The sequence below is a fragment of the Nicotiana attenuata genome, chromosome 8 (assembly GCF_001879085.1).
Source record: "Nicotiana attenuata strain UT chromosome 8, NIATTr2, whole genome shotgun sequence".
In the NCBI taxonomy this organism is placed as follows: Eukaryota; Viridiplantae; Streptophyta; class Magnoliopsida; order Solanales; family Solanaceae; genus Nicotiana; species Nicotiana attenuata.
Genome location: NC_031996.1, coordinates 23,701,878 through 23,773,966, shown reverse-complemented (window position 1 = coordinate 23,773,966; position 72,089 = coordinate 23,701,878). Strand labels below are relative to the sequence as shown.

The window sequence follows — 72,089 nt, the reverse complement described above, 5'->3', positions numbered from 1 at the left end:
ATTTGAATCTGGACAATATTTAGTCCATATACAGCATGATCATGGCTATATGGGTCTGATTAGCCAGGATTTCTGGCGAAGCTTCGATTTCTGTCAACTAAGGTTTACTTATTTTTCCCTAATCCTATTTTTATTTGATTCTGCATGTTAATACTTCCTTATTTATGTTTGATTTTACAGTTTTCCTTGTTTACTTGTTCGATTTCTGTCACTATATAAACCCCTCTCCCATTCCCCTTTAGGAGGGACCGGAATCGCTATAATCTCACTAAAATTTGAAGCTTTATTATGTGGTTCCTTCATTATCTTGTTCTGTGCCTTGTTTTGGTCGGTGGAATCCAAGGCCACTAAGAATCTACTATTCGAACTTTTTCTTAGTACGAGCATTGCCGGAGTTCTTCTGAAGCTCTTTGGGAACATTTGACGCATCGAGGTTCTAGGTTCTTGTGGATTTTTGTTCTTTATTATTGTTCGTTTAACTGGTAAGCCACTTGACCATTTGCAGTTTCATCCTTATGTGTCTTTGATTCACATGTGTTCTCGTCTCTAAAGTTCATGGCTTAATGTGTTTCTGGGTTACCTTTATGCCTGACTCTGCCAACTTTACACTTGTTTAAGTCTTTTAGCATTTAACTTTCTCCTAATGATACTAGTCCCGAGATTGTCTAAGTCTAACTTAAATAATCTAACCCTCTTAAGCTCGTTAACTAGTGTATTAATGCCTGAATGCTCACAAATATGCTTACTTGCTTTGCCCTAAATCTCTGTAATGAATACTTCATGTTTGTAATGACCTGTGTTAGAACTTCCTTTGTTAACTATGACATGTTTCCCGGCTACTTTGTCATTTAGCATACCCCATTAGTGATTGACTGAGATCTTAACAGCTACTTCAACCTGTTTTCCTTATCATGTTTGAGCTATTTTGTTTCATGACATAACTTGGACCTTCTTTAGTTAATTACTCTGCTGTGACAATACTAGAACACCTACATGTGCTATTTATCATGAGCTACCTTTCCACTTTGTTCTGAATCTCTATAATGTTGTTTGGAATATATGATGTGATAAGAACCTTTCTATGATCTTGTTTCTCTAGTAATATGTCCCTCAGTATGTCTTTGGCTCACCTAATCCCCTGTTCCTTCAATGACTACTTAATTTGTCATAATGTGTTCTCCCTATCATGTCTCTATGCAGTCTTGCCTCTTGATAAAGGCTAACATGTCTGTCTTGTGACACTAAAATGTATACTTAGCATAATTTGGACCTCTTAGGTTTTTAACTTGTTTGGTATTATGTATTTGAGCATGATAACTTCTGTCAATCTTGTAAACTTGTTTCTCCCTAACTCTTTCAATATGTGATTGTCATGTGTTACTTTACTAAGTGTTGAAATCCTGCTGAACTTGTTCTGAATCTTGCTGAACCTTCTTCTAAGTCTTGTGAATTGTTTGCTTAGTTGCTTTGTGTTCTCAACTTCTGCCCCTTAACCATTGTCCACCCCCTCTCATTTGTTACCTATGCTATTCTGAACCTACCATTCTTGGCCGGCTGAAAGCCAAGGCCACGAAGACTCTTACTACTGACCTCCCTAGTGTGAGCACTGCTCGGGGTCCACTCTGAGACCCTTGTGAACTCTGACACACTAGGGCCTAAGGTTCTTTATATACCTTGTCCTAATTACTTAATTCTGCCTCTCTATGCCTACTTAATAAAGCCAATGGGCTTGTGTAAATGGCTGTTTTCTGAATCTTTGATGGCTACTTGGTTTTGGCTATTTTGTGTTGGATTGATTGTGACTTCTGGGCTGTGGTGAAACATGTATGCAAAGAAAACTGAAGGCCTGTCTAGGCTGGGTATGGACAGGCCCACTATACTTATTTTGTAACTTTGGAGTTTATTTCATTGGGCCTGTAATAATGTTGTAATAACAATTGGGGTGTTATTAAAATTGGAAAAATGCGTCTATTCTAATGTTTGCATGAAACGGGTAGAAATCCTGCCTATAGGTATTTAATTCGTTCAGCATGTTCTGCTCCTATGTGTTTGTTAGATAACTTGCCTATAGGACCTGGGTGTTTAATTCATTCAACATATCCTGCTTCTATATGTTTATTAGATATCATGCCTATAGGAAATAAAATGCCAATGACCATTCTTTAAATAACTGCAGCATATTCATCAGATTCTATGACTATATGATTATGTTCTATCGATCTTCATCTAGAAATCATGCATATAGGTCTTTAATTAATCAACTTGCTGTTGTTATTATAATGCTCACCTAGAAGACATACATATAGGAGTTAAGTATAGGAAAAATCAATTTTAATCGTTGATCATTAGAAATCCTGTCTGTAGGACATTACCGCTCGCTTTAAGGTGTTAATATTGAACTTTCAAACACTGTTTCGTTGCTTAGCTATGCCATCATCAGAAAGCATGCCCATAGGATCAAATTGAGTAATTCTAAGTATTTCCAATAGTTATCACTGCCAGCTACTGTGTAAATCACCCAGAGACTGTGCATATAGGTTTAATCACGTATAATTTGTAATGTCAATAATCAGCATGCAATACCAGATTTCCCTAAACTGTATAGTTGTTTAGAAATCACGTCTATAAGACTGCATCTGCATCTGAATCTGCCTGCACGAGGTCACATAGAAACCATGCCTATGGGGCTTAATGGCTTTAATTTGGATCAATTCTAAAGCTGTCTAACGCTTAATGTGAGAATTTGTTTGCGTGCATTTGTTGTCTAAGTGTGGAGGCTAATTTGAGCCCTTAATTGCCTTAACATGAAGTCCAACTTGTTTTGTATGTCGCCTAGTTTTATCATTTTTGAGCAGTCTAAGTTAAGTGAACTATCCAAAATAGAGGTCCAAACGCCTCCTGGGCCATAGGCATGGGACGGGTAGTGCACGCATAAGAACACGACTTAGAATCAATTAGTGCGCTCTAGGTAACAAACTTAAAGATAGTAATCGGGTAGCAGGAGATGATAGTCTGTGCCTGCTGAATAATACGAGTAACACCCCATCTCGAGGGAGTTACAAAGTATTATTTATATTGCATGGGGTGATCATTTAGGCTAAAAAACTTAGGACCCCCCCCCCCCCATCTTGTTTTTAAATCAACTATTGGTGTTTATTCAAGGGCTTTTTATAATAACTGCCCAAACTTCTTGTTTCTCTCTGTCTTCGTTTATCTGATTAATTCATATAATTCGAGTTCGGCCAGGACCCACAGTTGTGGACCTCGAAGAGTGCCTAACACCTTTTCTTCGAGGTAATTTGAGCCCTTACCCGATCTTTGGTGATGCAAACTGGTTATACCAGAGTTATTTGCAAATAGGTGACCTAATGCACCTCAAACCCGTTAGGTGGAGACACTCTCTTTTAACACCTTCCTTAAAAGAGTTGTCACGTGTTGAAACCCAATTTTGCGAGAAAAAGGGGCACGACACCAACGACTCGATACGGTCCTTCCTAATTCGACCCCAGCTTTCCCTCGTTTGGGTTCCGGGTGTGCAATATTACTTTCCTTAACACTAAGTCCCCGATCTTGAAGTATTAGAGGTTGGCTCTTTGGTTGTAATATCTTTCTATCCGCTATTTCTGGGCAGCTAACCGGACTAGGGCAACCTCACACCTTTCATCCAGTAGTTCCAGGCTCGTGCTCATGGCCTCACCGATCAATTCCTCGGTCACATATCGAAACCTGAGGCTCGGTTCTCTGACTTCAACTGGTATAAATGCTTCGACACCACAGACCATTGAAAACCGGGTGGACCCGGTACTAGACTTCGAAGTTGTACGGTATGCCCACAAGACTTCGGGCAAAATTTCCTTCCATTTCCCTTTGGCGTCGATCAATCTCTTCTTTAGGTTTTGGAGTATGGTCTTATTTGTTGATTCCGCGTGTCTGTTTCCACTAGGGTGATAGGGTGTTGATAAGATATTTTAAATCTTGTGATCTTCGAAAAACTTGTTTACCTTGCTGCCGATGACTTGCTTCCCATTATTATACAATATCTCGGTCGATATCCCGAACTGGCACATTATGTTATCCCAAATGAAGTCAATGGCTTCTTTTTCTTGGACTTTCTCGAACGCTTGAGCTTCAACCCAATTATAAAATATTCGGTCATAAACAGTATGAATTGGGCCTTACTAAGTGCCCATGGTAGGGCACCGACGATGTCCATTCCCCACTTCATGAACGGTCATGGAGACAAGACTGAATGTAGTAGCTCTCCGGGTTTATGGATCATCGGTGCGTGTCTTTGACAGTTGTCGCATCTTCATACGAAGTCCTTCGCATCTTTCTCCATGCCGATCCAGTAATAGTCGGCCCCGATTATCTTCCGAACCAAGGATTCCACTCCCGAATGGTTTCTGCAAGTGCTTTCGTGAACTTCTATCAAGACATATTCGGCATCTCCTGGCCCCAAGCATATGGCGAGCGGGCCGTCGAATGTTCTTCTGAATAGAGTCCCTTCGGACAGGCTAAACCTGGCCGCCTTCGTGCGCCAGCTCTTGATTATTTAGCATCCGAGGGAAATTTCCCAGTCTTCAAATAATCTATGTAAATGTTCCTCTAATCCCAAGTTAAACTTGTTGAGTTTATTTCGGCATAGGCTTCTTCTAGTACCGAATTCATGGGATGTACGACTGTTCCAAAACTGACTTCATCATCATCAACCGATGACCCCAAGTTAGATAGAGCATCGGTCTCGATATTTTGATCTCGGGTCACATGTTGTAGGGTCCATTCCTTAAATTGATGTAGCGTTACCTGCAAATTGTCTAAATACCTTTGCATATGTTCTTCTTTTACTTCGAACGTCCCTTTGACTTGATTTACCACAAGGAGGGAATCACACTTAGCTTCGACCACCTCGGCCCCAAGGCTTTTAGCCAATTCGAGATGGCCTCATAATCGGCCTCATTGTTAGTCAATTTCACAGTTCTAATAGACTGCCTAACTATGTTACCCATAGGTGGCTTCAACACGATGCCTTGCGTTAAAAGCTCCATTCATAAAGAGGGTCTAGATTCCCGAGGTTAACATTAATTCTTTTTCGAATTTAGGTATTAAGGCCAGCGTAAAGTCGGCCACAAAGTCTGCCAAAATTTTTGATTTGATGGCGGTTCGGGATCGATATTTGATATCGTACCCGCTAATTTCTATGGCCTATTTGGCCAATCGGCTCGATAGCTCGGGTTTGTGCATAATGTTTCTTAGTGGATAAGAGGTTACGACACATATGGGGTGGCATTGAAAGTATGGTTTCATCTTTTTGGAGGCTCTTAGCAATGCAAGCCCCAATTTTTCTAGGTGAGAATACCTCATTTCGGCCTCGCCCAGAGTTCTACTAGCATAGTAAAATATTGCTAACCTTCCTCTTCTCGGACTAAGACTCCACTTACCTCCACCTCGGATACCGCCAAGTAAAGGTACAACTGTTGATCTGCCTTCGGAGAATGGAGTCGGGGTGGACTCAAAAGATACCATTTGAGTTCTTCCTAAGCTTGTCCGCATTCTGGAGTCCAAGAAAAGCTATTATTCTTCTTTAATAGCGAGAAAAACCGGTGGCTTTTGTCTGAGGACCTCGATATGAATCGGCCTAGGTCGGCGATGCGCCCGGTTAGTCTCTGAACGACCTTGACACTGTCCACCACGGTAATGTCTTCTATAGCTTTGATTTTATTGGGATTGATCTTGATCCCTCGGTTGGACACCATGAACCCAAGGAATTTTCCAGATCCAACCCCAAATGTGCATTTCTCGGGGTTCAGCATCATATTGTATCTCTTCAATATGTCAAAGGTTTCCTGCAAATGTTTCAAATGGTCCTCTGCTCACGGGGACTTGACTAACATGTCTTCAATGTAAGCTTCCATTGATTTTCCTATCTGTTCTTCGAACATCCGGTTTACTAGGCGTTGATAAGTGGAACCAGCATTCTTTAGTCCGAACGGCATTACATTATAACAATAGGTGCCGAATTTGGTGATAAAGGAAGTTTTTCTTTATCGCTTGGGTCCATCCGGATTTGGTTGTACCCAGAATAGGCATCGAAAAAGATGAGTATCTCGTGCCCGACCGTCGCATTAATCATGCGATCGATGTTAGGCAAATTAAAAGAGTCCTTAGGGCACGCCTTGATCAAGTCATTGTCATCTATGCACATTCTTAATTTATTTCTCTTTTTAGGCACTACCACTACGTTAGCTAACTAGTCCTGGTTTTTAACTTTCCGAATGGAACCTATTTTAAGGAGTTTAGATACCTCGTCTTTGATGGAGGCATGCTTGACTTCGGACTGAGGCCTCCTCTTCTGTTTAACCGAGAGGAACTTCGGATCCAAACTCAACTTGCGAGTGGTTATCTCCGGTGGGATCCCTGTCATATCAAGATGGGACCAGGAAAAACAAGATACGTTAGTTTTAAGGAAACTAATGAGTTCTTTCCTGAGCTCGGGGTCAACCTTGTGCCCAGGTATACCTTTCGATCCAGCAGGTGTTCGGTCAATATAACTTGCTACAGTTCTTCGACCGTAGATTTGGTGGCATCGGTATCATCAGGAGATATGAACGATCTAGGAACTCCGTAATCATCTTCCTCATTGGCTTCTTGTCCCTCCGGTCCGGCAGGGATCAGCATCAGTGATTGTTATTTAACTTCGTCCTTTCTGGTTGGCTCCCCGCTTTTTGACGTCGAAACGACATCAATCAACACATGTTTAACTCGTGATTTATTTATAAGTACAGATATTACCAATGCATCATTATGCGATTGTACGATGCCTTCGGCGTCCTCATTGTTAAACGAAATGGTTCCCTCCGGGATATAATCTTGGGTTCGTTTTTCCTTTGTGATGGACACCTTAGTGCTCTTTAGCATTGGTCCCTGGGGCCGCCGACTCCTCCAATGATCATGTTGATGACGTGCTGAGGTTCCTCTTGTTCGGTCTGTATGTTGGAGCCCTGGTTCCTAAAGTGATTTTTGGCTCGATCACTCAGAAATGCCCGGAGATACCTATTATTAAATAACCGAGCCACTTCTTCTCTTAATTATCGGCAGTCCTTGGTTCTATGGCCATGAGTGCCATGATACTTACTCATCAAGATAGGGTCTCTCCAGGTAAGGTCAGACTGCAATGGTCAAGGTCACTTGGCATCCTTGATACGCCCGATGGAAGATACGATGCTGACAGCATTGACATTGAAGTTATATTCCAATAACCTTGGTGCCTCTATGGCCCCAAGTGGCCTGTCGAAACGTTTTTGCTCATGAGTCCCCGGCTACTGTGGCCTCAGTCGTTCCTCTTTTTGTTTCTCGCAGGGGTACGCCCAGATCCTTTACTCATTCGATCTCTACTATACGGTTGATAGCGGTCTCTGTTCGGTCTTGGTTCATGACCGACGACTCTCTTAGACCTGTCATTAGTTTTGATGTGATAAACGGACCCAGAGGGGGCTCCGGGTTGATTGTCCTCGACTCTGATTTTTGACTGGTGCCTGTTATGGACGTCGGCCCAAGTTACTACTGGGTATTCTATCAAATTATGTTTCAACTGTTGTGAAGCCACGGAGCTTCGAGTGTTGAGTCCATGAGTGAACGCCTGAACGGTGCAATCATCTGCAACCGGAGGCAGTTCCACCCATTCAATTTGAACCTCGATACAAATTCCCTGAGCATTTTGTTATCTCTTTGTTTTACCTTGAAAAGGTCCGATTTTCTTGTCCCGACCTTGATGGCCCTGGCATGAGCTTTCACAAAGGCATCTGCAAGCATAGAAAATGAATCAATAGAATTTGGGGGCAAGTTGTGATACCATATCATTGCTCCCTTTGACGGGGTTTCTCGAACCTTGTTAACAAAACCGACTCGATTTCGTCTTCTTCCAAGTCGTTTCCCTTGATGGCACATGTGTACGAGGTCACGTGCTCATTTGGATTCGTGGTTCTGTTATACTTTGGAATATCGGTCATACGACACTTCTTCGGGATTGGCTTCGATGCCGTGCTCGGAGGAAAAGGCTTTTGGAAAAATTACTTGGAGTCTAGGCCTTTCAATATTGAGGGCTCTCCTAGGATTTGATCAACTCTATAGTTATAGGTCTACACTTTTTTGTCCTTGGCCTCAATTTCCTCTCCTCCGATTCAACCCGCTTTGTCAGCTCCTCAAGCATTTTTTGTTATTTTGGGGTTGGTCCGAGGCTCAGCTTCACCCGACCTTTCTGTGACACGCTCATTTCTTCAGGTGTTTTCCCGAGATGGTTCGGGCTCAACTCTGCTTGGGCGTGGCTCTGATTCTACAGCTGTGTTATCGGCGCTTGTTGGGCCTGTAATATTTTGAAGATCACCCGCAGATTGTTCGCATTCACCTTCGGGCGTACCTCGAGTCGTTGTTCAGGCTCCTCTATGAACGTTGTTCTCAGGGTCGGTCGGCAGGTTGGTGTCGATGGTCATATTTGAGTTGGCATCGATTGGGTTTGCAACTGGACCTCCGTTAGGATCAACAGGGGGCACCTCGTTGCTAGGTACTATATTGTTGTTTTCGCCATGATGGCCAGACTCCGTATCAATGTTCAAGTGAGCAGACTGAGAGTTTGACATTCTTAGGTAGATCTGAAATTAAAATCTCAAAGAACAAGCATAAAATAGAGTGTGTTATGGAAATTTGTATCAAACTACCACTATTATCCTTAGCCTCACGGTGTGCGCCAAACTGTTTACCCTTGAAAATAGATAACAATTGAATTTATACGCGATTTTAAGGATATATGGACTAATTCAATAAAAGTGATTAATAACGTTAGATGAGAAAATTAAAAATAGAATAAACAGCCAAACCAGTAGTATTATTGAGTCCAGGCTCGGTTATGAGCTTAATAATTAGTCTGCCTTCGATTCGGGGCCAAACACTTATGAAGAACTATGAGCAAAAACAAGAACTTTGAATAACTTTTAGAAGCAAAGACAACAAATGTATATTGCCTCGGTACGCGTGTTACAGTGTGTTTCTTGAATAAAAGTTATCTCCTTTATACAGTAAGAGATTTTCACCCTTAGTACAATTCTAAGAAAGGTAAAATTTTTATTTTTCGTTAATCACTTATCTGCTGCCGATACGGGCCGAGATCCACGCTGTGATATCCGGCCAGGCACGGATATCACGGCCCTTTGTTAATCGTGTGGGGTGTTTGGTAATGCCGCGGAGATCTGGAGCTCGAACCGGATCCGGGGTATGGTCTTGATGGCTCCGAGGGCTGGTGTTTGTTCGGGCCTTGATACGAGAGGCTCCCAGCTTCAATTCTGATTCCTTGTAGTTATGTCCTTGCTTCGTTTGCCCCACCGGAAAATCATGGTGCTCATTAGCCCTTGTTTTACCCGTATACAATCTACTTTCTAATTCTGTAATTCTTCTAGCTTCGAACATCAAATTAGACTTTCAAAGACCAATCAGCTTAAATATGAACTCAAAAACATTCACGTTACCTGCTCCTTTCGCGACAATACTAATTTTGTCATAACTTACAACTTTAGGGCCGAAGCTAGTAATGTCGATTATGAATTCGGCCGGATCCAATAACTTTGTCCAAATATGTCTAAAGAAGTTCGTTAAAAAATATATAAATTATTATTTTGAACCTAATAACTTAAAAAGTTAGAATCTCAAACGTATAAGTTTCAAATCATAGACCTGTCTCTGACTACTTTAATCATATGCTTACGTGTTTAACTTATTGCTATTAGGAGAAGGAAAAGAATGATTTAATGGGTGTTTGGATATAAAAATTGTAAAATTTCGAGAGAAATAAAAATCAAGTGAAAATGGTATTTGAAAATTAGAGTTGTGTTTGGACATGAATATAGTTTTGGTTTGTTTTTGAATTTTTGTGAGTGATCTGAGTGAAAATTTTGAAAAATAACTATTTAGAATTTTTTGAATTTTCGAAAATCTTCAAAATTCATCTTCAAATGAAAATTGAAAATTTTATAGCCAAACACTGATTTCGAAAAAAGTGGTTTTTTTTATGGCCAAATGGGCTCCTAATTTTCTGTTAGAAATAAAGTAATCTAAGGTTATATTATACTACTCCGGAAACAAAAAAGTAAGAGAGTGTTTGGATTGGCTTTAAGCTGCTCAAATTAGTTTTTAAGCTCTTTTTAGTTTTTTTTAGTGTTTGGCAAAGTTAAAAAGTGCCTAAAATAAATTAAAAATTGCTTAAAGCAAGTCAAAAACAATAAGTCGGGCAACACAACCTATTTGGATTGGCATTAAAAAAGTAACTTTTAATCCAAAAAGCAGTAAGTTGGGATTGTTGGGTTTTGGATGTATTTAACTAATATATTAAATACTTAAAAGAGGGTGAATAGGAAATGGAGGGAAATAAAATTTTTGAGTGAAATTTTAAGTTCCCCCCCTCCCCCTGCAAATGGGCATTGTCCCATATTGGAAGAGGAAGAGGTTTTTTATGGGTATATAAGCAATTTCTCTTCTTCTAGCTCTTAAAGAGTTGAGAAGAAGGCAAGCCTCGCCCTGTCGTCGTCGCTCGCTCGCTCGGCTCGGCTCGGCTTCGGCTTCGGCTACGGCTACGGCTTCGGCTTTGGCTTCGGATTTGGATTTGGTCAAATGATATATTGATTGATAACTTTTTGGACCAAATTTATTTGTTAATAGTAAAATATTAACAGAAATATTATTTAATATTTGTTTTAATAACAGAATATTGATATTAAATATTAATATTAATATTAAATATTAATATTAAATCCAATCCGTTTTTTTGTTTTGGTAACAGAAAAGTAACTATCCTCTTCAATTTTCCCTCTTTATTGTTGAGTAAATGGCCATTTATGTAATGGCATTTATGCTGTGGGCGTTTTGCATAAACAGCCATTCTGAAGAGTTGCACCTCTTCAGATTTCAGCCCAACTTTGGCTATAAATACAACACTATTCTGCTCAGAATTTCACTACGATTTTCTAAGTTTCTTCTCCTTCTTCTACATACTTTTAAATCAAACAAAGCAAAAAGTAAGTGTGATTTGCTACCGAATTTTGTGTTCGCTGAAACGCTGGGGTTTGAAGTACCACTACACCAGTGTGTAATTCGTTCTATCCTGGGAGGAAATAATCCATAACCTTGGGTACTAGGAGGGGATTAAATTCCTTAAGGAAATACTGTGAATTCAGTGGGCTCGAATTGGTTTTATGTCATTTCTGTTTATGTTCATTTCTGTTTATACTCATTTATATTTCCAGAATTATTTTACAAATACAGTCTACTAACACTCTCTACCAAGGATTTTCGTACCCAGGGTTTGAACCCGAGACATCTGATTAAGGAAAGAGCTGCTCTATCTGCTGCACCACATCTTTTTAGATATTCACTGTTATATATATATTAACATAAATGAAGATTCAAACTTTAAATTTTGTTGAATAATTTTTAAAGTTCTTAATAGTAAATTTACTATATTTTTAATGTTATGACGTTATATTAATATATATTATAAATTTTAATTAATTTTAATATATAAATTTATATTTCGCATCGAAATACTAGGTTAATCATAACGATACGTCCTGACAACCACCTTGTCGTTTTCCATGTTCCGTGTTTACTTCTTGATCTTCTTCAGGAACAAATTGTCAAAAATATATTTTGATCTGATAGGTGTACAACTATTCTAAGATTTTTTCGATATGATAAGTGTACAAATATTGTTAGCTAATCTCAGATGCCACCATCAGCTCTTTAAATTATCGTTTTTTATGAGTTACGTAAAACGGTGATATATTTTGGAAATGGTTTCACTTTTTGATTATTTTTTCCTAGACATCGCATTTTGAATTCTTTTAGATGGATTGTCTGGGAGATTTAAACTCAAAGCTTATATTACCCCAAAAATACCGCATTAAATTGTGTGAATTCAGTTACAATACTTAAATAGCTAAAATAGACATAATTCTATTTATTTATTTATTGAAAAATTGGCATTGTATAACCGTTCTCAAAATAATAACAGAAATATATATTTTTTTTGTATATTTTTTACATATATATACATTATGTATGTTTTATATAAATTTTATATAATTTTTTGACTAACAAATATAAATAATTTTTGACGCGGACTAAAAATAAAAAATACCCTTATTAATTTATCTTATTCTGTAGTATAAATGAAAATTTGCAATCAGTATATCATAATATTCAATCAGGGGGTGGGATGTGTTTTCATTCGACTCCAAGTCTCCGCGTGATATTTTGTCTAAAAATCTGTCTATCCAGTTAGGATCAATATTAGACAGCTAGCTGTCATTCACTTCTTTTATTCTACTTACAACTAAACTTAATCATTAGTAAATTAAATGATATTTTTATGATCGCGTGAAGCACATACAAATTTTTTATTTTAACAAAATTAGAAGGACTTGATTATGGTATTTCTTATAACTGGTTAATTTTATTCATTCTTGAGATTTAATCATGTATTGCAGCTAATCTTCCTTCTTTTTTTTGGCACGAGTCATCCCATAATCATTGATGATCAGATTGACAGCTCGAGGCATGCATACTGAAGATTAGAAATTAATTTTACCCTTTGTAGAGTATGCTTTAATTAATCATTGAAAAAGGTTTAATTACATGAAATGATTGGCCTAACCTTACTATTAACACGGCCAAGCTAAGAAAATATCCTCAAAATATAATGTCATACACTGAATGAACAAGGAAACTCACAGATCATAGACATTGGATTAGTGATTGCGAAATTAGTCAAAAACTTGTAGTCGGAAAGAAGAAAATTCTTTGTAATCCCTTTTCTTGACCTTCTTCGCTTATAATTAAGTGCATGTTTTGAATCCAATTTTAACATTAATTAATAATCTTGATAGAACATTGGTGAAAAATTAACTAAAAAATGAAAGTTACCTTTAGGAATTAATATATCTAAAATAGATCTCAGAGAAAAGCAAGATTTAACTTCTTTAATCCTAATAAATTAAATGATTCGTAAAATATAAAGACACAACTTTGTTAGCATGAACTGTTCTACACGCATGAAAAAATAGATCATGAATCCCATAAGATTGCTTATCCTAAAAAGACCTAAAATTTGGCCACTTCTTGCATCATATTAAGTAACAGTAATGGAAGAGAAAATAAAAAGGAAAGGTCATGTTTTTCCATATGTACTATAACCTTGAAGGGGAACATGGACATTGAAAGAATAAGAAGACTCTTTAGATTTTTAATTCATTTTATTATTTTATATGATTATATTTACGCAAGTAGTGTAAAATAAAATTATATATAGTGAAAACGTAAAACAAAATCCTATAATAATAGTAAATTTGAACATGTGATATCATTTTAGTTACCATTTTTATCGTATTACCAATTAATGCTTATCAAGTGATTTACCTGTAGTCAGTGGCGAAGCCACATGGTTACAAGGGTGGTCAGTTGATCACCCTTCATCGAAAAATTACACTATGTATATAGATAAGATATATATTATGTTTTAGAGGTATATAACATATATTGAACATCCTTTGTCGGAAATTATTTTCCACTTCTTTCAAATTTGAATACCCTTAGAAAAATTCCTATCTTCGCCACAGTCGGTAGTTACTTAATAAATGACATGATTGTATAAACACATAAGTTTTTTACATCGCCAGTAACATGATAGTTTGTTCTCCAAGTATTTATTCACTACCAATAATTTCCTCTAAAGTAACATGATAGTTCAAAACAAGTTGTAAAATTATTTCACCACAACTTAAAAACTATGGAAGGATAAGATGATAATTTCTCGTTAAATTGGAGATCAATTAGTAAGAAACATGTGTGACATGCTAATTGTTACTTATTTGTTAATGGAAACTTTTTATTAAGGTCAAACACTACTAGGAATTCGGTAAAAAGCGACCACAAAAAGCGACCAAAGTTGGTCGCTTATAGGCCCAAAAGCGACCAAAAAGCGACCAAACATGCCTGGTCGCTATATTGATGGTCTCTTTTATTTAGGGACCAAACTTGGTCGCTAATTAGCGACCAACATTGGTCTCTAAGCTAAATGGACCAAATATTCCGGATATTGACTATAGAGACCAACTTTGGTCGCTTTATTAATTTAATAATATAAATTTGGCGACCAAAGTTGGTCTCTAAATATAAAATACTTTTTTTTTATTTATTATTAATCATTAAGAAGCGACCAACTTTGGTCTCTAACCCAAATATTATATTTTAAAATCTGGAAACTAGAGACCAAGGTTGGTCGCTTTTTTATTCAATAATTTATATATTTTATTAAACTAGCGACCAACTTTGGTCCCTAAATACATGAATTTAATTTATTTTTTGTACTTTAGCGACCAACGTTGGTCGCTATATCACCAGAAATTTTACTTTTTTAACAAAATAGCGACCAAGTTTGGTCGCTTTTTGTAGAAATCTGGGTAAGTAGCGACCAACGTTGGTCGCTATTCTCCAGAAATTTATTTTTTTGAACGTGAAAAGCGACCAAATAGAGACCAATGTTAGTCGCTTTTCTGTGTATTATTTTGGCAGAAACTGCCTGTTTTGGCAGCTACACCACCTGCCAGTCATACCAAACCCTGACAAGCAACAACAACAACAATTCAAACAACAATTCCAATAAGAATACCAAACAACAACCCAACAACAACAACAACAACACAAAAAAACATTAAAACCAAGAAAGTGTAAATTTCAATAGAACTACCAAACTAAGTTAACTCTTATTACAACCCAATGGAAAACAAATTGTATTTGTCTAGTTCAAATTGTCTAAAATTCATTGATTGTTTGGTACATCATTATCATCACCCTCTGATGAAGTTTTATCATCATCACGGTATTGAGAAGGGTCTATTTGTCGATGATGGGAAGAATGATCACGGGGAGGACGGGAGGAACGGCCACTTGGAGGACGGGACGAACGAGCACGGGGACGGGCAGCCTCTGGCGATGATGGCCGAGACCAGGGAATCGAAAAAGATCCAGCTAGGAGATTTTTGATCTGCTCTTGCATGCCTTGGCACTGAGCGACCACGCCAATGTACTGAGCATCTCTAAGCTTTTCTCTTTCCTTGGACGCTTCTAGCTCGGATGTGAGCTTTGCCACAGTCTCCCGCATAGCGGAGAGGCTCTCCCCATCAAGTTGCTCAGCTTGCGAGGAAGTCCCTATTCCTTGCATTCCACACCTATAGCGATGGAATGTCTTAGTAGGAAGGCCGTATACCTTCCCCCATTTTGGACCGCCTGCAGCCCGCGTCCATAGTCTTTCAACATCCTCGGCCGAAAGTTTGAATGGCGCGCCCGACTCATTAGGTGGCTGGCTGCGTATGAATTCCTCAGCTTCAACTCTGAAGCGATCCTATAAGAAAAAGTAAATTGAATTAGTATTTCAAAATTTATATAAAAGTAAATGAAAATACTTAATGAAAAGTGAAAACTTACATGTACAGTCGAGGCTCGTCCCTCGACCCACCTTTCTTCATCCGTCTCTTTCTTCTTCTTCACAATATGAGTCTCCTTGAATAGCTCATCTTGGTTCATCTGACGGCCCAACTTCTTTTCCTGAAAACTCATAAATTTTAATTAATAAATAGAATAGATATACTTTGAAAATTAAAATAAATTAAGCAATTACGTACCATTCTTCTTTTTATTGTCCCCAGGCTGACCGCACCTCCAGTGTGCAAGGATCCTCCCTTCTCAGATGCGCGAGCTTTCTTTCCCTTTTCGCTCTTCTGTAAGAACTCTGCAGTAAGCCATTGCCTTTGCAAATCATCCCAAAACTCTTGAAGCAACCAGCCAGGCTTCTGGTTCAGCTGTCTAGCTATGGAGAAAGAATGCGACAACCGCTTGCGAGCTTTGAGATTAAAATTTGCAGTCACGTCCGCGCTATACTGGTGTTCCCATACACGCTTGCTCTGTATTTCAAAAGTTAAATATTATATGAAAGTATCATAAATATAAATAATTATACTTACCTATACACTTATACTTAGTGTATAGTATAGCGTAAGTACATATATTATATATATATAAGCTATATTCGATACGGTATTACCTAATACACTTATACTTAGTGCATAGTATAGCGTAAGTACATATATTATATATATATATGAGCTGTATTCGATACGGTATTACCTAATACACTTATACTTAGTGCATAGTATAGCGTAAGTACATATATATATATATATATATAATATTATATATAATTAATATATATATATATATATAAAAGCTATATTCGATACGGTATTACCTAATACACTTATACTTAATGCATAGTATAGCGTAAGTACACATATTATATATATATGAGCTATATTCGATACGGTATTACCTAATACACTTATACTTAGTGCATAGTATAGCGTAAGTACATATATATATATATATGAGCTGTATTCGATACGGTATTACCTAATACACTTATACTTAGTGCATAGTATAGCGTAAGTACATATATTATATATATAAGCTGTATTCGATACGGTATTACCTAATACACTTATACTTAGTGCATAGTATAGCGTAAGTACATATATTATATATATATAAGCTATATTCGATACGGTATTACCTAATACACTTATACTTAGTGCATAGTATAGCGTAAGTACATATATTATATATATTATATATTATATATATATATAAGCTATATTCGATACCATATTACCTAATACACTTATACTTAGTGTATAGTATAGCGTAAGTACATATATTATATATATATAAGCTATATTCGATACGCTATTACCTAATACACTTATACTTAGTGCATAATATAGCGTAAGTATATATATATTATATATATAGACACACACGCCCACTTCGTAGTACTATTCATCCCTTGTATTACAAAAGTATTAACGACTTACATTTATTTTATTTACATAGTAAATATAAAAGTGATTTTTAATTTTGACCATATAGAGACAACTTGGTCGCTAACTGTAAATGAATTTAATTTAGCGACCAAAGTTGGTCACTAACTGTACATGAATTTAATTTAGCGACCAAGTTTGGTCACTAAATTTTAATCAGATTTATTTATATTTTATATAATATTTAAATTAATAATAAAAATTATTAAATGTTAGAACTGGGTCCCACATTTGCGACCAACATTGGTCTCTATTTAGTTAAGCGACCAACTTTGGTCGCTAACTTTTGAATTATATTTATTTATATTTTATAATTTATTTTAAATAAATATATATTTATTAAAATATAATAACTGGGTCCCGCTTTAGCGACCAATGTTGGTCGCTATCAACTTATCCTTCAGTTAGCGACCAACTTTGGTCGCAAGTTTTAAATTATATATATTTATATTTTATAAGTTTTATAAAATGATAATAAAATTATTAAAAAAATTTATGTGGGTCCCGCTTAAGCGACCAACATTGGTCGCTAATCTCAGTATATCTTTGACCAAACAAGTCTGACCAGTCCAGTCAACAGTTTGACTAAATTTGCGACCAAATAGCGTCCAACTTTGGTCGCTAAAGTATTTCAAATATTTTTTTTTTATTATTTTCGGCAGTTTGGCGATCAACTTTGGTCGCTTTTTTTGACAAACCAAATTTGGTCGCTAATCTTTGGTCGCTTTTTACAGGGATTTTAGTAGTGTTAAAGCACCCACAAAAGAACCATTGTCTTTACTCCTCTCTTTTTATTTTCTTTTTATTTTCTTTTTATTTTCTTGGGTCCAAGTCTGAAGTTTCCACAATCTCTCAAAATGTAAGATTGTCTTTTGTCCCCTCAGTTCCTAAAGTTTGGCAAAGTGCTTTATTTATGAAGATTTTCCATTTGCCAAGTTGTCTTTTCACCAATGGTAAGTTATAAAAGTGGGGGTGGGTGGAAACCGTGGCGAAATCAAGAATATTTTTAGAGGTGTTCAAATTTGAAAGAAATAAAAAAAATCTCCGATAAACGGGTGTTCAGTATATGTTATATACCTTTAAAATCTAATATTTTTCCTTTATACGCAGTAATTTTTCCAAAGAAGGATGGTCAATTGACCACCCTTACTAGAATATAGCTTCGTCCCTGGTGAAAATTTAAAAAATATTAATCAAAGAAGGTGGAAAAAAAAAAACGAGGTAATATTAATGTTGTTGAAAATGAATAGTTTCTAAGAAAAAGTAGAAACGTGATTTTCCCCGATTTGGATGCATTCTATCACTTTCCATATCTTATAATTTTTGAATGCATGCCCACCACAGAAAGGTACTTAGTAGTTGATTTATCTTTTGACGTGCACTTTTCATTTGGGCTCGACAACTTTAGACTTTTGATTTTTTTAATTTATTTTAGCCTATTATTAGTTGCTAAGAAACAAAATATAAAAAAAATGTTGCAAATTTCCTGGACCAGAGAAATTATTTGCTCTGCACCACAGGTAGATGTAATGGATACTGCAATCCACTAATTTTCATGCCTATCACCCATTCTTGTAAAGCTATATTTAACTCACAAGATACTTGGGAACTATAGAAGATCTTGTGATGAATGCACAAAAGTATTGTTCCGACTGGGTGGGTGGGCTGATAACAACTCGAGATAATTAAAGTTTATGGGTTCGAGATTCTAGTAAGTTATCTGATTTTTAATTATAATTTGTAAATATTCAGTGAATTTCTTAAGACAAATATAACGTTTGAACTAAAGCTGCTAGATTCGACTCAACCCGTAGCAGAAGTGCTAGCTCCACCACCAATAACAACACCATTTTCACTTTTTTTTACAAGATTATGGCACATCAGTTTTATTTACTCAAGTTTAAAACATGCATGGTAACTTACTAATTTCGCTATTATTTACTGCCTATGTTTTAGCTAGGGTGTTTTTGGTGGTGCTAATGTTATGTCAAAGTATATTTTCTTGAAATATGTTATCTTTGATGAGATCATTTTCTAGTGGAGTATTTGGTTTACTTTGATCCAAGAAAAACTTTACCACAAAAAGATGAAAATTAATTTTGCTACTTAGGGGCGGAGGTCATTTTTATCCACAAATATCTCAACTCATAATCTATATCACTTTCATTGACCATTCTAACATTGTTGTCAATTTCTAATACTCGTACTCTATTCTTCACCTCGTGTAATTATCATATATCGCCTAATCCTATATGGACCAAACTTTGGCATAAATATGATCTAGATTTCCCAAGGTGAAACATTTGCTATAGAAATGCTTTCCTCCTTAATATAACACATTTAAAGGGATATTTAAATGACTAATTTGATTTCTTAAACAAAGGTGTAATCCCTTTTTAATTACCAGAGACTAAACACTTTTTCCTTCTTTCAAGTTCATGGGTACAGGCATTTAATTAGCAGTTCACTGTCAATCATTTTGTGTATCATTTGAGGCTAGGGACCACGAAATTTCTTATAAAATAAAAAAAAAAGGGGGGAAAATAAAAATAAGGAAAAGACAATCATGTGGACTTTACCACTCCCTTCGATAATGGACCTAAGTAGAATAAAAAAATATAGATACTAAAATAATAAAAAAACACAGGAGTTAACCCCAAACCTACGGCTATAAAAGGGTAATGGAATCAATTGAATCTTACCATAGTCTTGGATACCTTTTCTATCTCCTCAATATATATCTCCAATTCCTCTGCAACCCATATTGAAACACACAAAAAAGTCTAGTTAAAAATGGCACTTCCTGAAACACAACAAGATACTAAAACTCTCCCAGATGCCTGGGATTACAAAGGTCGACCAGCTGTTCGATCCTCGTCCGGCGGTTGGTCCAGCGCCGCCATGATTTTAGGTACCTTTGCCTTTTCTCTCTTCTTTAGGACGGGTTTTGTGAGTTCAACGTGAAAAAATCTAAACATAAATATAATAAGATCACCCTCGTTCAGAAATCACTGACTCTTGAATTTTTTCTATGCTTTTTTTTTAATAAGCTAATGATTGTTGTTTAAATTACTATAGGGATTGAGGCAGTGGAGAGGCTAACGACGTTAGGTATTGCTGTAAATCTAGTGACATACTTGACTGGAACCATGCATTTAGGAAATGCTAGTTCGGCCAACAACGTTACTAATTTTCTTGGAACTTCATTTATGCTCACTTTGCTTGGTGGTTTCGTAGCAGACACTTTTCTTGGACGGTTCGTGAACCTTTTATATACCTTAAACTTTGGAAATTCATATACTAAATTTATCTGTCACTAATTAACATCTTTGTTCTTTACTTTAATTATTGCAGATATCTTACAATTGGTATCTTTACCACTATTCAAGCCATGGTACGTTCCATTTTTTACATCTTAATTGATTGGATTGGCTAATAGAGAAATATATCTTTCTTTTCTGAAGTGACTTCACTCACCTTTTTGAGTGCCATCATTTTGGAGTTGGACTAATTAATCATATATGGTGATTCTTTTTCTTACGTGAGATTGATGCATGTAAAATGATCTTAATTTTTTAATATACACCATGTTTAGATTGCATTAAAAGCTGTCATATTATAGATGTTGTGAAGAGGAAAATCGAATAAGAAGGGAATTCAGATGGAGAAAAAAATTAATGACACTTGGTTTAATCAACTCTTTTTATGAAGAATGAAATAGACATGGGCGTTGAAAGATCAATTATGAAGTAAGAAGAAAGAAGAAAGAAGAAAAATATATATTACCTCCACTGAAAAATATATATTACCTCCACTAGTTGAATCTTTTAAAAGAGAAAGATTCTATTTATCATTTCTCTTTCTTCAAATAGAGTTTAAACCTGATATACTAACTATAGTTCATAGATTTTTATATTATAAAGTTAATTTATAACAACAAATAACTCTTCATAACTTAAAAATTAATATTAACCTACTAGCTATAACTGATAAACTTATACAAATTTATTTTTTACGCTGTCAGGGTATATAACTTAAATCAATACTGATTGATTTTCTTGTTATTTATGATAAATAGGGTGTTACCATATTGACCATCTCCACCATAATCCCAAGCCTACGACCACCAAAGTGTTCCCCAGGGAGCTCAACATGCATTCCAGCAAGTTCCAAACAACTCATGGTTCTATACATAGCACTATACATGACGGCGCTCGGCACCGGCGGCCTGAAATCCAGCGTCTCCGGCTTCGGTTCCGACCAATTCGACGAAACCGACAAGAAAGAAAGAGGACAGATGATAAAATTCTTCAACTGGTTCTTTTTCTTCATTAATGTGGGATCACTTGGTGCAGTGACAATATTAGTGTATATTCAAGATAATTTGGGAAGAGAATATGGTTATGGAATATGTGCTTGTGCTATTGTTATTGGTTTGGTCATATTCTTATCGGGCACAAGAAAATATCGTTTCAAGAAACTTATGGGAAGTCCATTGACACAAATTGCTTCAGTTTTTGTGGCTGCTTGGAACAAAAGACATATGGATTTGCCTTCTGATTCTTCTCTTCTATATAATATTGATGATATTCCTGGGGATGGAAATAAAAAAGCTAAGCAGAGGTTGCCTCACAGCAAGGAATTCCGGTGAGTTTTTTCTTTCACTATTATTGTCATCTAGTTCTTCACTTTTTTTCCTTTTATTTTGTTATATATATTTCCTTTTGAGACTGAAATAATTTTTGTTTTCTTGTTGTTTTTTTTAAAGTATAAAAAGCAACTTTTTATTTCTTCTTGACAACCAAATTTTTACTCCTATATAAATATATTAAAAAAGAATAGACTTCAAATTTCTAGAGAATAATTTGAGTTCTAATAACAAAAAGTTAATCAAGTTCCAAATACTATCTTAAATTCTTCTATTGACTCCCATTTCATGCATTATTAGAAAGTGAAATGATTCTTTTAAACCATGTGCTATGTCCTCTCTAGATCATGCTAAGAATTGGAAATGAAGTTTTTATGTGCAAGTTATCATTCCTGGTTGGCTTGATTATTTCTTTGCATTAATTGAAATGTTTTTAAATTGTCCCCCTGGTAGGCCAATCTTTGATAGCTAACCATCAACCAATTAATCAGCATCGATCTCCAATCAAATCCCAAAATATATTTCCATTTTTTCGAAATATATTTTTGGATATATGCACAACCAAGCTATATAAGATTTTGAACATTTTGCAAGTTGACTTGATCCGTTAAGCCGAGGGTTAAGCCAGTTTCTATCAGAAATATACTTTTTATCGTCATAAGATAGGAGTAAGGTCTGCATATATATTATCCTCCTCAAACCCCACTGATAAAATTATACTGAATTTTGTGTTGTTGTTATTTTCAAGTTTGCCTTGAAACGTATTGAATATACACTAGCCAAAACCCTCCCCTACCCAAGGAATTTGGAATAGACCCTCTCTAACTCTTAACTAATCTTTTTTAATATTTGACAGTAGACCTTGCCGACTTATTGCCTAGAGAGAGTGTGGTAGCTATATTTATAATAAAAACAATCATACAAACACAAGCGCACTTCTAATAGTTCCTCGTATATATGCTTCTTTAATTTTGTTTTTGCTTTTCAAATAATATTTTGCATACAAATCAAAAGGTGGTAATCATACACCTTTTTTAATAATTAAATAGTTAGTGACAAAAAGAGGTAAATAATACTGTCACTAACTTTTCCTTGATAACGACTTGACCTCACAATAAGTTTTGAAAACTACCACAAGTTGATTCTTAATTAAAAAAAAATGAAAAATATAGCCTTTTATTATCTTTTTCCCTCACTTCTATTATGATCACATGATTCCTAATTCTTGTACCTATTTGTTCAATACAAATTGTCTTATAAAAAAAAATGAATTTGCTCAACAGAAACGGATAAATATCAGAACTTTTCAAGGCTGTTTAAGTCACTGCGTCTAGAGCCTCTTTATCTAGTAGAAACTAGAAAGATAACGTCATCTTTCAGATAAAATTACATAAAGTATTATAGTATTTTTCTCATCAAAAAGAAAGAAATGTTTGTACTATACTTTAGATGAAGATGCAGTGTACACTTGGTCTTTCAAGAATCAAAAGGAAACCAAGATCACGAGACCATCTTAGCCAGTCTGTCACCTAATCGATCTTCACGCCCCTTGCCTTGTGCCCATACAACTTGTCAAGTTTTAAATCAAGAAAAAAATATATAAAGAAAAACAAGTGGAGGATAATAATAGAATTAGCTTCGTGCTTCTTCTTTTTTTCATTTTCTAATTTGAAATTTTATTAACAATAATGTCCACAATGAAAGACAAATGCATCATTAAATTCCAATTATATTGTGGGCCAAATTTTTGACTATGGATTTTGTTTTGATTCTGCAGTTTCTTGGACAAGGCAGCCATTAAAGTACAGGACCCTGAATCCGCTGGAATTACCGTGGTAAATAAATGGAACTTATCAACTTTAACCGACGTTGAAGAAGTAAAATTGGTAGTCCGAATGTTACCAACATGGGCCACGACCATTATGTTTTGGACTGTCTATGCTCAAATGACAACATTTTCCGTGTCACAAGCTACAACAATGGACCGTCACATCGGAAATTTCGAAATTCCTCCGGCCTCATTGACACTTTTCTTCGTCGGAAGTATCCTCTTAACGTGCATATTCTACGACCGTGCCGTCGTGCCGGTCTGTCGACGTGTCCTCAACAATCCTCACGGTACAACCCCGTTGCAACGTATTGCAGTTGGCTTAATCCTTTCAATTATAGCCATGATTGCTGCTGCTTTAACTGAAGTGAAGAGATTGAACGTTGCACATTTGCATGGATTGACCAATGATGCTAATGCAATTGTTCCGTTGAGTGTTTTTTGGTTAGTCCCACAATTCTTGCTAGTAGGGGCAGGTGAGGCATTTACTTATATTGGACAACTTGATTTCTTTCTAAGGGAATGTCCTAAAGGGATGAAGACAATGAGCACAGGGTTATTCTTGAGTACACTTTCATTAGGGTTTTTCTTTAGTTCTATTTTGGTGACTATAGTGCACAAAGTGACAGTGAAAAACCCATGGTTAGCTGATAATTTAAACCAAGGGAGGCTCTATGATTTCTATTGGCTATTGGCAACGTTGAGTGTGTTGAATTTGATGATTTTCTTGTTTATTTCAAGACGGTATGTGTACAAGGAGAAGAGACTTGCTGAGTGTGGGATTGAAATGGAGGATTCCGAACCAGCTTGCCACTAAATTACACAAGGCAATTAAGTTCTTGAAAGCAAATTAGGTTTTTTTTTTTTTTTTTTTTTTGCTTCTTTTAACTTTATTGGAAAGGTTACGTGTGTATGGTAACCTAGATGTATATGTACAAGAAATGGGAAAGAGCCTAGTTAATGAAAAATTATAGAGCTCTTTCTCTTCCTTTCTCCCTTGTATCTGTAGAATAACCCAAATAATATAAATCAAATCTCAATGCAAGAGCCAGCTTCCCACAGAAAATATTGTTTTCTTCTAGCAACTCTTATTATTGTTTTCCTTCTTTTTTTCTTTTCTTATGTTTTACTTTTCCTGTATTATCATAACTATTAGATCAGTGATAATCAAACTATTCAACGTTTTATTATATTAGTCTTTGATTTACTTTGTTAGGTGTAAAAATAATAACAAAAAAGTTAGATCTTGGAAACTATACAGAACTTAAATTTAGGAGAAACATTATAGATTCTTAAGTAATTTGTGTGATTAATTTGTTCAGATTCTAATTTGCACGAGCGGTACGCATAATGTCACATGGCATTCTGGCTAATCAAAAAAATAAAAAATCAAGAAGATGCAATAATATCGGGAACATGAATTTATAAGGCAAAAAGTTGGACCAAATAAATACTTTCTCCGTTCACTTTTACTTGGCATGTATACTAATAATAGATTTTTATTTTTACTTATCACTTTACGCTTATCAAGAGAAGACAAATTTTTTCTTCCTGTAATACTTATAGTATTTATTACTCATTTCAAATCATTTTCTCAAATTCAATAAAATATTCATCAATTAATATGGGTATCATGGTAAATTATGCACTTCACTTATTATTTCTTAAGGGGCGTGAAAAGTCAAAACGTGATGCGTAACAAGTGAACGGAGGGAGTAATAATATACTAGAGTTTTATGGCATCCCTTGTCTATTAAATTACCTTGAATCATTTCGAGTTCCCACATGATTCACGTGCCCTTATTTTCCACCCATAGTTTTTCTTTCGGTGCTTTGTTCTATCGATTGGCACATAACCAACTATAGCTTAAATCATTCAGAAGTAATTCAAAAGACAAAAGAAAAACATAGCAAGTAATCTTTATATCCCAAATAGTGATTCAAAAAAAAATGTCTAATCAAAGTAGTTAAGCGACTATATAATAAGAATTTGTATACAGTTAAAATTTTCTTGTAGTGATAATAAACATTATATGTGTTAAAAAACTCTGCTCAAAGTAATAATATAATATTTGAGATCATGGAAGAGATCATGGGAAGATTACGGAGGTGTGAGAGTTACAACTATAATGGTGAGAAATATTGGGATTATCTACGTAATGGAAAAAAATAGTGAGAGTTATATTTGATTAGTGGACACCGTATAATTATGTATTTCATAACAATATGATAATTTTCTCTAAAAACTTAAGTTTTGTGCACCAACGTGTCAATTTTCAACAATTTAGGATCTTGATTCTTAAAGGAACAGTTCAATAGTCAATTAGCTCAAATTTTTTATTGCAGCACAAGATTCAAAACTTCGTCTTATGGTTATAGTCTTGCACTTCATGCGACTCTATTTTCTGTTAACTATGTAATAACAGGCCGCACTACTAGAAATTCGGCAAAAACCGACCAAGAAAAACCGATCAATTTTGGTCGGTAAAAAAACCGGCCAAAAATCGATCAAAGTTGGTCGGTTTTTCAAAATATTTTAATTTTTAATTTTTTTACGAAACTGACCAACTTTGGTCGGTTTTCTTTGGCGCAAAAATGCGGAAAACTATTTTGAGTCCCTCGAAATTTATTTTTAAAGAAACCGACCAACTTTGGTCGATTTTTGCAATTAAAATAAATAAAAATTAATATTAAAAAAAGCGACCAACTTTGGCCAGTAAATTCGGCCGGTCATTTTAAAAAACCGACCAACTTTGCTCTGGTCGTTATTTTCGTCCGAAAATACAATTAAAGAGTATAAATAAATAAAAAAAAGACAATCTTAAAACAAAATGCACCAATGGTCTAGTGGTAGAATAGTATCCTGCCCACAGTACACACCCCGGTTCGATTCCCAGACGGTGAATCTTTTGATTACATAATTAAAATATCAACCAACTTTGGTCGGTTTTTTTTTGCAATATTTTTTTTTAATATAAAATTCCGACCAACTTTGGTCGGTATATTAAAACGACCGTCAAAATACCGTCCAAGCGTATTTGGTCGGTAATTGGCCATAACCGACCTAAGTTGGTCTAATTTTTTAGTCGGTATTTACTGGATTTCTAGTAGTGAGGGTCGAATTCTGGGATCACGGCCTCGGTATTCTCGAAGGCAGGCGTTCTGATCCCGGGTTCTAGCCCGGTGGGACTTGGGGTCGATCTTCACTCTTTCATTGCCATGTTCCGAGCCTGACCTACCATGTCGTAGGCGAGCTCGATTTCGACCGTATACATAACTATGTAATAACAGTAAGGGGGAAAAACCACCTATAAGAATCTTAAACCAAAATCATTTTTTTCTGAACCAAAAATTCAAATTATACAACTGTTATGACAACATGATCACGTTACAAGCTCATGTCTTACAATCAGTAGCTGTAGCCGTAAACCAGGAGTTTGATTAAAAAGGTTAGGATGATGGGATTTCGTGGTCTTTTTATATGGTCTTGGCAATTCTCATCTCATGAACTATCTTTTAGGATTGAGTCAGGCCCAAGATCGATTTATCGAGATGAAAAGATCCGACCTTAGTTAGTCGGCTCACCTGGCATAAATCCTCAGACCAAATGGTTAAATTAAAAAAGAAGCCACTTGCTTTGGAAAAATCTGGACAACAAGATTCAATCTCAGAACAACTGCAACTTCAATTGGACTGTTATCGATCTCAATAAACTAATACTACTAGGTACAGCACATACTGCCAGAAACATGCATGTGTCGTGTTTGTCAAGTTGTTAACACTGTTTTTGTAAAAATTTCCACTTTCCTACACTGTGGGAAGCAAATCCGAGGGGTCCAAATAGAGAACCATATATATATTCCCTGTCTTACTAGTAATACTAGCTCGGTCCCCTCACTCCCCGACGCCCCTCTCTCTCTTTTCCTACTGCATTATTTCTTATTTTAAGACATAAAATCCAGATATTTCGTATATTTTTTAAATAAAAGAATAAGAGTATCCAGGAATAAAAAAGAATCAAGTGTTGCAGGTTACAGAGTTATTTTCACAAGTGGAGATTCCTATTCACTGAATCAGCTAGCTACTGATATATATTGTACAACTGTAGTGATCTCTAGATGTTAGACGAGGTCTTATCCAGTTAAAAAAAAAAATGTACTATTGGATTCATCTCAACGTAATGTAGAGTGCGGAGCCAGATTCATCTGAACCAAGTACTTTTTGACGCGAAACATTAATTTTATGTGTAAAAATTCACTAAAATTGTCACAATAGTAGGTCTGCTTTAATTATGAGTTTCAATGATGAAAAATAATATATCACATTTGGTGCAGGATCACAAGGAATAGAACAAGGAATCAGGAAGCAATATCATTCAAGAATAGATTAAGAAAATAATCTATTAATGGGAGCTCTAAAAGCAATGCAAGGAAAAGAATCAATGATTAGCAATGAAAAAGGAAGAAGCAGCGGAGATCCTGAAGAAGAATCAATCAATGATTCTATAAATGATTGACATAAGCTACCACAAGAAGGTCCCAAATCAAAGGGAAACGAGATCGCAAAGGGCTGCATTGGAGATCCTTGAAGCCAGAAATCAAGGGATCTATCGCAAATCACTCAACTAACGAAAAGATATGTCTAGCGGATGAAAAGCTTGTCAAGACCACAAATCAAGGAAGATCAACGGAAACTTGACTTTATTCTCGAAAAGAATCAATCTATGATTCCTTTCAAGGATCAACTCCCTTGGGTTTGCAATCTCTCAAGATTCACGTCATTCAAGAGTCAAGAAGGCCTCAGGAAGTGTATATATACATATGTTCCAGACTTGAAGAAGATATACTTTGAACGAACCATTATCACTCTTTTTGTTCTACTCCAAACAAGCATTGTAGTTCTTTTAGATCTGTTGTATAATTAGTGAGATAAGAAAAAGTGACAAACACTGGTGAGGCATTGTATCAAGAAGAGAAAAGTGACATAGAGATTAAACTGTTGATGTAAAACTACATCAACCATTTTGTACACAAGAAACTTCGATCACTGAAAGAGAACATCCTTGCAACCCAAGGGACAGGAGTAAGATTCACATTGAATCCGAACCAGTATTAAATTCTGGTGTCTTTATTTCCTGCATTTTATTTCTGCATTACTATTAATCTGTGCTTATCTCTAGTCGACTAATTGGTAAACTAGTCAACTACTTATAATACAATTTTTAAATAGGCAATTCACCCCCCCCCCCCCTTGTACTTTCAATTGGTAGCAGAGCTAGTCTCACACTTTATGCTTAATAGCTTGTGAGAAAAGATCATGGCAAATCAAGTAATTGTCGGAGCACTCTTTCAAGAAGGAACATCGCAAGTTAGGCCACCATATTTCAATGGACACCACTTTTCTCACTGGAAAGTGCGTATGAAAATATATGCAAAATCCTATGATGTCAAAGTATGGCGCATTGTCAGAAAAGGAACTATCCACTACCAGCAGCAGCTCAACCACCTGCTGATCCAGAAGATATAGATGAGTACACAGACGAGCAAATGGCAGTTGTTCAGGTCAATGCTAAGGCGCGAAACTTACTCTATAATGCTATAAGTGGAGAGGAATATGAGAAAATCTCAAGTTGTGATACAACCAAAGAAATGTGGGATAAAATGGACATTACTTATGAAAGAACCAGCAAAGTGAAAGAAACTCATATTAACAAGCTGATTCGTGACTATAAACTCTTCCAGATGTAAGAAGGAGAATCCATTGAGGAGATGTTTGCAAGGTTCAGCAAAATCTTTAGCGATCTAAAAGCTTTTGGTAAACCATACTCAAGTGGTGATCAAGTTCGGAAAATTCTAAGGAGTCTACTTACCACTTGGCAGACAAAAGTAGTTGCACTCGAATCACAAGATCTAAACAAACTTTTATATGATGAGCTTCGAGGAGATCTTATAGCATTCAAGAAAACTCACCTCAAGAAAACAAACCAGAAAGAAAAGAAGAAAACAATTGTCTTCAAAGCTACAACTGAAAAATCAGAAAATGATATTAATGAAGACCCATAAGCTCTTGAAGAAGAGATTGCCATGGTATCAAGGAACATGAATGGTTTAATGAGAAGATACAAAAACACAAGAAGAGGTAGGATACCCCCCAGGCGAACCAGGCAATACAACAAACAAGACAAGAATGATAAAAAATGTTATGAGTGTGGAAGATATGTGCATGTTCAAGCTGAATGCCCAGATCTTAAAAGAAAGGTTTCCAGAGAATCAATAAAAACAAATCTTTCGGAAGCTAGAGTGATGAAGACAGTTCGGAACACGAGGAAATAGCAAATCTATTTTTCATGACCATTTTGGAAAACGACATGAACAAATACTCGGGCTGCTGGACCGATGAAGATGCATCAGACGATGAATGCAAAAAAAATAGTAAAAATTGTTTCATGGCACGAGGTGAAACAAGCGAGGGAAGATCTTATAACTGTGATAGATGTAATAAATTGCAGGATATTCTTGTGACTCTAAAAGAGTCTCGAAAAATAGGGAAAAGAAAGACTAGGAACTCAAGCTTGAAGAATGTGAAATTGAAAGAGATGTACTTTAAGATGAAGTTCAGGAATTGCAAATGCAACTTAATGGCATGCGCAAGTCCACCTGTCACAGTTCTATCAAGGCTAACCAGGTGACTTACAAGTCAACTGGAAAAGGACCGGTTAATACTGAGTCCACAATTACTAACACAAGTGGTAGATTAGAAACTGGATGAGCCCCTATGTGTCACTACTGTAACAAAAGTGGACATAAATATTCTTTCTGTCGATTTCGTAAAGCTAATGTTATGATGGGTTTGAAAACCAAAAAACAATCCTGATCTTAGTATAACTAACAAACAAGGACCCAAGCAATCTTGAGTACCTAAAAGAAAATGATAATACTGTTTTGCAGGAACACCACAGGAAGATCCGCAAAGGAAAATAGTACTTAGACAGTGCGTGTTCCAGTCACATGACAGGTAACAAAAACCCGTTCAAAGAAATTACAAAGATAAATGGAGGAAGTGTCAAATTTGGCGATGACTCAAAAGGAAAGATAGTTGGCACTCGAATAGTTCCATTCAATAGCAGTTGTGATATTACTGAAGTGTATCTTGTAGATGGACTCAACTACAATCTCCTAGGTATAATTCAGCTATGTGATTCAGGGTACGAAGTTAAATTCAAGAAAACAGGTTGTGCTATTGAAGATGAGACATGTAAAATAATACTCCCAAGAAAAAGGTATGGAAATGTTTATATTCTTGATGGCATTGAAAATCTAGATAGTCACATCTACTTAGAATCTATATCTCATGATCCATGGTTGTGGCACAAGAAACTTGGTCATGCAAGCATGCATCTAATTGAGAAACTTGATGTCGCCCAAACTCACACCACAAATGTAGGTAGTGAGGTGGTCAAAGCAATATTGTAGACATGTAATTTTTTACCCTCCCCGAGATTTTACACATTTTAGCGTTTAAATATTTAGTTTAGGTCTAATGTCGCTATTTTAACTAGTTTTGACTTTTTTACTTTATTTTATCACAAAAATGAAAATTATAAAAATATTTTCTTTTATTTAGCTAATTGATATTTTATCTAGTTAGTCTTAGTTTATCTACCTCTCATAAAATTTTAAAAAAAAGTACAAAAATAGTTTCACTTTTAATATCTAGTTTTATTTTAGTAGTATATGTTAATTAGTTACGAGTGATTAAATACATTATACTTTTTAGAATAAGATTTGAGATTTTAGCTAAAAGAGTTTGAACAACCCCAAAACTAGTCTCATTTTCGAATTTTCTTAAGCAACTTTGGACTAACCCAATTTCCCTTATCCCAAATAACGTATAGTTCCTAAATCCAAGCCCAATACCCATCAAACTCACAAAAAAGACCTAATTTCCTAAAGCTGAAAACGGGCAGATTCCACCCTCTCCAAAAAAACCAAGGCAACCGGACCACCTAACAAAAAGAAAAGAACGGAGATTGAGGGAGGGACGGAAAAGAGCAAAAACAGAGGTGAGCATCTTTTGGGAAACAAAATTTTAAAAAAAGCAATACATATAAACCCACTGCTTCGACTATCCTTATTCATCAACGAACGCTCACATAACTCCTTTGATTATTTCCCAAATTCCCACCGCCATGTGAACCAAGAGACTTTTTTTTTCTTTTTTTCTCTGATTTTTGCTTCATTAAAAGCACTGCTACAATCGCCGCCATTTTACCGCTCGAGGTGCGGAGTCGCGTTCTAGTCGAGGTTCGCCGAGGTATTCTTCCGGGTTCGCCTGTTTTGGGATTTTCTTGTTTGATTTTCTAGTGGTAGGCTTCGCGTCGGCACTTTTGCTTTGCTGTTGGTATTCGCTCGAAATTGAGTGTAAATTCGATTCAATTTTTGAGGGAAAATTGCTTCTCATTTAGGTGTGGGCATCGGTCGGTTCGGTTCGATTATGAATATTATCGGTTTGCCTTTCGGTTATCGATTTACAAATATCATAACCCGATAACCAAACCGATAAGATATTGATTATCGGTTATCGGTTAATCAATTATCGATCATTATCGGTTCGGTTATCAGTTTACCCGATAAGATAAAACAACTAAAACAGTTTCGCAATGTATAAAACAGTTTCGATATAAAACTGTTTTGCTGAAATAGTTTTATAAGATTTTAAGAATTGTTTGCTAAAACTCTTTTCAGAACTATTCTATTTCACAAGAATTTAAATTTACTGCAACATCCAATAAAATAAACACTAACCAAAATCTTAAAATGATTTCAATAATCTCTAATTCAAGTAGTTGGCCAGTGAAATCACATCAGTGTTCTTAAGATCTTCTTTGTTCAAACGACTAGCAGTAACTCTTTGTACATTGATATCTACTTTTTTACTCTAGTACAGAATTATGTATATAGGTTAAAAAGTTTATTAGTTATGAATCACAAATTTTACAAAAACTGACACAAGATAACTTTGTAATAGCTCAACAATTAAAGCACACAACAAATCTCACTTCAGCTTTCAAACAAACTAAGAAAAATCCAGAGCCAGAATGCTTTCAAACAAACTAAGAAAATGATGAAGATGAAGCAACTAAAAACTTACACGAAGAATCAAGATGAAGCTGAAGAATGCGGCTGAGAAATGCGACTGAAGAGTGAAGGAGATGTGACTGAAGAATCTGATGGATCCGAGAAATGAAGTGAAGATGCGACTGAAGAGTGAAAGGAAGAAGCTTAGAAACGCGACTGACGTCGGCCAGAGTCTTGACGGGCTGACTGGTGAGGGCGTGATGCGAATGACGCCGGCCTAAGTCTTGACGGGCTAACTGGTGAGGGCGTGAGGCGAAGAAACTGAGAAAGACTAGGGAAATCAAAGAGTGAACTATGAAGTATGAATTATGAAACCCTATTATGTATATACTTAAGGGTAAATTAGTAAATTAGTTAATCCTTATTGGGTTATCGGTTTTACCCAATAACAAAATTGCCAAACCGAGCCCGAACCAATAACCCAATAAATTTTTTTTAACTCGTTACCGAACCGTTCACCTAATAACCCAATACCGATAACCCAATAAATAATTAATGGTTCGGGTTATCGATTTTACCCGATATATGCCCACCCCTATTCTCATTAAAGGTCAATCTCTGTTTCCTTATTACTGTTTTAAATGAGCCTTAATTAAATCTCGTGAATATTTGTTTGCCATTATTTGCTTGTTCGATCAAGGTGAATTAGAGTAATATCTAATGAGTTTGATTTCATATGTCTTGTTAAATTGAAATGAGATTAGTGGTTGCTAGTAATAATTAATTGGTCGTGGGGTTTGACTTGAAATTTGGATTTTTGAGATAATTGGTATCATATTTTAGCAGTCTTTCCATGTCGATTTTATGTTTGTGTTAAAAGCTTGAGTAGTTTTATTTGTTTCTGTTGTTCTTTTGTTTATGTTAGTGTAAATTAGAAATGAATCAAAAGAAGGCCGAAATTGATGTCTTGTGATTCGATTGGTTCGCGTGGGTGAAACACAAAAAATACAAAGACATTCAGACTCAAATGTTTGGTATTTCTTGTTTCATTTCTTGTCCGCTAGTAGCATGTTTAGGTTGACCACATCCGGGTAGGCAATTTTAGGATCTTTTTCTGTTTATTTTCTTTTGGTTTCGAGGTGAGAGGTTGCCCCCTTTAGTTAGTTTATATTCAGAGGAATGCCCCGTAGAGTTTGTATATATTATTATTATTCGGGGAATGCCCCGAGGTGAATGTAATTAAAGGCTGAAACTACACCGTGGATGAAATATAGTGTAGGTTAGCTTAGGATTTTGCTTTTATTATTTTTATTTTTATTTTTTCTTTCATTAGGTGGGAACAACCTCGAGCCTCTTCTGTGTTTATTTTTGCTTTTTGTGTGCGTCTACCTCAATTTGATTATTTTTAAAAGCTAATTAGATCGAGTATGCAACCGTACTAGTTACTGGACTTGGGAATGCCTAGCACCTTCTCCCTAAGTCGAATGAAACCCCTTACCCAAAATCTCTGGTGCAGACTTAGTTTTGGAGTCCAAAGTGTTCTAAAAGGAAAAATTATTTCTAAAAAAAATGGTGACCTGACACACCGAAATCAAATGTCAGGTGACGACTCTGAAAAATCCTTTTGAACGTAATTCTTTGTCACTTTCAATTCGAAAGCCTTGAGCTTCAAAATCACTTTATTTATTTTAAAGGGGTTAGTGAGGTGAAAAAGGGGTGTGACAGCTTCAGTGACTCTGCTGGGGAGTTGCCGGTTCGAGCTGATACTTGATTTTGTTGGCTTTTAGGATATTCGATTGAGGTGTTTGTTTTCTTTATTTGCTTTGTTTATTTAGTTTGTTTGTCTTATTTCATGTTTTGTTGGTTATTTATTTATCGCTTTTCCTTATGTGTTTACCGCTTTATAACTGTCATCATTTGCATAACCATGGGTCTTCTTTCTGCAATAAGTCTCAGAGTACACGTCACGTACACGAACTCTTTGTTGAGTCACCCTTATTTTAGGGGGGGGGGGGCGTCGGACGTATGGAGTGGGTGGAAAGCTTGAGCAGCCACCATCGACCATACGCTCCCCCGAATTGCCTTGTTAGTGAACCCCAAACATAGGTCAGCCTTTAGGTCATTTTTTTTGCATCATATCATTGTGATTTAGTAGGGCTCGATCCTAGGTACCGTGTTCCTTCGTTGGAAGCATGTCCAAATTGTGTCAAGTGGGCCCATGGCCCAAAAGGGCACTCAATCATCCCTATGTGATACATGTTGCATCTTTGAGGGGAAAAAGGTCATTTGGCGGATTGATGTTGGGGAAAGAAGGGTGAAAATGAAGTAGGTGGGGCCCAGTTATATTTTTCTTCCACAACTTTTTCAAGAAAAGATTAAAAAAAAATAAAAATGAAAAATCCAAAAAGTTTTTGCACTTTCCCATCATTTTCCAAAAAAAAAATCAAAAAAAAAAGAAAAAGAAAATCCAAAAAGATTTTACATGTCTCATCATTTTTTTGAGAAAAAGACAAAAAATATGTTTCTCCAAATCGCTGTTTTTTTAAATTCTCTCCCGCCTCCAATCTTCCCGTACTACGCGAACCTGATTCTCGGCTTTCTTTCGAGGCGAGATACGTAGGCAACCCACATAGGGTCCGGTCTTCCTAGTGAGTCTTAGGTTCTTGGCTTCGGGGGCCGTTGCCAAATGTTGCATGTTTAGCCACATTTGGCCACATCGGTCGTTTTTACAAAATTTTGTTATTTTCTCAAAGTAGTTTGTTATCTCATATCTTAGAGCCCTGAGTCTACAACAAGGTGTCCTCTGAGTTTTAAGGTCCATTCATGTTGAATTTGCATGTCTAGCAACTTTGGGCCACATCGGCTGTTCTTGCAAAATAGGGTCATTTTCGCAAAAGTGGTTCAATGAACCATGTCTTAGAATCTTGAGTCGACAATTAGGTGTAATATTACGTTAAGGGAAGTCCTTATTGAGTTTGCATCTTTAGCCACTTATAGCCATATCGGTCGTCTTTGCAAAATGGGTCATTTCTGCAAATTAATTTTGGGCCATGATGATTGGGACCTTAGTGAGGTATTTCTATGTCTTTGAGGTCACCTCTGTTTAGTTTGCGCTAATAGCCACTCTTCGCCACATAGGTTAATTTTCAAAATAGCCCAATCGTGTCTTGCATGTGTCCAATATGAGGTGTTATGGCGTCGCATGGTGTCTTGAGTCACTGATCTATTTGGTCTTATTTTTCTCATTCAGGTGTGGAGCCATGTACCAGAGCTCTAGCATGACAGATACCCAGGACCATCACGTTTGGGTGCTTGTCTGAAGAGACTTTTTATATTTTGAGTCTGTTTTCATGTTTTCTTTTACTTTCTTGTCTTGTCTAGTATTTTGAGTCTTTTAGGTGGTGTAAGAGTTTGTCAAGTCTTTTGTCATCGTACTTCCCATTTGTATTTGAAAACAGAAAAAGGGTATAAATGAAAAACTCAAACAGATTTTTGTTTATTTTGTCCATTACATTTCCAGAACTATGCTTGGTCTGATTCATGTGGAACATGATACGTAGGCAACCTACATAGGGTTCAATCAAATCATTTTCTTGAAACAAAAAAAAAAAAGAAGGGATGAAGCTCTGGGATGTAAGAAATGAGAGGAAAGAAAAGAGCGATAATCAGAAAGAAAAGAGGGGGAAGGAAATGAAAAACCAAGAAAAAAATGAAAATGAAGAGGAAACGGGGTAAGAAGAGTGAATTGGGATGATGCCATATGACCTTCATACCCTCGAAGTCATTTTAGAACCGATAACTGTGACTAGGTGCATTGCACATAATGTGAGATTATCTTATGTTAAATTTCCTAACTCTAACGTGATGACTTCATTTTGTTCCTTTTTGTTATCTTCATTATAGCAGAAGGGTGGTTGGTTTGTGGTTCTTAAACTGGTAACTTTTTCCTACAACATAAAGTCGAAAGGCAATGGCAGACAATAACGAAATTGAGTAGGTTGATACTGGTACCCGAAAGCAATTGGTTGAACAGGACACTGGGTTGGTTGAAGAGTTAAGGATGTTAAGACAACACATGACGGACATGTATCAGGCTTGGATAGCACCACCCCCGCCACCACATAGCTTCTTAGATGCTACCCTTACCCAAACTCCGTTCATAGTGCCAGATGATCCACCATACTCTCCAGATTTTCCCGCTTATCACAACTTTCCCAACCTCCCTAGTAGCTCCATCGTTCGTCCTCCAACTACCTTTCCAAAAAATAGCCCTCCTGTCATATCCACTACCTCCACCATTACAACTTCTCAACAACCTTTTTTTAGGCCCAACAGTGAACACCAGTTCAAACCTCATGATGCCCAATACTACCCCTCAGAGGTTGCCCACAAGGTCCCTGACTCATACAATCATAGCCTTCGGAATGAGCCTCATGTTAAAAATGAAAAGTTCACAGGAAAAAAAGGGCGAGATGAGATATCCAGGAAGCTGAAAGGTATAGAACAATCCTTGAAGAGCATGCAAGGGATGGAAAATCAGATTAACATGTCTTACAATGACTTATGTATGTTCCCTGATGTTCATCTGCCCGCGGGGTTTAAAATTCCAAAATTTAACTTGTATGATGGGCGTGGAGATCCAGTGGCCTATCTGAGGGGTTACTGCAGTGAAATGAGACGTGTTGGAGGGAAAGATGAATTGTTGATCGCGTATTTCAGTGAGAGTTTGAGTGGGGCAGCCTTGGAATGGTATACTCGTCAAGATGTCAACAAGTGGCATGCATGGGATGACATGGCTCAAGATTTTGTTCGACACTTTCAGTACAATCTAGACATTATCCCAGACCGCTCCTCCCTATCTAAGATGGAAAAGAAACCCGAGGAAAATTTTAGGGAGTTTGGGCTCAGATGGAGGGAACAAGCTGCTCGGGTCAGTCCCCCGATTGGTGAAGAAGAAATGGTTAAGCTTTTCCTACAAGCCCAGGGGCCCACCTACTTCAATCATTTGATCCCGGCCTTGGGTAAACCTTTCAATGATGTGATAAAAATGGGGAAGATGGTAGAAGAGGGAATCAAGTCAGGCAAAATCATGAGTTATTCTGCATTGAAAGATACTACAGAAGACATTACGAACATCTCAGTAAGTTTGGGGGGAAGAAAGAGAAACAAAAAAGATGTTGTTGAGCCCCGCCAACGACAAAATCTAGTGGGTGTTCCTGCTCAACGCTTTCAGCCTCAACATCAACCCCATGAATATCCCCATACTCTAGATAGTCCTCCCCAATGCTACTTCTCTCCACAAAATCCCCAAAGTCATACCTCACCTTCCTAGTACTCTATCCATAATGCACTGACATATGTTCCACATCCACAAGACCCGCAATGGCCTGCACCACCTCCACAAATGTCTTTCCCACCTCCTCAAGCATATCAACCACCTACTCGCAAGAGGTTCCAACCGAGGCCGGAGTACAAAATGAAAAGGCAGCAATAAAGAGAAAAGTCTTTCACTCCTATTGGAGAATCATATGCCAGTTTGTTCCAAAGATTGAGGCAATTGGACATGTTGAAGCCGACTCAGATAAAAATGTCGAACCCCCTTCCAAAGAATTTTGATTATTCTCAAAGGTGCGCATATTGCTGTAATGCTCTGGGGCACAGCATAAACAAGTGTTGGAATCTGAAAAGAGCAGTCCAGAAGCTCGTTGATGCAGGTGACATTATCGTGCAAAATCCAGATGCAGTAGACACTACCCAAAGTCCATTGCCTGTTCATAATGAGACGCATATGGTGGGTATAATTTGTGTTGAAAAGGAATATGAGAACTCTTCTGAGATCCTCGGAGGGCCACTTGTCGCAAAGCTTTTAGCGATATCAATCTCGGTTTCGGAAGTTGATCTTAAGAATGAGTTGGAGAAAGGGACCCAAAAGCAATTTGCTAAGGTCAATGTGATGGAGACTTGTGAAGGTCCTAGTAATGTTGATGCAGAACTTAGTGGCTAAGATGTTAAGATTGGTGATTGGAAAGATGCTCCTTTCTTGGCTAGCCGGGGAGGAGTCTTGGTGGTTTATTTTATTGTCATTTCTGTTGTCCGGGTTATTTCAGGGTTGTAATCTGGATATTATCTTGTGACTCAAACCCTTCTATCCTTTTATTTTGCCTAGTTCGTTTAGTCGTAGTAACTCGTTTAGTGTTATCCAGGTTTGTTCCAGGGTTGTAACCCAAGTTTTGTTTTGCTTTTTTCACTGTTCAAACCCTTTCACCTTATGTCTAATGCAATTTCCCATTTTCTGTTATTTCTAGTCCGTATTTGTTTAGTTCTCTTTTTCTTTTATAGTTCTTTCCATGCTGACTCTAGTGACGTGACTTGCACGTGGAATTCTCAGCCTGGTCTTGAATGTTAGTCTAATCATGAAACAATGAAATAAGTTTTGAAGATGACAGGGACATTTGAGAGAAATAAGTAAAGATCTGGACATTTTGAGATCATTTAAAGCCTAAATTGTGTGAAACTGGGGCAGATAGTTTGGGAAGTTAATAGGACGATAAGAATTTGTTACGAGAGAGTGCGTCCCAAACAATTTAAAGCGAGCAACTTTCAGTTCAAGTGCATCTCAAGTTACAAGATAAAGCCAATAGAGTTTGCTCCAAATTGGCGGAGGACATCCATTGTGAAGAAGAAATTACCCAACAAGAGTTCTGTACTTGACAAATCACTAAAGAAAGGTGGAACGCATATCTGTGATATCAATGCCGTTGCTGCAAGGAAGTGCTATACATAATCTTCAATTTTCTTCCTTAAGTTGCATGTGTTGTACTTGGCATTTTCAGAGATTGGGAGGCCCTCTTTCAGCTACCCAGACACTTTATACCCTTCGATACCCATTTGAGCGTGTGCTAATTTCTTTAACCTCCCCTCTTTTGGAATCAAGTTAGAGTCATAAAAAAAAAAGAAAAAAAAGTTAAACATAGTCCCACTAGATTGTTTATTAAAGTTACTATCCAAAAGCGAATAATTACTAAAAAGAAAAAAAAAGACGAAAAGAAGAATAAAGAAGAAAAGAAAAAAGAAAAGAAAAATAGCAACAACAAAAAGTATCTTTGTGAACTATGTTCGACCTGATTCTTGTCACCACAAGATACGTAGGCAGCCTTACGGTTCGGTCGCACCAAATAAAATAATTCATAATCCCACGAAGTCAAGAGTGGGGCAGTTTTTCTTAGAAATTCCATTTCAAAAAAAAAGGAGAGAGAAGAGAGAGAATCGAATTCTCTTGTTTTAGAAATTGGGCCAAAGTTTTAAAGTGGATTCTAAAAGTTGTAAATAAATTAACCCTGTTATCTTAGTTATTTTGAGCCTTTATGATATCCTTTCTTTCTAACCCTATCCAAAAGCCACATTACAGTCCAAAAAAAGGACCTCCCAGATAATCTTTGAGAGTGCTGAGTTAGTCATGCCAAGAGCATATGATATTTTTACCATGGTTTAATGCCTTGTCATCTGCAGAATCAAAGGAAATAAGAAGAAAAGAACAAAATGAGAGAGTCTTATTGGTGAAAACCTTCACAGGCACCATAAGGCGACGGTGAGTTGAGAGAAAGAACAAAATGAGAGAGGCTTGATGGTGAAAACCCTTCGGGCATTACAAGTCGAATAAGGACTATCGCGCCCCCTTTTTTCCCTCCTCGCGGGGAGAAGTCCGGGTTTCGATATTCATGGGGGTAATAACTCATTTCCTTTTAGGAATTGGGTATTTGAAGAGTCGCCACCTAACGGATTATGGTGCGTTAGGGAACCTAGAGCGATTAACTCTTAGATTGGTTTTCATTACTAGAGATCAGGGTAAGGGCTCGAAATAACCTCGCGGGGAAGGTGTTAGGCACCCCTCTTGGTCCACAACTGTGGGTCACGGCCGAACTTATACTTATGAATTAGTCCATTAACAAAATAAACAGTTGAAGCAAATAATTGCAAGTAGAGCATGTTGGGCATTGTATAAGACAAGGGTTCAAACAAGTTGCGTGCGCAAAAAAAGGGAAAGAAAAGTTTACAAGTAAAGATGATTTGGGAGAGAGGGGTCCTAGGTTGGTTAGCCTATAGAATTACATTAGTACAATGCCCGGTAGTCACTCCTTAGAAAGGGGCTACGCGTGGCATTAGCGCACTAGTCATCATATCCATATCTACCCTTCCCATCCCCTTAGTGGTCATGCAAAGCGATTGTTGGTCAGCGATCTCTATTGCATGCTGCTACCCGTCCCTTCTTAATGGTCTTGGAGGGATTTAGGACCTCTACCTATAGGTGGTTCTAGACAGACCCCTAAGGTTTAAAAGGTGAAAATACTAAGGCGACAAGCAATAACACATAGGACTCTTAGCAAACAAGAACAGGAAGGAACAAATACGAGGCGCAATTTACCTCTACAAGTAAAGCATATAAACAGCACGACTCAAACACAAATAAAGGCCTTTTTGTTAAACAATATCCTAAGGCAGGATGTCTAAATGAATATACTGAAGACAAGCAGTGTATTTTTTATAAACTCAGAAAGAAAGCCCTGTCAATTGCCTACTGATTTTTTTAAAAGCCTGTTAAACCCGAAGAACGTTAAGTCACAGAAATGGTTTCAGGGTTGCAATATTCGAAAAACGTCCTATAGGCTTGCCTATATGCGGCATACAGATGACTATATTTTATATAGTGAAACAAGACAGGTTTTTAAAATGGACCTTTTAATCCCTATAGGCACGCTGTCTAATGATAGATTAAAGCAGTTTTTGAAAGAATTCGTTTCTGGGAAAATAAACCATTAATTAAACCAGTTTCGGAGTGACTGAACGCGGATTGGATTGATTTATTTAAACTAGTTTAGGCAGAATTTCTGGTGACATTCCTTATAGGCAAGATATCTAGTCGTTAAACACTGATTTCAGAAACTTTGCATGCATGATGTCAAATAATAAAACATGCAACACTTATCGTAACAGAAGCAGGGTTAAATTATATCCTATAGGCATGACATCTACTTGTGAAACTGATTCTAAGACTTATAAATATGATTTCTAACATGGAAAGGCAAGCATAGTAAAATCCTATAGGCATGGTTTCTAACATGGTAAGGCAAACATAGTAAAATGTAAAGTCCTATAGGCATGGTTTCTACCCGCATTACCCCACAAGCATGTAACTATCCACCCCTTTTCACTAATTACCCCAATATTCATTTACAAATTATTACAGATCATATAAATGAATTACATAAATAAATAAGAAAATAAGAAGTTATTCTATAGGGAGCCTTCAATTAGGCCCAGGTTTCCAAAGCCTCCAATAGCCTCAAATGCCAAATTCCATAGACAATGTCATAGTCCAGGTGCATCAAAGTTCCCTAAGGATCTCAAGGATCCCGGGCAGTTCTTACACATAGACTTGGTAATCAAATCAAATAAGTGCAGTGTGGAAGGGCCAACCTCAGTATGCCAGAGTTCAGAGGGTTCTCAAGAGGATCCCAAGGCAGTACACATACTTGAGGGGGCAGAACCTATTGACTTAGGAGTAGAGTGGGAGTGCTAACATAGTTTGAAAGGGTTTTAGTAAGAAAACATTGTTAAAAAAAAAGACTTGTTTGAAATAGTTTTGTAGAGTAAAAGAGAGAATCATGTAGTAAAACAACTTTGAAAGGAGAGAATTACAGGATTAGACAACAGTAAATCAAACATGGAGTCCAAAACCACATCAGCAATATTCACAGGACCAAAACAGGAGGAAAGATCCTACACACAAGGGTGATGGGGATTGGGGACACATAGAACGCATGATTGTAAACACACAACAGGCAAAGGTCATAGGAATTGGTACAGACATGCTCAGACACAACTGATTAGAGATAGTCATAGAACCAGCAATGCTTAAGGAAGTTTAGTATAGGGTCCATATGATTTAGGACCAATCCCAGAACCTTACAAGTTAGGAGTGCAGACTACATAGAGGGGATTCATACCAGAAAACAGATAGTGCAAACAGACTACATAAAGGGGGGTAACATGCTCATATTGATCCTAAGGAGGGGGGGGGGGTTCATAATATGCTAATCATGTAATCATATTAATTGCAAGTTTCACAGCAAAACCATAAGTAGAAGCAAACTAGAAACAAGATGAACCGAAGCAATAAAAGAACCATATTGTTATGGAAATTAAACTAAAATTAGAACATACCAATAAAGAAGACAGTAAGCAAAAGTGAAGGAGCAGGAGAGCACAATAGTTAGCCTTGGCTTGCAACCGGCTAACTCAGAATAAGAGCAAGTAACACAAAGAAAGAGCAGAAAGTTTAAGTGTGAGAGAGAGAGAGAGCTTTTGAACCAAAAAGTTCGTGTGTCTGTGTTAATGAGAGAATATGTATATATAGTAGTTCAAAATTAGATAAAAATAAGGTAAGAACCATAGTAGCATAGTAATTAAGGAACTCGGAATCAATTAAAGCAAAATCAGGACAAGTACTCCCTTAAGTTAAGGGAATTATTTCAAACGGTAAGAACAAGTAATAATTAAGGAAAGAAATCAATGTATGCCTAATGAAAGATTCAAATTCAGTAAGTATAGGGTAAACAATTAGGGCTAAGTTCAGAACACTCTAATGAAGGAAATAGTCAGTAAGAATAAAGTGCCACAGTAGACAAGGTAGTTAAATCAGTTAATTCGAATAGAAGAGGTAGAAATTGAGGGTTTAAAGGAAGGTCTTTCAATCAAACCCAAAAATAGGAAATCCAAAATCAATCAAGAGGGAGTCACGATTCAGTATTCAGCATATAAATAGAGTAAGTACAATCAGACACAACAAACATGCAGGTTAAACAGTATTGATAGAAAGAGGTCAGTCTGAAAAATCAAGATGAACATAATCACATAGAGGCGGTATAAGTTAGGCTAAAAGCTCAGTAAGAACACATTCGAGGCAAGGTAATCACAGAAACTTAAACAAGAATCGAGTGGTCATGCTAACACACAGAACCAAACAAAGAAAATCTAAAAAAATTAGGGCTTTTAACATAGGCAAGTTGAAAAAGCAGTAAGATCCTAGAATCAGTCAAAATATGCAAGAGAAAGAAGTTTAAACATAAAGAATCAGTTTAAACAAAGTTTTAGAAGAAGTTCTGAAGACCCTAATTTTAGAAGAAGGGGAAAACACCTTGAAATCGATGATTCTTGTAAAAGGAATTCAAGAGCAGTGTAAAACATCAAAGTAACAGACTCGAATTGTTTTAAAAACGTAGAGATCTAAGAGATGTAGGCAGAAATTAGGGTTTCAGAAGAAACCCAAGGAGAGGTGAAAGAACCTATCTAGAGTCCCAAAGATCGTGCCAAATACAGTGTGATTCTACTCGAAATCACACCGGAGTAGCCAAGAACAACCAAATAGCAAACCCTAGATGCAAGTCAGCGTGTCCCAGGGCCCTTGAAGAACTTAGAGAAGACAAGCATAGCATTAGAGGGGCCATTGGAGGCTTAGGAGTTGACGGGAGATCACCGGAGAAGATCAGAGAAGAAGGTCGGTGGTTGAGATAGGAGAGGAGATGAGAGAATACAGAGGCGGCGGTCTCTGAGGAATGAGGTATGGTTAGAGGTCGTTTGGGATAAAAAAGGAATGATCGGACGAGGGCCGTTGATCTTTTAGATCAACGGCCAAGATTTGACGGGTCTTGGGTCGGGTAGGCGGGTTTAGGGTCTGGGTCGGGTAGTTTGGTTAGAAATTGGGCTGGGGTTGAGTTTAAATTGGGCTAAGATTGAAATGCAGATCTGGCTATATTTTAAATAGCCAATTTTCCCCGTATAATTTATAATAAATAATAAATAATTTCTGGAAAATAATTTTGTTTACTAAAATGATTTAAAATAGATATTTAACATTTTAAAAATATAGGAGACCGATTTTACGCATATAAATTTAATTATACATTAATGGGGCTAATGTTGCAATTATATGTAATTTAGCTTTAAAAATACAAAGTGCAATTATAAAAATGCGTAAAAAATATTTTAACCATATTTTTGCATAAATATAGAAATTAAATGACTAAATCATCACAAAAATAATTTGAGGGATAATTATTGAGGACTTTATGAATAAAAGGGAAGGAGATAAATCAATTTAAATCCTTAAAAATTATGGGAAAAATTATAAAAACCTTGTGCATGCTTATATATGCATATATATGCTATTTTGAAGGTATTTATGCATATATTAAAATATAAGGAAAAATTGGGTATCAACAGCTGCCCCTCTTTACCCGGGAAGGATGAAAGAGTTTCTAGGTATAGAAATGATGGCCAATTTTGACCGGACGAGATGTTTTGAAAGATGGGCCTGGAATCCGGTCTTCGAGCTGCCTACATATCCTTGGTTTTACAGGAATCAGTCCACGTGTAGTTCTGGGTTCATTTGCGGAATATGCCGATGAAACTGATGCAAGAACGGACACGCGATGCCAAAGCAGCTAGGGGAGCGGTTACAGTTTGTGATAGTTTGAGGGAACTGGAGCGAGAATGCTCCTGCTAGGATAGCGGTTTCTTACTAGTTACCTCCAGATAAAATATGCTACAAACACGTATTTGCAAAAATTTAAACATGATACAAATTCCCTTTGGACCATGAAAGTTGCCTTTGGACGATTAAAGATGATGTCCTTGGACCATGACGTCCTGGGCCATGAATTGTTTAGTGAGGGATTCGCAGGTCATGAAATGATGTTCTCGGGCCATGAAAATGGTGCCTCCGAACCATGATGCCTTTGAATAATGATATGCAATATTGAGAGATCCTCAGGCCATGGCATGGTGTCTTCTGGCTATGAGGATGATGCCTTTAGACTATGACGCCTTTGGATATATTGGCGATATTCCAGCCCATGATATGCAATAGTATGATGTTAAAAAGACAAGGCTTAGTCTTGTGAAATGGAGGGCAGAGCTTAGCCCGATCGAAAAGCAAATAAATAGTACTAAAAAATAGAGCAATATTTGTGCAAGGAGGGACGGTGTTTGGTTCCATGCAAACGGCGAGGCAAGGATTAGCCTCATGCAAATATGGAGGCAGGGATTAGCCTCATGGAGTCAAGGATTTGACTCATGCATAATAGGGAGTCAGGGATTAGACTTGTGCAAGTATGGAGGCAGGGATTAGCCTCATGCAAGTATGGAGGAAAGGATTAGCCTCATGCAAGTATGGAGGCAAGGATTAGCCTCATGCAAGTGTAGAATCAAGTATTAGACTCATGCAAATAGGGAGGCAAGGATTAGCCTTATGCAGGATGGAGTCATGGATTAGACTCATGCAAATGGGGAGGCAAGGATTAGCCTTATGCAAATATGGAGTCAAGGATTAGCCTCATGGAGTCAGGGATTAGACTCATGCAAATAAGGAGTCAGGATTAGACTCATGCAAATATGGAGGTTAGCCTCATAGAGTCATGGATTAGACTCATACAAAAGGGATTCAAGGATTAGACTCATGCAAATGGGGAGGCAAGGATTAGCCTCATGCGAATATGGAGGCAAGGATTAGCCTCATACAAGATAGAGAGGCAAGGATTAGCCTCATGCAAATAGGGAGTCAAGGGTTAGACTCATAGGAGTATGGAGGCAAGGATTAGCCTCATGGAGTCAGGGATTAGACTCATGCAAATAGGGAGTCAAGGATTAGACTCATGCAAATGTGCGGGACAAGGATTAGTCCCATGCAAAGAGCAAGAAGCAAATAAGGGTAGCATATGTCTTAGCTGGAGATGTATTCGGTGATTGATAGTGGTCTTGCTACGTGGATGTTACCGTTACGTCAGATGTGCCTGCGTTCAAAGAAAGATTGTAAGTTTTGTGGGGGGAAGGTTGGTTCGTGCTTCTGTTGGCTGGCTTTGCTTTGCTCCGTTCTGCAAGCTTTTCGAGTTCCCTTGGGTGATACTTGACTGTAATGGAAATAAAGTTTTCGAAAATATGCAATTATTGGTGAAAAATAGAGTTATCATTAAAAGAAAACAGTGAAATATCACATTATTTTAGATGAACTAGTGGCTATAACACATTTCAGAGACATTGCAACTCTCTCATATCGAAATTTGAGGGTCCTCCTCAAAATTCTGCCCCAGTTTGGTGGATGATCTCTGACCATTTGCAGACAATAGGCCTTGCTGGACTCCCTTCGGAATTTTGAGAATCGTTCTCAAAATTCTGCCCCAATTTCCTAACTGATTGTTAACCGTCTGATACATGTTGGTGCGGCTGGACTTGCTCCGGAATTGTGAGGGTCCTCCTCAAAATTCTGCCCTAGTTTCTGATCTAAGGGGAAATGAAAATTTTATTATGATATGACCGAACCCATAAGGCTGCCTACGTATCCCCTCTTGAACGGGAATCAGGTCAAGCGTAGTTCAATTACATCAGAAGAAGAAATGTAAAACAATCTAAGCATAGTATCTTTTGACTGCGTCTGAATTGATTGGTTTTGGCCAGATTTCCCCGTCCATTTCTGCGAGTATGAGTGCTCCTCCTGTTAGTACCCTGTGAAACATGTATGGACCCTGCCAGTTGGGAGAGAATTTCCCTTTGGCTTCATCTTCATGCGGGAAGATTTTCTTCAATACCAGCTGCCCTGGTGCGAACTGCCTTGGTTTGACTCTTTTATTGAAAGCTCTGGACATTCTGTTCTGATAAAGTTGGCTGTGACATACTGCGTTCATCCTCTTTCCATCGATAAGGGCCAATTGTTCATAGCGACTCCTTATCTACTCTGCATCGCTGAGTTCAACTTCCTGTATGACTCTTAATGAAGAAATCTCCACCTTGGCTGGGATGACAGCCTCGGTACCATAAACCAACATGTAGGGAGTTGCCCTGGTTGATGTGCGAACCGTGGTGCGGTACCCCAATAGGGCAAAGGGTAACTTCTCGTGCCATTGTTTGTGGTTCTCTACCATTTTCCTTAGTATCTTCTTGATGTTTTTGTTAGCGGCTTCTACGGCTCCATTCATCTGAGGTCTGTAGGTTGTGGAATTCTTGTGCTTGATTTTGAAAGCTTCACATATAGCTTTCATTAGATCACTGTTGAGATTGGGGGCGTTGTCAGTAATAATGGACTCGGGAACTCCGAATCGGCAGACAATACGATCCTTGACAAAATCTGCGATGACCTTCTTTGTTACGACTTTGTAAGACGTAGATTCGACCCATTTTGTGAATTCGATGGCGACCAGAATAAACCTATGTCCGTTTGAAGCAGTGGGCTCAATTGGACCAATAACATCCATTCCCCAGGCGGCGAATGGTCAAGGCGAGCTTGTTTCATTGAGCTCGTTTGGCGGCACTTTTATCATGTCGGCATGCACTTGACATCGAAAGCATTTGCGGACATACTGAATGCAATCCGCCTCCATGGTCATCCAGAAGTAACCTGCCCTGAGTATCTTGTTAGCCAAGACAAAACCATTCATGTGTGGACCACAGGTCCCTGCATGCACATCTTCAAGCAGCTTAGAAGCTTCCTTTGCGTCAACACATCTTAGCAGACCCAAATCAGGAGTTCTTCTGTACAAGTTCCCTCCGCTGTGGAAGAAGTGATTTGACAGTCCCCGGAGTGTGCGTTTCTGAGTGTGATTTGTAAACCTCTTTCTCAATTCCTGTACATGGTGCAGATACGACAATATCTTGGAATTCTTGGTGGCCCACTCTCCTTGTACCTCATGCACAAGTAAATCTGAATCACCGATCACCAGCAACTCCTGAATGTTCATGTCGACTGCCATGTTGAGCCCTAGTATGCAGGCTTCATATTCCGCCATGTTGTTGGTGCAGGGAATCTGAGTTTAGCAAATACCGGATAATGCTGACCCGTTTCTGATACCAAAACTGCTCCTATGCCCACTCCTTTGAAATTTGCGGCTCCGTTAAAGGACATCCTCCAATTGTCATATGCTTCGGTGATGTCTTCTCCCACGAATGACACCTCTTCATTAGGAAAATACATTTTCAAGGGTTCGTATTCTCCTCCCACCGGATTCTCAGCAAGATGATCCGCCAATGCTTGTCCTTTGACCACCTTTTGAGTTACGTAGACGATTTCGAACTCACTCAACAGTATCTGCCATTTGGCCAATTTTTCGGTCGCCATGGATTTCTGAAATATATATTTCAAAGGGTCCCTCCTGGATATGAGGTATGTAGTATAGGAACAGAAGTAATGCCTCAATTTCTGAGCTGTCCAGGTCAAAGCGCAGCAAGTGCGTTCAAGCAGAGAGTACCGTGCTTCGTAAGGTGTGAACTTCTTGCTCAGGTAGTATATGGCCTGCTCCTTTATTCCTGTCCCGTCATGTTGTCCCAAAACACATCCGTAGGCTCCATCTAGTACGGATAGATAGAGTAGCAAAGGTTTTCCTGGTTCTGGCGGGACCAGAACTGGTGGTGTGGACAAGTATTCCTTGATCTTGTCAAAAGCTTTCTGACAATCCTCTGTCCAGCTTGTTTCAGCCTCTTTCTTCAGCATCTTGAGGATGGGTTCACATATGATTGTGGATTGTGCTATGAAGCGGCTGATGTAGTTGAGACGCCCTAGGAAGCTCATCACATCCTTTTTGCTTTTAGGCGGCGGTAACTCATGAATCGCCTTGACTTTAGATGGATCCAGCTCAATCCCTCGACGACTGACAATGAATCCCAATAGTTTTCCTGCGGGAACCCCGAATGCGCATTTTGCGGGGTTCAGTTTCAAGTTGTATCTCCTTAGCCTGTCAAAGAACTTCCTCAAGTCTGCTATGTGATCTGTGGCCCTCTTCGATTTGATAATGACAACTCCACATACACCTCTATTTATTTGTGTATCATATCATGGAAGATGATTATCATGGCTCTCATGTAAGTGGCCCCAGCGTTCTTCAAACCGAATAGCATCATCTTGTAACAATATACACCCCATGGTGTAATAAAAGCTGTCTTCTCTGCATCTTCTTCATCCATCCAACTCTGGTGATAACCCGCGAAGCAATCTACAAAGGATTGGAGTTCATGCTTGGTGCAATTATCGATCAGGATATGTATATTTGGCAGTGGGAAGTCGTCCTTGGGACTTGCTCTGTTTAGATCTCGGTAGTCGACACATACTCGGACCTTCGCATCCTTCTTAGGAATTGGCACAATGTTAGCTAACCAGGTTGGGTACTCAACCACCCTGAGAACTTTGGCTTTGGTCTGCTTGGTAACTTCCTCCTTGATTTTCAGGCTCATGTCTGGTTTGAACTTTTTGAGTTTCTATTTGACTGGCGGACACATGGGATTAGTGGGCCACTATAGACGTGCTCAAACCGATCGTGTCATCATATGACCATGCGAAAATGTCCTCATACTCTCTTAGGAACCGGACGTACTCTTCTTTCTCTGTTGATGACAAGTGAATACTGATGCGGGTCTCCTTGACGGTCTCGGCTTCTCTGAAATTTACTGCTTCGGTCTCGTCCAGATTGGACTTAGGCTTATTCTCAAAATTTTCAACCTCCTTGACAATTTCCTCAGGTATCTCATCCTCTTCCTCTGAATCACTATTCTCATGTTGCGTTGCCTCATTACATGTCACAATTACTGGTTCATCCAGAAAAGTAATAATAATGCTGTAGAAAAGGAAAATGTAAAGATAGTAGGGAATAATAAAGAGCAAATTCATTTGATTAAAACTTGAAGAAAATTGGCAAGACAAAGCACGACTCGATGAATCGAGCATTCATCTTGAAACAAGTAAAACTTAAAACAAAATTTCGAAAGTCCTAAATGCCTAGAATGGCTTATAGAAGTAAATTCTGCCAAGCTACCCAGGGACTCGGCAGGCTCGGGATAGTGTGGCGGTCCAGTTCCTGAGAACGACTCCTTTCTCTATAGTCTGAATAGTGAGGTCTTCTTCCTCCTCCTCCTCCTCAATTATTGCACTGCATTGTATCATTTATTCTAACTTTCTCTTTGCTTTTAGGATCACTTGGAAAAGGAGGATGTGGAGGACCTTTGGATCTGGTGTGATATGCTGATGAGGCTAGTATAATTGAACCAACCTAAGGGGAGGGGAATAATAATAAAAAATAAGCAAAAACAAAAGGTAACAAGTCAGTGAGGATCCTGAAATGTTTACAGTATTTAAACATGTGATGACCCCAAAAAGTCATCACTTGTGTTAGAAACAAATTCAGCGTTCCGAGGCCTAAAAACCTCCTTTTTACCTCACCTCGATTTGCGTGCGCAGTCCGGGCGCGTAGCCGGAAAGCCGTTATATGAGAATCTATGAAAAATAATGAATTTTTCCTTTAAAAGGAATTTAAGTTGACTTCGGTCAACATTTTTAGTAAATGGACCCGGATCCGTGTTTCGATGATCCCCGGAGGTCCGTAAGAAAATATGGGACTTGGGCGTCTGCCCTGAATCGAATTTCGAGGTCCCTATCCTGAGAAATGAATTTTTAAAGAATAATATTTTCTGAAAAATACATGTGTTTTTGAAAATTAAATGTGTTTGAAATTTGATGGTATCGGGCCTGTATCTTGGTTCTGGAGCCTGGTACAGGTCTTATATGTGATTTAAGTTGAGTTTGCGAAGTTTGGTAACAAACGGACATGAAATGACGTGAATCCGACCTTATTTGAAGAAATTGGAAAATTTGATATTCTTAAGTGATTTCATGATTTTGATGCTAAATTCATAGTTGTAGATGTTATTTTGGTGATTTGAATGCACAAGCGAGTCCGTATGATGTTTTTGGGTTAGTGTGCATGTTTGGTTTGGAGCCCCAAGGGCTCGAGTGAGTTATGGATAGGCCACGGAGTGAAATTGGACTTTGGAAAATTGCTGGTGTGTTGCAGGTGTGTAGCAGGCCTCTGATCTCGCATTTGCGAGATCAGGCATCGCAATTGCGATACAAGTAGGGTTCGCAAATGCGAGAAATTTGTCGCAAATGCGAAGAACCCCAGGCCAGCCTTATCTCGCATTTGCGAGATACACTTCGCAAATGCGAAGTGTTCAGTTTACGCCTGAAATCGCAAATGCGACACAAGTATCGCAAATGCGGTATTCGCAAATGCGACAGGCTTATCGCATATGCGAAGAACGCCGGATAATTGACTTGGTCGCAAGAAAGTGCCTATGAATTAGTTCCAAGAAAGCGGCCGTTCACGTCAGGAATAGAGGACATTTTGTTCGCAAATGCGAAAGTCCTAGTATTCTGATGGGTTCGCAATTTGCGAACCCTGGTCGCAATTGCGGCATCGGAGACCTGTAAATCCACACTTAAACACATTTTCAACCATTTTTCATATCTTCTCAAAACATAAACACTCTAGGGCGATTTTTCAAAGGCAACTTCTTCTCCAAATTGATTGTAAGTTATTTCTAACTAGTTTTCTTTAATCCTTAACATCTTTTCACATGATTTTAACTCAAAATCAATGATTTTCATGGGGGAAATTGGGTGTTTTGGGTAGAAACTAGATTTTTCAAATTTTGGGGATTTGGGCCTCGGTTTGAGGTCCGATTTCAAAATAAATTATATATTTGAGTTCGTGGGTGAATGGGCAGTCGGGTTTTGATTCGAACCTCGGGTTTTGCCCATGTGGGCCCGGGGTCGATTTTTGACTCTTTGGGAAAAACTTTAGAAAACTTATTTCCATGCATTAGAATCGATTCATTTAGCATTTATTGATGTAATTAAGTAACTTGTGGCTAGATACGAGCGAATTGGTGGTAGAATCAAGAGGTAAAGCTATAATTGAGGCTTGAACTGTGTTCGTGGCATCGAGGTAAGTGTTTGGTCTAACCTTAGCTTGAGGATTAGGAGTTGTGTCCTATTTGCTATGTGTTATTTGCTGAGTACGACGTATAGGCATGGTGACGAGTATCTATACGTTGGTGTCAAGCATGCCCGTGAGTCTTATGTTATGATTAATGTGAGGTTTGTATTGTTCATGTTTAATGTGGTGGTTGCAACTGTTGAGCAAGGTTTGTGGAAAGAATATTGATATTTGTACATTGATGAGCGTTGGCTCAAGTTGTATAGTGATTTGTGGAAGAATAATTGGCAATTGAACCTTATAGAGCATTGGCTCAAACTGTGAATCAAGTTATGAAGTAAATGTGAAAATGAAAAGAGGATTATGGTATTGATCCCTTGCCGGGACATTATTGCTTTTAATGTTGTTCCCTTGCTGGGATGTTGTTGTTTTGATATTGTTCCCTTGCCGGGATTTTATTATGATTCATTTATTCCTTGCCCTTATTGTTTGTGTTTGTTGTTTGGGTGAGGAAGAGTGTAAATCATAAAGGGTGATGCCGTGCATTGTTTTGGTGAGAGAGTTAAAACACGAAGGGTGATGCCGTGTATTATTATTATTATTTTGTGAGGAAGAGTGTAAAGCACGAAGGGTGATATCGTGCTGCACGATGCACCATTCCGTGCCGATTATATTGATTTTATGGTGAGGATGAGAATAAAAGTACGAAGGGTGATGCGGTGCAGTTTATATTGATTGTACGGTGAGGATGAGAGTAAAATCACGAAGGGTGATGCCGTGCAGTTTATATTGATTATATGGTGAGGATGAGAGTAAAAGCACGAAGGGTGATGCCGTGCACTTGTTTGATTTCTGATTCTTGTTAATAATTGAATCTTGTGGTGTCTCATATATTTGCTTGCTGTCCTCCTGTTGTCATTGAATATTTTCCCGCAGCATGTTTCCCCATCCCATCCCGGATGTCGACGCCCCCTTTTTCTTGCGAAATCGGGTTTACGACAATTGGGAAGACAACTCTATTCCCGTTTGGGATTTGGGTCTTTGGATTTGAAGAGTCGCCACCTAATGATTAAGTGCATTAGGACACTAAGGGTTTTGAGTTTGAAAACCAGAGTTTGGGTAAGGGCTAGAAATTATCTCGAGGGGAAGGTGTTAGGCACCCCTCAAGATCCACTAGTGCGGTTCCCGGCCATGCTATGTTGTGACTTTTATGCAAATAAGTATACAAATAACTTCACACATAAGGGTTATAAATAGATACGTAATAAGCATGTTGGAATCAAGGTCTAGATGATCTACAATTTGTTTGAGGGTGTAAGTGTAGAAAATTAAACAAGACATTGAATAAACAAAGAAGAAAAATTTAGGAGAAAATGAATAATGCAGTAAAATTAAAGAGGAGTTTTGGGCAGTTGAAAAGACGGAATTTTATTAAACAAAGTCACATAAAGGAAGGGGGTCCTAGGTTTGTAAAACACATGGATCATCCATACAACACCGGCAATCAATCGTACGCATAGTGTTATCGTGTGATCATCATCTCCATGTCTACCCTTCCCACCCCATTAAGGTATTAAGCGCGGAATGGTATCGTTTACCTATTGCGTGGTACTACCCGTCCCAATCCTATCAATCCCGGAGGCGTTTAGGACTACTAATCCTAAAAGGGAGGGAGCTTGGCTTTTCAAGAGTTTTAAAAGGACAAAATTCTAGGGCGACAAACAAAACACATAAAGCAGTTAATGGGAAATAGGAACAATTAAAGGCTCGAGTAGGCCTCCTCACTTAAAGAAACAAATTGTTTAGCATGTCTTATACATACTGTTTAGGTCTCTGATTAAAATTAGCGTGGGAAGAATTGGTTTACCACATATTTCCCAGATAGGGAGTCCAAATTAGTCCTGCTTAGATGTAGTTGTCAAAAACTGACAGTTGATTAATTATCTAACTACTGGCATGTATGATAAACGGGGCCTATAGGCATGATATCTATTAATCCAGGGACGGAGGAATAACTTATTACAAAAAAGTCGTTAGTTGTAAGCTCTACGAGTGTTAAACAAATTGCCATTGATTTTAAACTAAGGAACGAGTGGCGATTCTGATTAAGTTGATAGTTCCTATAGGCATGCTTTCTAGGTGTAACTGATTTTGAGCAGAGATCCTATATGCAGGTCATCTATATGTAATGAGTTAGTTTAACTCCTATAAGCAGGCTTGCCTAATGACAAATGTATATGCAAAGTGCAGGAAGTCCTATAGGCATATTATCTATACAATATGTAGAGTTTCATTATCGATTTATTGCCATGGTATTATTACAAAGTGCAGAAAACTATAGGCATGGTATCTATGTAAAAAATGCAGGCTTTGAAAGTGATAACCCCTATGAACATGGTTTCTAGGCGAGATGCAGAATTTTAAAGAGTAAATATCCTATAGACATGGTATCTACGTGAAAATGCAGAGTTTGAAAGCAATGATCCTATGAACATGATTTCTATGTGAGATGCAGAATTTTAAAGGGTAAATATCCTATAGACATGATTTCTATGTGAAAATGCAGAATTATAAAGAGTAAATATCTTATAGACATGATTTCTACCCCTTTGGCATGCATTCAGTCCAATCCCCTTTTACTATACCCCTGTAATTATTACAAAGTTATTTACAAAGCTTATTACAGACCAAACAAATCAGAAGGAATAATAAAATTACATCAGTGATTACATCTACATCTAATCAGCCTAATCCAGACTCAAAGTCTAATAATATGAGATAAACCAACTTCCAAGATCGGATTTTCAAAGCCTTTCTCTTATTTGGGATGTGTCAAAGTTTCAAGGAACTTCAAGAATTTCAGGCAATGCTTACACCCCAAATATCATTGCAGAGTTAAGAACATAGTGCAGTGTGGAAGGACCAGCCCTCAAATGTCCAAGTTCAGAGGGAACTCAAGGTCCCAAGACAAGGCTCATAGGAGGGGGGCAGAACTTAGAGACTAGGAGTAAGTGTAAGTGCAATGAAAGGGGATTAGGGGGAGCCAGGGCAGGCTGATGGTCATGCCCAGCAACTGGAATGCTGGCACACCCCTGACCAGCCGGTTAGCTTGAAAATTAAAGAGTTAGGACCTTTTGAATGTCAGGTTCAGCCCTGGACAGCAAGTTGGATACTGCCAGGCTATACCTTAACTCAATATACATAAGGGAATGGGGGTATGGGAAATTGAAAGAGGCTAGGATCCAAAGGACCCAGTTTTAATCCATGACAATAACTTTGTATATTGGCATGTCTTAAACAACAGCCCAAGCACATAAAAGGGGGATGGAGATAGGGATTCATTGCAGCAACAGATAGCAAGACATAAGTATTACTTTAAAGTTGAGCTCTACAAAGCAGTAAAGTAGGCATGGGCATAAAAGCTTGTAAATAAACACATTGGAGTTGATGCTAGAATCAAAAGTAGGACATACCAGTTTCAAAAAATAAATGAAAAGCAGAAGATTTGGTAAGCCAAATTGCGAGCAAGCAATGCAAAAGATCTCAGAAGAGAGTAAAGAGTGCAAGAGAGTTTGTGATTCGAAAATCAGTGAATGAGGATTGTTGAAAGTATAGAAGGGAAGGCCCTTTTTATAGTGCAACAAGTAAGTACGAAAAGGTAAGGAAAATAACCTTGAAAATCAATTTCCCTTCAATTAAGGGATTCTGATTTCCAACGGGTAAAGATAATTATGGAAAGGGTCAATCAGAATATTTTTCCAAGCAGTACAATAAAGGGTAAATACATAAAAACTATTTAAGGTAAAAGTCTAGCGGTACTTGATTTGTGAACAACAAGGAAAGGGAATCAGTAAAAGAACCAAGTTGAAAACGTTGTTTGATTGAATCGAGTCAAAAAAGAGGTAAAGGAAAGTTTATTTTAGGAAAAAATCAGTAACAATCAAGTAAGCAACATTAAAGGGGTTCAGAATCAATTAACAGTTGGCAAAGCCTTTGAATTCTCATATATAAAACACATAGGCACGTCCAGCAAGAAGGGTGTAATGCTAATTACGAAAGACTAGCAAGAAAGTTTCAAAATCACAAACGCAGAAAAAGTTCAAATTCAGTTCATAAACTAGGAGTGAGTCTGAGAGTTCGAGGTTTCAAAGTAGAACCCCTGTCCAAACACAAAATCAAACTTGCCAAAGAAACCCCCAAACTTTAGGGTTTTAAAACTCGAATTCGACACAGAGATGAGAGGGCAAGCTATTGAAACACACTAAGAGACCTCTTTCAGAGTCTCATGAGAAAACATACAAGCACAATAGCAGGTTCAAGGCAAATAGAACATAGAAAATAATTTGAAGTACAGGGAACAAGTTTCAAGAAAAGCTTGGAATTTAAGCGAGTTTAGGAGATAAAGGGGTAGTGTAAACTTAAGGAAATAGTCGATGAAACACATCTAGAAAGAACAAATTCTGGTAAAGGCAAACAAAGGACTAAAACTCAGTAGGAAAACACAGTAAAGGAACACATAAGATAGGCATATGAGAGCATGATATTGAAACCAATAGGAGACAGAACGGAGCATAACAGAAAAACTTCATAATACAGCAAACATAAAAACATACGAAAAGCATGCGAGTCAGAAAAGAGCAAATAAGAACATAGCAGGGATCGATTCACACCAAGAAAAGAAGAAGAGGAAGAGTCAGAAACATTTTTTAAGAACCTTTTCCAGAAACCCTATTCGCAAAGAAGTAACTTTTTTGAAAGAAAATCGGAGAAAACGTGTAAGAAACTTAAGCAATAGTGCAAACATATAACAGATCTTAAATAATCGGAGAAAACCTCGATAGTTAGGGTTTTCAGATGAACCCTAGAATGAGAAAGGCTTCGAAAATGTCAAATCTAAGTCGGATGAGGTCAGAATCAGGCTTAGAAGACCAAGAACCACCGGAGCAAGGCCGGAGATGGCCGGAATCCTCGAATCGGTGAAGGTCTGAGCGAAGACCCTCGAGGTCTGGCCTCGAACCTTCGAGAAACAGGCATGTAGGAGCCGTAGGGGGGTGAGTATAGGCTGTCCATGGCCTGAGAAGCCATGGACTCTGGTGAAAATACGGTGGAACAAGGTAGGGGGAGGCTAGGGTTCCGAAGAACCTTGAGAGAGTTTGAGAGGGTTTGGGGATTCGAGGGCGGTTGAAGGGTGGAAATGAATTAGGGTTGGGGGTAGTCGGTGAATTAATAAAGAAAGGTTTAATTTGAGCCGTTGATCTTTTAGATCAACGACTATGATTAGAGGGTGGATCCGGTCGGGTATTATTGATTGGGTCAAGGGTTGGGTCGATTTTAGGATTTGGGCCGGTAAAATTGGGCTTAAATTGGGGCTATAATGTGGCTATAATTGAAATGCAAATAGGCTATACGTGAAATAGCCAATTTTCCTCTTTTTTAATTTAATTAAAATAGTTAAAACGATTTTAAAAATAAATTAAAAGCACTGAATCAACAAATAATATATAAATGTTAATCTAAAAATACGGGGAATAATTTTATAATTGTAAGATGCTATTAATCGCAATATAGGCTATAATTGCAATTTTAGCTTAAAATATCAAATAGATTTATAAAAATATGCAAAAATTACCTTAATTATATTGTGGTGTAAATATGAGGATGAAAATAAATTACTCACCCAAATAATAGTTTTGGGAATAATTATTGGATTTTGTACTGCTAAACAAATAATAAAAAATAATTTTAAAAAGCTTTAAAAATTTAGAAAAAATGTCAAAATTCTTGGGCATACTTATATATGCATGTACATGCTATTTTGAGAATATTTTGAGTATAAAAATAGATAGGAAAAAATTGGGTATCAACACCGGACTATATATATTTCTGCTTTTATTTTTCCGCTGTACATTATTTATCTGCATAGGTTTATTTGGTAGTCTGCTCCTAGCCTCGTCACTACTTCGCTGAGGTTAGGTTAGGCACTTACCAGCATATGGGGTCGGTTGTGCTGATACTACACTCTGCACTTTTTGTGCAGATCCTAGTGCTGCAGATTTCGGACAGCAGTGAGATTTTCCGCTTCTTGTTCATCAGGTGACCCGAGGTAGTCCTGCAGGCATCCGCAGGCCTTAGCGTCTCCCTCTATCTATTTTCCTGTTTCTTTTATGTAGTCCCAGAGACAGTATTTTGTTATTTCTTTCAGACCTTTATTTATTATACTCTTAGATAGTCTGTGAAGTTGTGACACCAATCTTGGGTAGTTTTGTTATGGAATGGTGTTAGCAGTATTATAAAACCTGAAATTGAATCTTCCGCTTGATTAAATTATGTTGTTTATAGATTGTTGGTTCTAAATTGTTAACGAATTTAAAAATGGAAACAAGGAAAATAATTCAGTTGATTGGCTTACCTAGCTTGCACTAATAGGCGCCATCACGACTCCCGAGGGTGTGAAATCAGGGTCGTGACAAGTTGGTATCAGAGCTCTAGGTTACATAGGTCTCACAATTCATAGACAAGCTTAGTAGAGTCTGAGGGATCGTTACAGAGACGTCTGTATTTATCCCCCAGAAGCTACAGAGTTAGGAAAAACTTCACTTCTATTCTTTCCTGTCGTGCGGTTTGATTTCTCAATGCTAATTGAATTTTCGCTATGTTCTTTTGCAGATGCCGAGAACACGCGCTTCCTCATTCGCTGATCAGCAGCCCGAGCCGCCAGCAGCAGCTCCCACGAGGGGTAGAGGGCGAGGCAGAGGTCGTGCTAGAGGCCGAGGTAGGGGCAGAACTCAGCCCGGAGTAGCAGCACCAGTGGCGGAGCCTTAGGTTGAGTTTGACGAGGAGGTTCCGGCCTAGACAGCTCTGTTGGGCCCAGCTCAGGTCCCAGAGGGGTTCATTGCCACCCCAGTACTTCAGGAAGCTCTGGTCCGTCTAGTGGGCCTCATGGAGAGTGTCACCCAGACAGGCTTGCTTCCTGTAGCCCCAGGAGTCTCTCAGGCTGGAGGAGGGGCCCAGACTCTTGCTACTCGCACTCCGGAGCAGGTGGCTCTCCAATTTGAGACTCCAACTGCTCAGCCAGTTGGAGCAGTTCAGCCGGGTGTGGTAGCCCAGACCGGTGACGGAGCAACTATCACTGCCGATGCCTTGTGGAGATTGGATAGGTTTACTAAGCTCTTAACTGCCACTTTCAGTGGTGCATCTTCTGAGGATCCCCAGGATTATCTAGACAGATGTCACAAGGTTCTCAGGAACATAGGGATAGTGGAGACCAATGGGGTCGATTTTGCTACTTTTCGCTTATCTGGATCTGCCAAGACTTGGTGAAGAGATTACTGTTGGCTAGACCAGCCGGATCACCAGCTTTGACTTGGGAGCAGTTTATTCAGCTATTCTTGGAGAAGTTTCTTCCCGTTACTCAGAGAGAGATCCATCGGAGGCAATTTGAGCGTCTCCAGCAGGTTTCCATGACTGTTACCCAGTACGAGACCAGGTTTATCGAGTTGGCCCGTCATGCTCTACTTATACTTCCCACTGAGAGAGAGAGTGTGGAGGTTCATTGAGGGACTTATCCAGCCTATTCGACTTCAGATGGCTAAGGAGATGGGGAGTGAGATTTCTTTCCAGGAGGCGGCCAATGTGGCCAGAAAAGTTGAGACGGTTCTATCAGAGGGAGGTGGTCAGGGGTCTGACAAGAGGCCTCATCATTCAGGTAGATTCAGTGGCGCCTCGTCTGGAGGCAGGGATTTGTATGGTAGAGGCCATCCTCCTAAGCCTTTTCAGTCGGCCCTTCAAGTTTCTCACGGTGCTCCAGGTGGTCGTGTTTCTCACATGCAGTATTCTGATCAGCAGTCCTACAGCGCACCACTAGCTCCTATCAGTGCACCGCCGCTCCAGAGTTTTTGGGGTGGCCATTCAGGTCATCAGGGTCAGCACTGTCAGCAGCCGAGGACTTGTTATACTTGTGGTGATACAGGTCACATTGCTAGATTCTGTCCTCGAGCATCGAGCAGCTCTCAGCATCCGGGTTCCCGTGCTATGGTTCAGGCACCGAGTGTTCCACAACCCGCCCAGCCAGCCAGAGGTGGGGGTAGAGGTGCTAGAGGTAGAGGTAGAGGTGCTAGAGGTGGATCTCAGGCCACTAGAAGTGGAGGCCAGCCAGCAGCAGGTCGTCCCAGGGATGTAGTCTAGGGTGGTGGGGTGCAGCCCCGATTTTATGCTCTTCCAGCTAGGCCGGAGGCTGAGGCTTCCGATGCAGTCATCACAGGTACGGTTCTGGTTTGTAGTAGGGATGCTTCAGTGCTATTTGATCCAGGGTCTACATACTCTTATGTGTCATCTTATTTTGTGCCGTATCTGGTCATGCCCGGTGATTCTCTGAGTGCTCCTGTTTATGTGTCCACCCCGGTGGGTGATTCTATTATGGTAGATCGTGTTCATCGTTCTTGCGTGGTTGTGATTGGGGGTCTTGAGACCCGAGTAGACTTATTACTGTTGGACATGGTTGATTTTGATGTCATACTGGGGATGGACTGGTTATCACCTTACCACGCTATCTTGGATTGTCATTCCAAGACCGTGACCTTAGCCTTACCGGGTCTACCTCAGTTAGAGTGGAGAGGGACTCCTGGTCATTGTACCCGTAGCGTTATCTCATACATGAAGGCTCGGCGAATGGTTGAGAAGGGGTGTTTGGCCTATTTGGCATATGTTCGTGATTCTAGTGTCGAGGTTCCTCCTATTGATTCTGTGCCCGTTGTCCGTGATTTTCCTAAGGTATTTCCTTCAGACCTGCCGGGTATGCCACCCGATAGGGATATTGATTTTTGCATTGATATGGCTCCGGGCACTCAGCCCATTTCTATTCTGCCATATCGTATGGCCCCGCCTGAGTTGAAAGAGTTGAAGGAGCAGTTGCAAGACTTGCTTGATAAGGGATTCATTAGGCCCAGTGTCTCGCCATGGGGTGCGCCAGTGTTGTTTGTTAAGAAGAAGGACGGATCGATGAGAATGTGTATAGATTACCGATAATTGAACAAGGTCACTATCAAGAATAAGTACCCATTGCCGAGGATTGATGATTTGTTCGACCAGCTTCAGGGTGCCCAAATGTTTTCTAAGATCGACTTGTGATCTGGCTACCATCAGTTGAGGATCAGGGCGTCCGATGTCCCTTAAGACAGCTTTCCGCACTCGATACGGGCATTATGAGTTCTTGGTGATGTCTTTCGGGTTGACGAATGCTTCAGCAGCTTTCATGGATTTGATGAACCGAGTGTTCAGGCCTTACTTGGATTCGTTCGTGATAGTCTTCATTGACGATATCTTGATTTATTCCCGCAGTCAGGAGGAGCGTGAGCGGCATCTGAGAGTGGTTCTTCAGACTCTGAGAGATAGTCAGTTGTATGCTAAGTTTCAAAGTGTGAATTCTGGTTGAGTTCAATTGCTTTCTTAGGTCACGTGGTTTCAGTAGAGGGTATGCAGATAGATCCAAAGAAGATAGAGGCAGTCAAGAACTGGCCTCGACCCACATCGGCTACAGAGATCCGGAGTTTCTTGGGTTTGGCAAGCTATTATCGTCGGTTCGTGGAGGGGTTTTCATCCATTGCAGCCCCGATGACCAGGTTGACCTAGAAGGGTGCCCAGTTTAGGTGGTCGGATGAGTGCGAGGCGAGCTTCCAGAAGCTCAAGACAACTTTGACTACGGCGCCGGTGTTGGTTTTGCCCACAGGTTCAGGCCCATATACATTTTATTGTGATTCATATCGTGTTGGGCTTGGTGCGGTGTCGATGCAGAATGGCAAGGTCATTGCTTATGCTTCGCGTCAGTTGAAAATTCATGAGAAGAACTGTCCAGTGCATGATTTGGAGTTAGCAGCCATTATTCACGCGCTGAAGATTTGGAGGCATTATCTGTATGGCGTGGCATGTGAGGTGTTCACGGACCACAAGAGTTTGCAATACTTGTTCAAGCAGAAGGAGCTTAATTTGAGGCAGAGAAGGTGGCTGGAGCTGTTAAAAGACTATGATGTCACCATCTTATATCATCCGGGAAAGGCCAATGTGGTGGCCGATGCTTTGAGCAGGAAGTCAGCTAGTATGGGCAGTCTTGCGTATATTCTGGTTGGTGAGAGACCGCTTGCTTTTGATGTCCAGGCTTTGGCCAATCAGTTCATGAGGTTGGATGTTTCTGAGCCCAGCCGTATACTAGCTTGAACAGTTGCTCGTTCTTCTTTATTGGAGCGTATCTGAGATCGGCAGTATGATGATCCCCATTTGTGTGTCCTCAGAGACACGGTGCAACACGGGGATGCCAAGCAGGTTACATTGGGAGATGATGAAGTTCTGAGAATGCAATGTCGTATTTGTGTGCCTAATATGGATGGACTTCGGGAGTTGATTTTAGAGGAGGCCCATAGTTCCCGGTACTCTATTCATCCGGGCGGCGCTAAGATGTATCAGGATTTGCGGCAGCATTATTGGTGGAGGAAAATGAAGAAGGACTATGTTGCGTACGTGGCTCGGTGTTTGAATTGTCATCAGGTTAAGTACGAGCATTAGAGACCTGGTAGTCTGTTACAGAAGATTGAGATTCCTGAGTGGAAGTGGGAGCGGATCACTATGGACTTCGTTAGTGGACTCCCACGGACTCAGAGAAAGTTCGATGCAGTGTGGGTTATTGTTGATAGGCTGACCAAGTCAGCGCATTTCATTCCTGTGGCAGTCTCCTATTCTTCCAAGAGGTTAGCGGAGATCTATATCCGGGAGATTGTTTGTCTTCATGGTGTGCCCGTGTCTATCATCTCGGACCGAGGTACGCAGTTTACCTCACATTTCTGGAGAGCAGTTCAATGAGATTTGGGCACACGGGTTGACTTGAGCACCGTTTCATCCTCAGACGGACGGGCAGTCCGAGCGGACTATTCAGATTTTGGAGGATATGCTTCGAGCATGTGTCATTGACTATGGAGGCTCATGGGATCAGTTTTTGCGTTTAGCAGAGTTTGCCTACAACAACAGCTACCAGACGAGTATTCAGATGGCTCCTTATGAGGCTCTATGTGGTAGGCGGTGTCGGTCTCCGATTGGATTGTTTGAGCCGGGGGAGGCTCGGTTTTTGGGTATAGATCTGGTACAGGATGCCTTGGACAAGTTCAGGATCATTCAGAATAGGCTTCGTACATCTCAGTCCAGGCGAAAGAGTTATACCGATCGTAAGGTTCGTGATTTGGCATTCATGGTCGGTGAGCAGGTACTACTTCGGGTGTCGCCTATGAAGGGCGTGATGAGATTTGGAAAGAAGGGCAAGCTTAGCCCTATGTTCATTGGCCCGTTTGAGATTCTTGATCAAGTGGGAGAGGTGTCTTACAGACTTGCGTTGCCGCCGAGCTTATCAGCTGTGCACCCAGTGTTTCATGTATCCATGCTTCGGAGGTATCACGGTGATCCATCCCACGTGTTAGACTTCAGCACTGTCCAGTTGGACAAGGACTTGTCCTATGAGGAGGAACCGGTAGCTATTCTATACCGGCATGTTCGTCAGTTGAGATCAAAGAGTTTTCCTTCTGTTCGTGTTCAGTGGAGAGGTCAGCCTGCTGAGGCATTGACCTGGGAGTCCGATATGCGGAGCCGTTATACCCATCTTTTCCCCAACTCAGGTACTTCCTTCTTATGTCCATTCGAGGACGAACGGTTGTTGTAGAGGTGGAGGATGTGATGACCCAAAATAGTCATCACTTGTGTTAGAAACAAATTCAGTGTTTCGAAGCCTAAAAACCTCCTTTTTACCTCACCTTGATTTGCGTGCGCAGTCCGGGCGCGTAGTCGGAAAGCCGTTATATGAGAATCTGTGAAAAAAATGAATTTTGCCTTTAAAATGAATTTAAGTTGACTTCGGTCAACATTTTTAGTAAACGGACCCGGATCCGTGTTTTGACAATCCCGAGAGGTCTGTAAGAAAATATGGGACTTGGGCGTATGCCCGAAATCAAATTCCGAGGTCCCTAGCCCGAGAAATGAATTTTTAAAGAAAATTATTTTCTGAAAAATACACGAGGTTGTGAAAATGAAATGTGTTTGAAATTTGATGGTATCGGGCTCGTATCTTGGTTCCGGAGCCCGGTACATGTCTTATTTAAGTTGAGTCTGTGAAGTTTGGTAAGAAACGGACTTGAAATGACGTGAATCGGACCTTATTTGAGAAAATTGGAAAATTTGATGTTCTTAAGTGATTTCATGATTTTGATGAAAAATTCATAGTGGTAGATGTTATTTTGGTAATTTGAATGCACGAGCGAGTCCGTATGATGTTTTTGGGTTAGTGTGCATGTTTGGTTTGGAGCCCCGAGGGCTTGGGTGAGTTTTGGATAGGCCACGGAGTGAAGGTGGTGTGTTGCAGGTGTGTAGTAGGCCTCTGATCTCGCATTTGCGAGATCAGGCATCGCAATTGCGATGCAAGCAGGGTTCGCAGATGCGAGAAATTCGTCGCAAATGCGAAGAACCCCAGGCCAGCCTTATCTCGCATTTGCGAGATACACTTTGCAAATGCGAAGTGTTCAGTTTACGCTTAAATACGACACAAGTATCGTAAATGCGGTATTTGCAAATGTGACAGGCCTATCGCAAATGCGAAGAAGGCCGGATAATTGACTTGGTCGCAAATGCGACATTTTGTTCGCAAATGCAAAAGTCCTAGTATTCTGATGGGTTCGCAATTGCGAACCCTGGTCGCAATTGCGACATCAGAGACCTGTCAATCCATACTTAGACGCATTTTCAACCATTTTTCATACCTTCTCAAAACATAAACACTCTAGGGCGATTTTTCAAAGGTAACTTCTTCTCTAAATCGATTGTAACTTATTTCTAACTAGTTTTCTTTAATCCTTAACATCTTTTCACATGATTTTAACTCAAAATCAATGATTTTTATGGGGGAAATTGGGTGTTTTGGGTAGAACCTAGGTTTTTCAAATATTGGGGATTTGGACCTCGATTTGTGGTCCGATTTCAAAACAAATTGTATATTTGAGTTCGTGTGTGAATGGGTAGTCGGGTTTTGGTTCGAACCTCGGGTTTTGACCATGTGGGCCCGAGGTCGATTTTTGACTCTTTGGGAAAAACTTTAGAAAACTTATTTCCATGCATTAGAATCGATACATTTAGCATTTATTGATCTAATTAAGTAACTTGTGGCTAGATATGAGCGAATTGGTGGTGGAATCAAGAGGTAAAGCTATAATTGAGGCTTGAACTGTGTTCATGGCATCGAGGTAAGTGTTTGGTCTAAACTTAGCTTGAGGGATTAGGAGTTGTGTCCTATTTGCTATGTGTTATTTGCTGAGTACGACGTATAGGCATGGTGACGAGTATCTGTACATTGGTGTCAAGCATGCCCGTGAGTCTTATGTTATGATTAATGTGACTCCGTTTGTATTGTTCATGTTTAATGTGGTAGTTGCTATTGTTGAGCAAGGTTTGTGGAAAGAATATTGATATTTGTACATTGAAGAGCGTTGGCTCAAGTTGTAAAGTGATTTGTGGAAGTATAATTGGCAATTGAACCTTATAGAGCATTGGCTCAAATTGTGAATCAAGTTGTGAAGTAAATGTGAAAATGAAAAGAGGATTATGGTATTGATCCCTTGCCGGGACGTTGTTGCTTTAAATGTTGTTCCCTTGCCGGGATGTTGTTGTTTTGATATTGTTCCCTTGCTGGGATTTTATTATGATTCATTTATTCCTTGCCCTTATTGTTTGTGTTTGTTGTTTGGGTGAGGAAGAGTGTAAAGCACGAAGGGTGATGCCGTGCATTGTTTTGGTGAGAGAGTGTTAAGCACGAAGGGTGATGCCGTGTATTATTATTATTATTTTGTGAGGAAGAGTGTAAAGCACGAAGGGTGATGTCGTGCCGCACGATGCACCATTCTGTGCCGATTATATTGATTTTATGGTGAGGATGAGAGTAAAAGCACGAAGGGTGATGCCGTGCAGTTTATATTGATTGTATGGTGAGGATGAGAGTAAAAGCACGAAGGGTGATGCCGTGCAGTTTATATTGATTATATGGTGAGGATGAGAGTAAAAGCACGAAGGGTCATGCCGTGCACTTGTTTGATTTCTGATTCGTGTTGATAATTGAATCTTATGGTGTCCCATATATTTGCTTGCTGTCCTCCTATTGTCATTGGATATTCCCCTGCAACATGTTTCCCCCTCCCATCCTGGACTATATATATTTCTGCTTTTATTTTTCTGCTGTACATTATTTATCTGCACAGGTTTATTTGGTAGTCTGGTCCTACCCTTGTCACTACTTCGCCGAGGTTAGGTTAGGCACTTACCAGCACATGGAGTCGGTTGTGCTGATACTATACTCTGCACTTTTTGTGCAGATCCCAATGCTGCAGATTTCGGACCGCAGTGAGATTTTCTACTTCTTGTTCATCATTCAACCCAAGGTAGTCCTCTAGGCGTCCGCAGGCCTTGGCGTCTCCCTCTATCTATTTTCCTGTTTCTTTTATGTAGTCCCAGAGACAGTATTTTATTATTTCTTTCAGACCTTTATTTGTACTACTCTTAGACAGTCTGTGAAGTTGTGACACCAATCTTGGGTAGTTTTGTTATGGAATGGTGTTAGCAGTATTATAAAACCTGAAATTGAATCTTCCGCTTGATTAAATTATGTTGTTTATAGATTGTTGGTTCTAAATTGTTAACGAATTTAAAAATGGAAACAAGGCAAATAATTCAGTTGATTGGCTTGCCTATATTTCAATAGTAGGCACCATCATGATTCCCGAGGGTGAAAAATCCGGGTCGTGACAAAACACATATTGCGGAAATATAAATCCGCGTCCTAATTTGGGAGCCTCGTTGTGCCCGAGGTAGGCCTAGTGACAAATAGATTTGGAGAACTTTTAATGCCAATAAATGCTTCATTTCATAATGTAAACGATAGACGAATCCCAAAACGACACTAAGATAATAATAAAATGAGTTACTATTGGCACTTGGCCTTATTACATTTGAAAGCAAGTAAACCTAATCTATTTGGTCTCGGAAGGACTTTCTTCAAACTGAATGCTCTTGTCGATCAAATCCCCCAGTTCGCGTAGGCTCATTAGCAGGAATGCCTTTTCCAGATGCCCTTCTTTGTTTCCCTCGACGTTTTGGCGGTCGGTGACTCTCTTCCTCACTTTTCCTTCCAATTCCAACAGGCTGTATTCCAGATATTCCAGCTTTTCGCTAGTCTTGACGGCCCTCTCTTTCCATTCATTGATTTGGTCGCTCGATGGAAGATTCCTCCACCAGTCTAGCAAGAGTGAAGGTATGCTAACCATACCGAATCTGGGGACCTCGTGCCTCATTTCCTGCAAAACAGAAGGTTAGACCTTACCCCCACCAGATTCGACTATTTATATATTTGTGATCAATATATCGACATTCAGTTCTCCAAATTAATGCACAGAACGTGGTTTTGTCTGTTGGGATTAAGGAAACCCCGATGGACTTTGGATAAGGCTCGTCTTAAAGTATCATTATGTGGACAACATAATTGATCCAACTAGGTTTGACAATGATGCATGCACAATTTTAACCAGAGTAAAGTTTCTATGGGGTTTAAGACTGGTACCCTCGAGCGGACAACTCGAGGGGGAAGGCACGAAACAATCGACTGCACCGCTAATCGACTGGTTTTACCGCAAATAAGCCTTTCCGAATTTAAGGGTAGTAAATAGGAAGAGCGCAACCACTCATTAAAAAGTTGCTATAGGATTTGATACGCACAAGTGAAATATGATGTGGAGCATGATTTATGCAACAGTTAATAACATGTAATCAAGTATTTGCACGTAAGGAAAAATAAATACAGTATTTAAATAATTGAAAGACGAATATAGGAAAAGGAAACAAAGAGACAAGCCAGTTTCAAGAATAAAGAACAATAAATGCTTAGAAGAAAACAGACAGTCAAATTAAAATAAGGGAAGAGGGTACGGGATAAAGCATGATTGGACTAATTCATAAGGGCAAGTTCGTTATGGTAAGTGCCTGATAATATCCCCAGCAGAGTCGCTATGCTGTCGCGCCCCCTTTTTTTCCCTCCTCACGGGGAGAAGTTCGGGTTTCGACATTCATGGGGTTAATAACTCATTTCCTTTTGGGAATTGGGTATTCGAAGAGTCGCCACCTAACGGATTATGGTACGTTAGGGCACCTAGAGCGATTAACTCTTAGATTGGTTTGCATTACTAGAGATTAGGGTAAGGGCTCGAAATAACCTCAAGGGGAAGGTGTTAGGCACCCCTCTTGGTCCACAACTGTGGATCCCGACCGAACTTATACTTATGAATTAGTCCATTAACAAAATAAATAGTTGAAGCAAATAATTGTAAGTAGAGCATGTTGGGCATTGTATAAGACAAGGGTTTAAACAAGTTGTATGCGTAAATAAAAGGAAAGTAAAGATGATTTGGGAGAGAGGGGTCCTAGGTTGGTTAGCCTATAGGATCACATTAGTACAATGCCCGGTAAACACTCCTTAGAAAGGGGCTACGCGTGGCATTAGCGCACTAGTCATCATATCCATATCTACCCTTCCCATCCCCTTAGTGGTCATGCAACGGGAGTGTTGGTCAGCGATCTCTATTGCATGTTGCTACCCATCCCTTCTTAATGATCCTGGAGGGATTTAGGACCTTTACCTATAGGTGGTTCTAGACAGACCCCTAAGGTTTAAAAGGTGAAAATACTAAGGCGACAAGCAATAACACATAGAACTCTTAGCAAACAAGAACAGGAAGGAAAAAATAAGAGGCGCAGTTTACCTCCACAAGTAAAGCATATAAACAGCACGACTCAAACACAAATAAAGGCCTTTTTGTTAAATAGCATCCTAAGGCAGGATGTCTAAATGAATATACAGAAGACAAGCAGTTTATTTTTTATAAACTTAGAAGGAAAGCTTTGTCAATTGCCTACTGATTTTTTTAAAAGCCTGTTAAACCCGAAGAACATTAAGTCACAGAAACGGTTTCAGGGTTGCAATATTCGAAAAACGTCCTACAGGCTTGTCTATATGCGGCATACAGATGACTACAATTTATATAGTGAAACAAGGCAGGATTTTAAAACATACCTTTTAATCCCTATAGGCATGCTGTCTAATGATAGATTAAAGCAGTTTTTGAAAGAATTCGTTTCAGGGAAAACAAACCATTAATTAAACCAGTTTCGAAGTGACTGAACGCTGACTGGATTGATTTATTTAAACTAGTTTAGGCAGAATTTCTGGTGACATTCCTTATAGGCAAGATATCTAGTTGTTAAACACTGATTTGAGAAACTTTGCAGGCATGATGTCAAATAATAAAACATGCAACACTTATCGTGACAGAAGCCGGGTTAAATTATATCCTATAGGCATGGCATCTACTTGTGAAACTGATTTTATGACTGATAAACATGATTTCTAACATGGAAAGGCAAGCATAGTAAAATCCTATAGGCATGGTTTCTAACATGGTAAGGAAAACATAGTAAAATGTAAAGTCCTATAGGCATGGTTTCTACCCGTATTACTCCACAAGCATGTAACTATCCACCCCTTTTCACTAATTACCCCAATATTTGTTTACAAATTATTACAGACCATATGAATGAATTACATAAATAAATAAGAAAATAAGAAGTTATTCTATAGGGAGCCTTCAATTAGGCCCAGGTTTCCAAAGCCTCCAATAGCCTCAAATGCCAAATTCCATAGACAATGTCATAGTCCAGGTGCATCAAAGTTCCCTAAGGATCTCAAGGATCTCGGGCAGTGCTTACACCTAGACTTGGTAACCAAATCGAATAAGTGCAGTGTGGAAGGGCCAACCTCAGTATGCTAGAGTTCAGAGGGTTCTCAAGAGGATCCCAAGGCAGTACACATATTAGAGCGGGTAGAACCTATTGACTTAAGAGTAGAGTGGGAGTGCTTGACATAGTTTGAAATGGTTTTAGTGAGAAAACAGTGTTAAAAAAGACTTATTTGAAACAGTTTTGTACAGTAAAAGAGAGAGTAATGCAGTAAAACAACTTTGAAAGGAGAGAATTACAGGATTAGACAACAGTAAGTCAAACATGGAGTCCAAAACCACATCAGAAATATTCACAAGACCAAAACAGGAGGAAAGATCCTACACACAAGGGTGATGGGGATTGGGGACACATAGAACGCATGATTGTAAACACACAACATGCAAAGGTCTTAGGAATTGGTACAGACATGCTCAGACACAACTGATTAGACATAGTCACAGAACCAGCAATGCTTAAGGGAGTTTAGTATAGGGTCCATATGATTTAGGACCGATCCTAGAACCATACAAGTCAGGAGTGCAGACTACATAGAGGGGATTCATACCAGAAAATAGATAGTGCGAACAGACTACATAAAGGGGGTAACATGCTCATATTGATCCTAAGGAAGGGGGGTTCATAATATGCTAATCATGTAATCATATTAACTGCAAGTTTCACAGCAAAACCATAAGTAGAAGCAAACTAGAAACAGGATGAATTGAAGCAATAAAAGAACCATATTGTTTTTGAACTTAAACTGAAATTAGAATATACCAGTAAAGAAGACAGTAAGCAAAAGTGAAGGAGCATGAGAGCACAACAATTAGCCTTGGCTTGCAGCCGGCTAACTCAGAATAAGAGCAAGTAGCACAAAGAAAGAGCAGAAAGTTTAAGTGAAAGAGAGAGAGAGAGAGAGAGAGAGAGCTTTTGAACCAAATAGTTCGTGTGTCTGTGTTAATGAGAGAGTATGTATATATAGTAGTTCGAAATTAGATAAAAATAAGGTAAGAATCATAGTAGCATAGTAATTAAGGAACTCAGAATCAATTAGAGCAAAATCAGGACAAGTACTCCATTAAGTTAGGGGAACTAATTCAAACAGTAAGAACAAGTAATAATTAAGGAAAGAAATCAGTGTATGCCTAATAAGGAAAGATTCAAATTCAGTAAGTATAGGGTAAACAATTAGGGCTAAGTTCAGAACAATCTAATTAAGGAAATAGTCAGTAAGAATAAAGTGCCACAGCAGACAAGGTAGGTGAATCAGTTAATTCGAATAGAACAGGTAGAAATTGAGGGTTTAAAGGAAGGTCTTTCAATCAAACCTAAAAATAGGGAATCCAAAAGTGGGAGTCACGATTCAGTATTCAGCATATAAATAGAGTAAGAGCAATCAGACACAGCAAACATGCAGGTTAAACAGTATTGATAGAAAGAGGCTAGCCTTAAAAATCAAGATGAACATAATCACATAGAGGCGGTATAAGTTAGGCTAAAAGCTCAGTAAGAACACATTCGAGGCAAGGTAATCACAGATACTTAAACAAGAATCAAGTAGTCATGCAAACACAAAGAACCAAACAAAGAAAATCTAGAAAAATTAGGGCTTTTAACATAGGCGAGTTGAAAAAGCAGTAAGATCCTAGAATCAGTCAAAATATGCAAGAGATAGAAGTTTAAACACAAAGAATTAGTTTAAACAAAGTTTTAGAAGAAGTTCCGAAGACCCTAATTTTAGAAGAAGGGGAAAACACCTTGAAATCGATGATTCTTGTATAAGGAATTCAAGAGCAGTCTAAATCATCAAAGAAACAGACTCGAATCGTTTTAAAAACGTACAGATCTAAGAGATATAGGCAGAAATTAGGATTTCAAAAGAAACCCAAAGAGAGGTGAAAGAACCTGTCTAGAGTCCCA

At 38.6% G+C, this 72,089-nt stretch overlaps 1 protein-coding gene across 1 annotated transcript; it reads left to right on the top strand.

Annotated features, from left to right (window-relative positions):
• On the top strand, positions 19,659-24,531 carry LOC109231065 (protein NRT1/ PTR FAMILY 6.3-like). Its single transcript, XM_019396607.1, has 5 exons — positions 19,659-19,881; positions 20,049-20,226; positions 20,325-20,364; positions 21,049-21,617; positions 23,396-24,531. The coding sequence occupies exons 1-5, from the start codon at positions 19,764-19,766 to the stop codon at positions 24,261-24,263; spliced, it is 1,773 nt and encodes a 590-aa protein (XP_019252152.1). The 5' UTR covers positions 19,659-19,763; the 3' UTR covers positions 24,264-24,531.

Excerpts from the sequence above, each read along its gene's own strand:
- LOC109231065 (XM_019396607.1), top strand. The coding sequence starts at position 19,764 with ATGGCACTTCCTGAAACACAACAAGATACTAAAACTCTCCCAGATGCC. Across the intron at positions 19,882-20,048 it reads CAGCGCCGCCATGATTTTAG|GGATTGAGGCAGTGGAGAGG; the intron begins GTACCTTTGCCT and ends AAATTACTATAG. Across the intron at positions 21,618-23,395 it reads CCTCACAGCAAGGAATTCCG|TTTCTTGGACAAGGCAGCCA; the intron begins GTGAGTTTTTTC and ends TTGATTCTGCAG.